Source organism: Oncorhynchus kisutch, linkage group LG12 (genome assembly GCF_002021735.2).
Source record: "Oncorhynchus kisutch isolate 150728-3 linkage group LG12, Okis_V2, whole genome shotgun sequence".
Lineage (NCBI taxonomy): Eukaryota > Metazoa > Chordata > Actinopteri > Salmoniformes > Salmonidae > Oncorhynchus > Oncorhynchus kisutch.
The window spans coordinates 57164171-57236259 of NC_034185.2; the positions used below are offsets into that span (position 1 = coordinate 57164171).

At 42.1% G+C, this 72089-nt stretch overlaps 1 long non-coding RNA gene across 1 annotated transcript; it reads left to right on the forward strand.

Annotated features, from left to right (window-relative positions):
• Nucleotides 1-339: 339 nt before the first annotated feature.
• On the forward strand, nt 340-18356 carry LOC116376558 (uncharacterized). The gene is made up of 4 exons (XR_004212009.1): nt 340-491; nt 9485-9676; nt 13355-13709; nt 17699-18356. It is a non-coding gene; the product is annotated as an uncharacterized LOC116376558 (long non-coding RNA).
• Nucleotides 18357-72089: the final 53733 nt, after the last annotated feature.

A 72089-nucleotide genomic window follows, 5' to 3' on the forward strand; every position in this document is an offset into this window, starting at 1 on the left:
GATCATCATTCACCTCCATGTTGACTGACCTGTCAGAGAGACAGAGATGTCACGTTGTGAAACGGAGGACGTGCTATGGTACTAGTATGATTTCGGCATGCCTCTTGTCTCCTACAGAATCTCTATCTACGATCTATCACCCTTTCCTGCTCCAGCTGTGTTTATCCTGCTCTGTGATTAATGGACCACAGGGAATCCCCTCCAGCCCCCCTGCCTCCCCTGCCCCAACATGTGACCTCTTCCTGGGGTTGGATCCTCCAGCGTGCTGGGGTAGTGGGGTAGTAACCTCCAGGGTGTTATCCTTCCCAGAATCGCCACAGCCAGTGTGAGAGAGAGAGGGGGAGGCAAGAGGTGAGAGGTCAGAGGGGAGAGGACACACATTATCTGGCAGTGATTAGAGGCTGAGAGAGAGAGATCACGGTGTGTGTTTCAGCTAGACGTGTGTGGATGTGATGTGGACTAGCTGTGACTTTTCTGAGGTGTACTCTGAGGTAACACTTAAATATTATATGGGGACTGTGATGGCTAGATCATTTTAAGTGCCACATAAATGTGAATTAGAGCATGTTAGTAAGAAAAGCTCTGAGGTAATTGTGAATTAAGACAGGGTTATGTAATCATTTACATGTAGATGGTTAGTGCAACACATTTGACATTTTATACACGATGCCAGGATGGAATGTCACTTCCTGTACTTTATAGATAAATCAAAGTAAACTAAAATAATGTTAGAACATTTTATTGGGGTAATTAACTGAAAAACGCAATTAAAAAAAGCCTATGAATTGTCTGTAATTCAAATTGGCTTCATGGAAAATATTTATTTATCGTATATTCCAGTACATTCTCATTACTTTCTCACACACTTGCAGTTGTCCCAATACCGTAACATCTGGCTGATCAGCACTGATTGCCGTGGTTCAAGGGGATATGCATATCTAAGGCCGATTAGCCCCCGGCATTAAACTGACTTTTGACCTTCATAATTGTGGTCCTGAGTAGGCCTGAGGGTCACAGCATGCTTAAGGGCCCACCTGCCTTAACACTGCCTGTACACTTAAGACTTCAGTACTCTGACCGCCACAACATCAACACGCAACCCAGGGTACTCACACAGCTGTGCTTTAAAGTTTTAGCAGGAATGGTAGTTGAAAGTAGTTCATTAATCAAAAATATAACATTTTCCTGACAAGCTCTCTAGCTAAATGACTGTTTTGGTATTATCCCACAATATGAAACTGAATTCAAATGATAAAAGGTATGACCCTAATTTTGTGTGGTCATAAAGATGCACTTATGTGTCTATTTAAGTGATAATGCCAGAGAAGCCGGTGTTTGGAGGATATATTGGCAGGGTGTTGTCAGGCCTGAGACGAAGAAGAGTACATCCTCCAAACACCGGCTTCAAGGGGATCATCACTTTTATTTTTACAATGGGTTACCAAAATATTTAAATAATGATTGGCAAATTGTATTTTCATTTGAAAAATTCTCATACTAACTCATCCTTCAACGAGATATAGTCCCGACACAAATCTTGTCAGGCTGTGCATGAAGACGAAGTCAGGTGCAGGAGAGCAGAGTATGATTAAATAAAGCGCACTTTATTATAGTTCCAAACCGGGAGCACAACAAAACAAACGCACTCCAAAAAATGGAACAATAAAGTAAAGCGCTTAACAACCACAACATAGCATGAAAACAATTACACACAAAACATGATGGGAAACAGAGGGTTAAATACAAGTAGATTGATTGGGGAAATGAAAACCAGGTGTGTATGAAAACAAGACAAGACAAATGGACATATGAATAATGGAGTGGTGATGGCTAGAAAGCCGGTGACCGCCGGTCGATCGCCGAACGAACAAGCAGAGGAGCCGACTTCGGCGGAAGTCGTGAGAAATCTAGGGTTCCTACCCAAGCCGGCTGGTCGATCGTTCTATCAGTTCGGCTTTGTTCTGTGTCTATGAACGTGACCCAGTCGTTCATTCAAAATGTTCTATTGCCATATTGGCTGGCAACGTTCTTATCCCTTGCTTGCCAGCTAGCCAACTACGGCTAACTTTCAGTCACGTCAAACAGTGCAGCCAGAATAACAACAAAGTAGCTGAATTTGCATTTGTTTAAGCTGTTTTCTAGTGATATTTATTTGCATACATCCATAACAATGAGCTAATAATGCGCAATTTCACCTGGCATAGAAAATGTGTTCTCTCGTCAGGACTCTGTTGTTCAGAGGAGCTAGACAACAACACAGCTAACACAGTCACTTCATACTGAAGCTGGAAAGACTGCAAACTAGCTGCATTTAATTTAGTTTTACCTGTTTTCTATTGACATTTCTTTGTAAACTCAACAAAAAAAGAAACGTCCTCACTGTCAACTGTGTTTATTTTCAGCAAACTTAACATGTGTAAATATTTGTATGAACATAATAAGATTCAACAACTGAGACATAAACTGAATAAGTTCCACAGACATGTTGTCACACCCTGACCATAGTTTGCTTTGTATGTTTCTATGTTTTGGTTAGTCAGGGTGTGATCTGAGTGGGCATTCTATGTTGGATGCCTTGTTTGTCTAACTTTTCATTATTAAAGTGGCTAGAGACGAGTCAGTATGTTGATAGTATGTTGATAGCATAGTAATGGCTGTTTAGCAGTCTGATGGCCTTGAGATAGAAGCTGTTTTTCAGTCTCTCAGTCCCTGCTTTGATGCACCTGTACTAACCTCGCCTTCTGGATGATAGCGGGGTGAGCAGGCAGTGGCTCGGGTGGTTGTTGTCCTTGATGATCTTTTTGGCCTTCCTGTGACTTCGGGTTTTGTAGGTGTCCTGGAGGGCAGGTAGTTTGCCCCCGGTGATGCGTTGTTCAGACCTCACTACCCTCTGTAGAGCCTTAGGGTTGGGAGCCTTACGGCTTGGGAAACAGTGTTTAAACCCTTTACAGTGAAGATATGTGTAGTTATTTGGAATTTTACGAAGTATCTTTAAAAGACAGAGTCCTGAAAAAGGGCCATTTCTTTTTTTTGCTGAGTTTATATATCCATAAAAATGATGCTAATTCATGATTTCGACTGGCTAAGAATAGCTGCCTGCCTGTCTCGTTCCGACACCCGACTCCTACACGTTCATTACTATGGGACAGCCGGAGATCAAATTGCAATATTGAAACAATATTAGATAGACAGCAAGGTTTATACAAATCTGGGGATTCTTTAAAACCAATTTCTAGTCCAAAAGAAATCATTGCTTTAGCCGGTGGTAACTTGTGGAATAGACACCGGCTGGAATGCGGTTTTAACCAATCAGCATCCAGGATTAGACCCACCCGTTGTATAAACCCTGGCAGATGAATCTATTCTAACACATAATGAATTGCACTCTCCATTGGGGAGTTACAGTTAAGTGTTGTGACAGAACAGTACTGCCCATTTGCTGGTCGGATGCCAGTATCTTCTCAACAGTTTGGTGGTTGCCTTTAGGATATGAGTAATCTGCCGTATAGACTGTGCCAGTACCCAGTCTTATCATCGGAGTCCATCAGTCTCTGGGTTGGAGGGAGTAATGCAGACTAAACCCTGTTATATCCAGTGGTTTCCTGTGTTAAGGGATCAAAGGGTAGGAAATGGGCATGGCGTGCACAGCTACAACGGGCAGAGCTACACAGCTGACCTGGGTTCAAATATTATTTGAAATCTTTCAAATACTTTAGCTAAACCTGATTGAGCTTACCTGTTGCAATGGAATCAATTAAAAAGCCCCAAAACTGCATGCACACCCTGCCCCCTTGGCACTCCAGGCACGCTAAAACAAATGCTGAAACTATTTGAAAGATTCAAAATAGTATTTGAACCCAGGTCTGCTACACAGTTCCACAGTCATGCAGATGTGGGTTGTTGACCATAGATTTCGTGCTGCTGTTTTAATCATTGTGTTCTTATTGTTGGGTGTTTCATTCCAGAAGCCTGACATTAGGTCTGTTGGGGTCACCTGGTTGTTTCAGATTGATGGAGAAGTGCATTGAACTTGACCTGTCCGCTAGTATTTCAAGACAATTCAAGACTTGAAGAATGTTGAAATGTTGAAGCCAGTTTTTGTTGTTTATGGGAATTTGTGGGACACCGTGGAGGAAAACACAGCATGTCATGTGGGGGAAGAGAGAGAACTGGGGAAACACGCACATTTAAACACAAAGAAAAACCTCAGTTTTCCCCACATCCTGCGAGGAAGTTAAGGACAGTGCCATTTGGCAAGACAAAAGACAAAGCAAAGAAATGAAGAACAGATATTATAAGATCATAAGACTACAATTTCCTGGATTTATGAGAACAAAACAGAGCTGCAGTCTCATCACTGTACTCACATATCAAACTCAAACTGGCACAAGGAAACCTAGTTCACATGAACTTAAACAGCTTTGTGACCACAATTACATATGGGGGAGTTCTGGGCTGTGATAACGGGGTTAGTTGCCATTTTGTAGCATGTCGCATCATGTCATGACTCATGCTCGTGTAAATCTCACAAAGATATGTACGTATGACATTCAACTTGTTCAACCCTGGAGGCGATCCTTCACACACACACGATCCTGGAGGCGATGCTCCTCTCCTAGTTTACAATGGGATATAGCAAGAGCAGGCTTGACGATTGAGCTTTTTAATTGTGTAAATAGCGTTTATGTATATCCACACAGTGTCATGACGCAATAATATACAGTCTGGTTCAGTCAGTAATGACTCAGACAACCAGATGTCTCCTGGCGGATGGTTTAGGTCATCTGACGATGGTTCGTTCACATGGAACAAACTCCAGACATACAGAGAGCGAGAGATAGAAAGAGAGTGAGAGAGACCGAGACGGAGCCCGAGAGACAGAGCTAGGGAGAGAAAGGCAGAGAAAGGCAGAGAAGGAGAGAGAGAGAGCACAGAAACTGTCTTCCTCACAGAACCATGTGTTGAGGGAGTCCTCATCGTTTCCTGTGGTTGTTTACACTGACATGTCCTGACGGAACAGAGCACATCTGCTATGCAAGCGAGGACAAATATTATGTTTTAGCTATCCAAACGTGTTTTGATCACATGACATTGTGAAAAGAAGATAGACTTACTTTAGTGAAGTGGGGATGGATCGACTAAGGTTTCAGCATCCCAAATGGCACCCTATTCCATATGTTGTACACTACTTCTACAGTCTACGTGACTAAGGAAAAGGGCCATGTTCAAAACCTAGTACACTATATAGGGAATAGGGTGCCATTTGAGATTCAACTCTTTCTACAGGGCTACGTGACTGAATAAATAGTCACCTAGGGAACAAGGTTCCTGTGGCTTGGGAAAGTGAAATATACAGAATATACTAGAGTCTAAAGAGAGCCGAAATGACATTCCCTTTACAGAGGAAGTCATCCATTTTTGGATCGATGGTCAGTCCTTGAATCCAGGATTGCTTCTTTAACCACAGAGCATACTAGCCCCAGCAGTTATGTCAGCTTTCTAAGCACGACATGCTAGATGAAGAGGAAAACTGTGTGGGAACTTGTGAAGACATGCAACACAGTTTAGATGAGAGATTAAAATGTATATGTTGCTGGAAATCAAAATATGCATGTTATAAAACGAGTCTATTTAGCCATTGAACTACTGTTCCTCACATTATAACATTCCCCACTGGGGTCATGTGAAAAGAAATACATCATGAGATGCATAACAGAAAATAACTCTTATGTTAAGGTGGATTGGTAGGTGGCTTCTAAGGTTTAGTATTAAAGCACAAGAGAGTGGCTGAGAACACGCTATTGTATAAAGGGAAGAAAAAATATGATTGTGACTGTGAAATATTTCTGCATAACACACTTTTTAATGTGAATCAATGATTTCGGTGGGAGATTTGTGCACCAGTTTGAGATAAGCATTCATCTCCAGCCAGGATTCAGGTAACATCGGTTAACTGATGTATTTAATATAACCTGGGCAGCCTCTTCTATTACATAGGAATATTAAACATAGTTATATTATATTCATAATGAGTTAACAATATCAACAAATCTGTTGACTGACTCCAAGCTTTCATATAACAGAGTTATTCGATACAATGCATAACATTGTCTGGGAGATGTATGTTTTAATTGTACACGGTCCCTGTCAAATAAACGTCATGAAATAACATTAAAAACGATGTGTCATATGAACCCGTGGCTGTTGAATAAGAACCCGTGGCTGTTGAATATGAACCCGTGGCTGTTGAATATGAACCCGTGGCTGTTGAATAGGAACCTGTGGCTGCTGAATATGAACCCGTGGCTTAAAGCTGGAATCTTTAATGGTGGAACAGTCCATTTGGGATATTACAACAACAAAGAAGTTACTGCAAACAACAAACATCGTTTTTTTCCCCAGCAGACATCACTGCATGCGCGATAGAACACCACAATATGTACTGCTTTTTGTTGTTGTTGCTACCAACGCTCCTCAGCTGCTACGGAAAATGTAGTGTCCTTCATTACCACCCAACATGCTGTGCGGGTTCACTGAGGTCATCATCCATGGAACAGCATGAGAGAGGGGACGTCCTGCTGTTAGCGACCCTCTGAGGAGAGTAGATTACATGCACCAGTATAGAGGATCACCCCACAGCCATACCTCCACCTGGAAGCATAGCCCCAGTAGCCTTGCTAATGATCCAGCCCCTTGCTGGCTCCATGGTCAAATGGGGAGTCATTAAAAGTGCTAATAACCTGGGGGATAGTCCTCAACCACCATGACACCAGGTTGTTGTTAGTGCCTAAGGCCCTTGTTTGTCAAATCTTGTTGAGGCATTTCTTCTAACAGTTAATACAACCGTGTAGAAAAAGCCCTCGGTACGTGTGATTCAATTTGCTCATCTACCTTTTTGCTTTCATTGATGGGTGATGTCACAAATCCCAATGTAACAATCTGATTGATGCCAAACAACACCCTTATAACAGCGTAGCCTACTGTACAGCGTGCTCATAATTATTCAAGTTTTTTCAATGCTAGTGTCAACTCCACCATGTGTTAAGAGTGAAGTGCCTACACTCAGATTAGCATCAGAGTAGCCTACATACCAGCCCACTGCTGCATAGAGGATAGTGTTTAGGTTGGACACTGTCCAGTCCTGTACAAGTCTCCTGGCTTTACCAGTGGCTGAACTGAACAAACATTTCAACAAACCACAAAACCACCCTAAATATCGACAAATATGCATGTAAGAGGAAAATATGCTGTTCTGTAGACATCTACTGGTCCCTATGGTAGTTTTGATTCAACATGAAACTGTTCATCTGTCTGCGAGGCAGTATAACGTTCTACATAAAGTGATCAACAGCTAGACATAGAGGTCAACTGGATTCATATACCTTGTATTTATAGAGAGTGTGTCAGAGGGCACTGATCTGAACAACCAATGAGAAATGGCTCTATGACAGAATTATGCAATTGCCTTGTCTTGGGCAGTCTGTGTGGACGGCTGCGGGTGTGTGATTTAGTCTGGTACCTATTTCCCAATATTGTGCACTACTTTTGATGAGGAACCATAGGGCTCTGGTCAAAAGTAATGCACTACAGTGCTATTTTGGACCCACCCTTGTCTTGGGCAGTCTGTCTGGATGAGTGGATGGCTGCTGGTGTGTGATTTGACAAGTCATAGACTGTTCTCTCTGCTACCACATTGCAAGTGGTGCCGATGCACCAAGTTTGGAACCAACAGGACCCTGAACAGCTTCTATCCCCAAGCCACAAGCCTGCTAAATAGTTAGTCCGCGTAGCTATTGGTTAACTATTTAAGAATCTGCCTTAACACTTTTTGCACTTTATTCCAGTTATATGTACATGTCTACCTCAATTACCTCGTACCCCTGCACATCTATTATTTCTCTATTTTCTTTCTCTCTACATTGTTGGGAAGGGCCCGTAAGTAAACACTTCACTGTTAGTCTACACCTGTTGTTGACGAAGCATGTGACAAATAACATGTGATCTGATTTTAGAGTGACGTTTTACTGAGGAACGATCAGGCCTATTCTACTTCCTGTGTGTGTTGTTGAAAGGGGCTCCACGGTCATCTTTCACCCCGAGAAATGTGGTTCTGCTGGGAACCTCGGAACTCAATATTAGCTCAGCGAATTCAATACAGAAGGGAGCTCTCTGAGAAATGTACTTCTCCTGGCGGATGACATTTCCTAAGAAGCCCTACGTTGTCAAGCTGCACTGTAACATAGTCTGAACCGATGATAATTACAAAGTGTTGTTTTAGGACCAGACAGAGAAGGGCCCCTTACTGCAACTTGATACTCAGATAATATGTTCCATCTACTTCCAAGGTGCATAAACACCATGGTAGCCAGAGTAGGAGGTGGCCTGTAGTGTTTAGGTAAGGAAGAGTCGCCTGCGCCTCAGTCTTTTAAAATGAAAAAGTACAAGAGGACTTGTCTCTAGTCTCTATTTTGTGCTTATTCTCCACACCCCTTACGGTGTTTCAGACGGCCCCCTTTCTTTGTCGACCCAATTCATTGACGGAGAGGGTCTCTTCAGAGGCGTCTTGTCACGTTCTCTTTGGAGTAGTGCACCCGATACGACTGTATTCCTCCGTCCCCATAACAATGGTACAATGAGGAGTAGACAACAACAAGACGTTCTGTCATCACAAAGACCTCTCAGGCCAAATCCTGTTACGGGTCTGATGCAAAGCATAGGAACTACAGCCAGTCAGTGTGTCCTTAAATAATAAATAAAGGGCCGGTTATTCAGGAAACAAGCCTCTAGACCTCCAGCCTCTTTGAAATGGGAGACCACCTATGGAGGAGCCCGGAGGAACCTTTCCATGCATAGCCTTGGCTACTCGGGCCTCTGGGGCGAGACACAGGACCTAAATTACTGTGTACCCAATGTACGACCGAGGCCCAAATCCCAATTTCTCTGCTTTGTTTTTCCAAGGGGCTGATTTTTCCGAGGTCCCAGTGAGAACATGCGGTCCCATGAAACACATCCAAGAAAAACAGCAGACCCTGACCTGTGGGGATTGCCCGAGCTAGGTTTCTCATGGGATGGACACGAGAGCCAGGATGATTTAATTACACAAAGACAACATCACGTGTCACCAGGGGTTACGGGCAGTCACCTTTATGGGGCTAGAGGGCCAGAGGAGAGGGGGTGGATGTTCACAGCTGATGTACCCATATTTTGCTTACCTGGGCCCATGGCCTGGGTTGATTGGCTCGATGTAACCAGCTACATTGACACACAAGACGGTATTGCTTTCATCTGTCTCCTAATTACAGTACTGAAGGGGTGTGCTGCACCAGGGGAGGGAAAGACGGGAATTGCAGGAGGAATGGACTTGGACAAAGAGAGAGTGTGTGTTTTTGTGTGTGTGTCCATGCCTTTGTGTGTGTGTGTGTCTCGCTTGGACGTCCTCCCATCCCACTGGTGTGTGTTTACAGGACACGGTGTTGTTTTTCAGGAACAGAAGGGTCCAGATGAGATCAGAGCTGGTTTTGATCTGGATAAAAGCTCCTCTCTTCACGAGGCCGGTGTTCCTTCAGCTCTGAGTCCCCATAGCTCAGAGGCAAATGTGGCTTCAGTTCCTATGCATGTGAAGAGTCGATGACAATGTGTCTGAGATCAACCAACAGGCTCACCCTTCATCTTATGAGTAAGAGCCTTTGTCGGCTTAATGGGATATGTTTCAAATGTAATCCTTTAGCTATGACATCACATATTTAACCCTCATGCATTTGATCTTGTCTTATTCCAATGTTGAGCAATATTATGGTTCAGAAACCAAAAGTATTACCCAAGTAGGAGCTTATGGGAACTTAACATACACCGATTGTACAAAACATTAAGAACACCTTCCTAATATTGTGGTGGACCATTCTTGATGCACATGTGAAACTGTAGAGTGTGAAAACCACAGCAGCGTTGAAGTTCTTGACACAAACCGGTGCTCCTACCATTTGGCATTTGGTATTTTGTTAGGATCCCCATTAGCTGTTGCGAAAGCAGCAGCTACTCTTCCTGGAGTCCTCACAAAACATGAAACATGACATAATACAGAACATTAATAGACAAGAACAGCTCAAGGACAGAACTACATCAATACAAAATAAATGAAAAGAGGCACACGTAGCCTACATATCAATACCAAATCATACACACAAACTGTCTAGGTCAAATAGGGGAAAGGCGTTGTGCTGTGAGGTGTTGCTTTATCTGTTTTCTGAAACCAGGCTTGCTGTTCATTTGAACAATATGAGATGGAGTGGAGTTCCACTTTACTCAGTACTTTGTTGAAACACATTCGCCAGCAATTACAGCCTCAAGTCTTCATGGGTATGACGCTACAAGTTTGGTACACCTGTATTTGGGGAGTTTCTCTCATTCTTCTCTGCAGATTCTCTAAAGCTCTGTCAGGTTAGATGGGGAGCGTCGCTGCACAGCTATTTTCAGGCATCTCCAGAGATGTTCGATCAGGTTCAAGTCCGGACTCTGGCTGGGCCACTCAAGGACATTCAGAGACTTGTCCTGAAGCCACTCCTGCATTGCCTTGGCTCTGTGGTAAGGGTCGTTGTGTGGTTAGAAGGTGAACATTTGCCCCAGTTTGAGGTCCTGAGCACTCTTGAGCAGGTTTTTGCTCCATTAATCTTTCCCTCGATCCTGACTAGTCTCCCAGTCCCTGCCGCTGAAAAACATCCCCACAGCATGATGCTGCCACCACCATGCTCACCGTAGGGATGGTGCCAGGTTTCCTCCAGACGTGACACTTGGCATTCAGGCCAAAGAGTTCAATCTTGGTGTCATCAGACCAAATAAATCTTGTTTCTCATAGTCTGAGAGTCCTTTAGGTGCCTTTTGGCAAACTCCAAGCGGGCTGTCACGTGCCTTTTACTGAGGTCTGGCTTCCGTCTGGCCACTCTACCATAAAGGCCTGATTGGTGGAGTGCTGCAGAGACGGTTGTCCTTCTGGAAGTTTTTCCCATCTCCACAGAGGAACTCTGGAGCTCTGTCAGAGTGACCATCGTGTTCTAGGTCACCTCCCTGACCAAGGCCCTTCTCCCCTATTGCTCAGTTTGGCCAGGCGGCCAGCTCTAGGAAGAGTCTTGGTGGTTCCAAACTTCTTCCATTTAAGAATGATGGAGGCCACTGTGTTCTTGGGACCTTCAATGGTGCAGAAATGTTTGGTACTCTTCCCGAGATCTGTGCCACGGCACAATCCTGTCTCGAAGCTCGATGGACAATTCCTTCTACCTCATGGCTTGTTTTTTTCTATGACCTGCACTGTCAACTGTGGGACCTTAAGTAAACAGGTGTGTGCCTTTCCAAATCATGTCCAATCAATTTAATTTGACCACAGGTTGTCTCTAATCAAGTTGTAGAAACATCTCAAGGATGATCAATGGTAATAGGATGCACCTGAGCAATTTTCAAGTCTCATAGCAAAGGTTCTGAATATTTATGTAAATAAGGTATTTCTGTTGTTTATAATTAATACATTTGCAAAAAAAAATATAAAACCTGTTTTTGCTTTGTCGTTATGGGCTATTGTGTGCAGATTGATTAAGATTTGTATTTATTTAAACAATTTTAGAATAACGCTGTAACGTAACAATATGTGGAAGAAGTCAAGGGGTCTGAATACTTTGCGAATGCACTCTATATCAGCCCTTTGATTACAATGAAGAGCAGAACGTGCTGCTCTGTTCTAGGCCACCTGCTCGACTGGACAAAAATCAAGTTATGACAAAACTAGATCCTGCAGGATCTACTTTTTGGCTTGTGGTGTCAAAAAAGCAGAGCATCTCTTTACTACAGACAGATCTCTCCCCATCTTTACAACCATTGAATCTATATGTTTTGATCACGACAGTTTACAATCTTCTAAGGTAACGCCAAGTAATTTAGTCTCCTCAACTTGTTCAACAGCCACACCATTCATTACCAGATTCAGCTGAGGTCTAGAATTTAGGGAATCATTTTGACCAAATACAATGCTCTTAGTTTTAGAGATGTTCGGGACCAGACCAATTACTGGCCACCCATTCCAAAACAGACTGCAACTCTTTGTTAAGGGTTTCAGTGACTTCATTAGCTGTGGTTGCTGATGTGTATATGGTTGAATCATCAGCATACATGGACACACATGCTTTGTTTAATGCTAGTGGCAGGTCATTGGTAAAAATAGAAAAGAGTAGAGGGCCTAGAGAGCTCCCCTGCACTACACCACACTTTACATATTTGACATTGGAGAAGCTTCCATTAAGGAAAACCCTTATATTAAAACCCTTATATTAGATAGATAGCTCTGAATCCACGATATGGCAGATGTTGAAAAGCCATAACACATTTTTTTTTGACCCTGTTCAAAGGCACTCTTTTGTCTTTGCCATTAATCCTCTGAATGGCACACATTTACAATCCATGTCTCAATTGTCTCAAGGCTTAAAAATTCTTCTTTAACCTGTCTCCTCCCCTTCATCTACACTGATTGAAGTGGATTTAACAAGTGACATCAATAAGGGATCATAGCTTTCACCTGGATTCACCTGTTCAGTCTGTCATGAAAAGAGTTCTTAAGGTTTTGTGCACTCAGTGTCATTTTAATGTTTGGAAAACTCGTGTCCCGTAAACAAATCATAAACTTAACCCTAAACCTAATCCTAACTCCTGACCTTAACCCTAGCCCTAACCCTAACCCTAAACCTAATCCTAACTCCTGACCTTAACCCTAGCCCTAACCCTTAAGCCTAAAATGTATTCCAATTCAAATTCCTACTTTCCCTAACCCTAACTCAAAGCCTAACCTTAACTCCTAACCCTAAACCTAACCCTAAATTCTAACCTTAAACCTAACTGTAACCCTAACCCTAAACCTAACCCTAAATTCTAACCTTAAACCTAACTGTAACCCTATCCCTAAACCTAACCTTTGAGCCTAAAATAGCCTTTGTCCTCGTGGGGACCTTGGTAATGTCACGTCCTGACCTTAGTTCCTTTTGTATGTCTCTATTTTAGGTTGGTCAGGGCGTGAGTTGGGGTGGGCATTCTATGTTTTGTTCTTGTGTTTATATTTCTATGTGTTTGTCCTGGTATGGTTCCCAATCAGAGGCAGCTGTCAATCGTTGTCTCTGATTGAGAATCATACTTAGGTAGCCTGTTTTCCCACTTTTGGTTGTGGGTGGTTATTTACTGTTTAGTGTGTTGTTTCACCTGACAGAACTGTTTCGTTTCTTTCATTCACTTTGTTATTTTGTTTTGTGTGTTCAGTTCTAATAAATTAACGTGGACACTTACCACGCTGCATATTGGTCCGATCTTGACTACTCTTCCTCAGACAAAGAAGAGATTCGTTACAGAACCACCAACCACAACCGGACCAAGCAGCGTGGTAACCAGGAGCAGAGGGTTCTGGACTTCCCCAGCCTGGGCACAGGCTGGGGAATATCGCTGCCCCAGGGAAGAGCTGGAGGCACGGCAGCGCAACAGGGACTAGAGGCAGCCCCAAAAATGTATTGGGGGGAGCACACGGGGAGTGTGGCTAAGTCCGGTAGGAGACCTGAGCCAACTCCCTGTGCTTACCGTGGCGAAAGGTTGACCGAGGAGCCACCGCGGCCAGAGCCGCCACCGCGGACAGTTGCCCACCCAGACCCTCCCCTATGGGAGACCCTCGCCTAAGAGATTCGTTACAGGTAAGGTCCCCACGAATGACAATTTTCCTTATTTTACTAACCTTGTTGGGGCTTTGGGGGATTTCCAGTACCCACAAGGATAGTAAGATTTTTTTTTTAAAGGATAGTAATACAATCACACACACACACACACACACACACACACACACACACACACACACACACACACACACACACACACGCACACACGCACTGGCCAGACAAGACAGAGGTCATGCTAAAGGTATGTACAGAGAGATATAGAGCTCAGTCAGGGTCAATCCCCACTTTAAAGCCAAGATAACAAACTACCTCAGAAATATGAATAATTTACACCGAGGTTGTTAGTGTGTAAACTGTGTGGTTTAGCATCATCTGAGTGCTAACGCTTCCCTCTAACATCTCTGTTTATGAGATTTGGACATAAACTCATAAATAATGGGTCTTTGATGGGTGTGTAATCTATCTTGTTTCACTACTCCACCTGATAACTGCTCCTATAGCCCCCATTTCCATTATCCTAAACCCTCATGAAGTTCATACAAATACGTTATGAACATCTGAAAGGGCACTTTTACGAAGTATTTGATGTATTCCCTCAATTACATTTGACTTCCATTACTCCTTTCATCAAGCCAAACCTTTCTAACAGGAAACACGGCGTGACCCTTGTAATTGCCAACAAGCAACAGGGGGCCGTTGTTAAAAAAACAGTTGGCCATTTTACATCCAAATGATGATATACAAAGAGGTCACAAACCAAGACAGATGATGACATAGAAGACTGTTAGACAGCAGTACGGCTGACTAAAGTGCCTCAAGTGAAAGCGTTGATTTGGATAAGAGCAGCGTTCTGGCGTCATTGTTGAATATCATCCAACACAAACAACTGGAACATTGTTCAGGGATTAATCATCATTAATGAAGTCACAACCAAAACATTCTGACATCCAGGTATAAATGACATTTTGGAAAGTGCAATGAGTGCAGTGAGCGACTCTGTCTTTGAGACTATTGGCTAGAACACAGAAGTGAAAATATGGAATGATGCGAATAATGTTTTGGATGATGCTTTTCTGTAAGATAATAAAAAATGGCTGTCCTGGATAGACAGAATGAAGTGTCAGTAATTGGCCTTTTCCAAACATTAAGAACACATTCATCCTTTTTAAACAGTACGATGGTAGTTTATGTAATTTTGTCACAGAAATGTTTTACTTTGATCCCAAGTGTTAGGAGTGATTTTCTTTCCAGGGTTTGTTAAACAAACCAAAACTGATACAGCTCGAAAAGGCGGTTTATGATTAGTTTGTTTTTTACAACTAATTTCAACTCGTATCGTTTTTTATCTTAATGCCTTGATGCCTTTTGTTTTCTTTTTCATTTAATAGTGTATGATCACGAACATGTGACCTGGACCGGCTTCAAAAGTGCCCTTACCGTTCTACAGATGGTAACACTTAATTGGTAACAGAATAAAACGCTTGATGACTACGGTTGAAACTGTTCCCAGGGAGGGTGAACTTGGCAAGAAAGAGTTCCCCTGTCGTAGAAACAACATCTAACCATCAAATAGCACAAGGAAGTAAACAGGGCTTTAATAGGGAGCAAGGGAATATAAATATAGATCTGAGGGAGCATTCAAGGTTTGAACTGAGTTATAAAGATAATGTTGGACTTTTCTCTGATGTTCTTTTATGAATCCTTAATCAAATCATTGGATTTCGAGTAACCATATTTGTGTGGATTCCTGCAAATATTCAGAGGATGTGTTAACTGCTGTCCTTGATGATTGAGTTTCAGCTTTATGTTGCTTATTTACCTTGCTTAGTAGGAGGTACCAGTGTATCGAATTCCAGTGTATAGGAGTTTTCAACAAATCCCAGAACTCTAGGCTTATGAAAACATCATCCTAAAACCCTAAATCCGTAAAATAATCAAACAGTATAATTACAACACGCACATACCTCTCTAAAAAGGAGTGAGGGAAAGGTGGAAGGAGGAGACACCACCTGGAATCCATTATCTCTAGTTGGTGGAAGCCCTCGCCCCTCGCCTCCCATCCCGACCCCCTCAGAGGGGTACGTACATAAGCCGGCTACCCATGAGGTCCCCACTCCATGATGGCTAGCATAAGCCATTGGCCACAGGGCTTGTATGTCTCATCCAACGCACATGGAAAATGCTAACATAGCAATATATAGTAATTACTCAATATAACAGGCTATCAATTCAGCCATTGTGAAGATGGCAATGAATCACCCCTTTACGTGTTTCACTTGTGTCCGTAATTTATTCATGTATTATTATGAAAGACTGGTGAGCTGAGATTTGAGTTGGAACACATTTTAAGTTCTTATCCATCTCTTCCAGCCTCATCAAATATGAACAGCTATATATGACGACCTCATAATGGAGAGTACAGAATAAGAACACTTCAGGGAATACTACAATTCTAGCACAGTTGTCTTTGTGTTGACATCAGTGTTTACAAAAGCAACATGGGAACATGAGTTGTCCTTCCTGGCATATCTATTACAATGGAATGAGCACTGAGGAAATGGTCAAACATTTTAGACATGGAACATTTTTAAAGTAGTATAAATTCCTACCTTCTGTGGTTTCCTTTCTCTTTACCACTCTCACAAACTTTAACCTTATAGTCTTGCTGTGGTACGGATTGTCAGTTAGCTACTTTATTGTCCATCGGTGAGTGTTGCTACCTCTTAAATTCCCCTTCAGATTTACAAGGATGTCTTGACAGAGTGGCTGGAGACTAGCATGTGAAAAGCTTAACCTTTTGTAAGGTTCAGACGTTTCTTTAGTCTCTGGCTCCTGGCCTAGATGTGCAACGTTCTGAGTGCATTTTGGGGCGCAATGAATTCTTGGACTGTTATTAGTCTGAATATGATAAGGAAACACATACAATGTTACTACGACATACTCAAAGGCTTGGTTATATCACATTATTTTAGACAATGATTCAAAAGAAAATGTTAGTTTTCTGGGGTAGCCTAGAGATTGCATTTGTATTGTTTTAACAGTTTTGACATTTTAAGATGAAATTGTACATAACATATTGATGTTAGATCTCAGTTTGTATGTTTTCGGTCCTTATGGTCATTCACCACTCCCATACATCCAAGACATTATCAGGCTGGAGATGCTGTATGATGGGCAAATCTCCACTAGATGTCATGGTTGCTTGGTTTTGAAAAATTTACTTTCACATGTATCTAGAGAAATCAACCAAAGTTACAGATTTCTGCTTGTTAAAAGAAGGAAACAGTAGGCAGAGAAAGATGGAAAGATGACTGCTAGAGAATGTCCTGACCTAAAGAGTCATTTTAACATCTCTATTTCTTTTAACATCTCTGTATGTTTGGGTCAAACTGGTTGATATATGGTTTTTATAATATGTTCCTTTACATACGCATCGCACGTACCCTTTTTCTAAATATTCTGTGGATAGTTAATTGAAATGTTTATCTGTCTTTTATTATTGCATTTGTTATGATGATAATCATAGATATTTTATGATGATGGTTTTATGACGCTATTAGACTCGAAAGGAAAATATTGGAAACAGAACCTCAATAAGCTCAATTATTAAAAACATATTTACAAACACACAAACAATGAACAATCTGGATCCAAGAAAGAAAACAAAGAGGTCCAAATAAGTACATTTTAAAAAACATGCCACGGAATGGTTCATATGATGTTTCTGCTTCTAATTGTACTTTCTGGACGCTGTCGCAATACGCAATCATTTACAGTGGTGTATCGACCAATATCCTGTATTAACTAAGATAGCAAAATCAACCCATTACATTTTTAGTCAGCCTTTGTGCAGTCAGAACAATTGGAGAGTATCACTCACGTTCCACTTTCTCTCCCTCTCCCCCACTTTTTCTCTCTCTTTCTCCTAACCCTTCTCTCTATCCCTCCCCCCTCTCCAAACCTACCTCTCCACCCCCACTTGCCATCTTTCCAATTCAACACTCAAGTCAGAGAGACAGATGCCTCTCTTCGGAAACTTCTGAGGAGGCATATACGAAGTGGAAGTGATGAAAGCCACAAGAAGCCGGGTCCCACTGCAGCAAGGTCTCGGCTCTTTGCTCTCGCCTGCCGGCGAGCACAAGCTCCCCTCATTTAGAAAAAGCACTGTACATCCTGGAACCTGGGTTCCCCTTCTTTTTTAATTAAAACCCGTGTGGATTCGCCTCCCTCAGACCCCAGTAGAGAGAGAGGGGTTGTAGCGGGGAAAAAGTTCCAAGTTGTTCCACTTGACAGGTATATTTAAGTTCACCCAGTTTGACCAGATGGATCATGTATTTTGTATAAGGCGTTATTATATGGCGGATGGGTGGGAGGCGGGGGGGGGGGCATATATATATATATATATATATATATCAAACAAGTGGAGGGAAACGTAGAGTGGGAAAGAGGAAAAAGCATGGGGAGGAGGTGGGGATGAGGGAGCAGAGATCAACAAGCACGGAGGAGGAGGCAACGGCGTGGAGATCCTTCTGGGTGATCTTCTTAGATCTTGTGAGAGGAGCATCGTCAAGAATTCATCCGGTCTTTAGCTGGCGTTAGATAAGATGTTTGAAAGACTTAATTGTAAATATTAATAAACATAGCTAATTATGCTTAACTGAAAAATGGATTTGTGTGAACGTCTGTAGATGAATGGCAGCGTCCCATCGAGAGGATACCACTAATAGGTTGTATGATTCATTTATTGGTTCCTTACTCATCAACAGCATCAAAACATGGGACAAACAAACATGACGTAGTCACCTGATCAAAGCAGATGGACATGATGATGTTTTGAATAATTCTTTATATTGAACTGGTCTTTGGGAGGAAACGGTTTATGTTCGTTCACTCGTCATTTGAAAATATGTTCTTCATCCAAAATAGAACTTTTCAAAGAGTTGCGAACTCACTACATGAACAACAATTTGAGAAATTGAGAATAATGCATAGGCCTACTATACAATAAAGTGAACGAAAATATAAATGCAACATGTAAAGTGTTGATCCCAAGTTTCATGAGCTGAATTAAAAGATCCCAGAAATGTTCCATACTCACAAAAAACGTATTTCTCTAAATTGTTTTGCTGAAATTAGTTTACATTGCTGTTAGTGAGCATTTATTTTACATTTGCCAATATAATCCATCCATCTGACAGGTTGGAAATTGATTAAACAGCATGAGCATTGCACAGGTGCACCTTGCACTGGGGACAATAAAAGGCCACTCTAAAATGTGCAGTTTTGTCACACAACACAATGCCACAGGTGTCTCAAGTTTTGAGGAAGCGTGCAATTGGCATGCTGACTACAAGAATGTCCATGAGAGCTGTTGCCATAGAATTGAATGTTCATTTGTCTACCAAATGCCGCCTCTAACGTTGTTTTTCGAAAATGTAGCCGTACATCCAACTGGCCTCACAACCGCAGACCACATGTAATCATGCCAGCCAAGGACCTCCACATCCAGCTTCTTCACCTGCGGGATCATCTGACCCCAGCCACCCGGACAACTGATGAAACTGTGGGTTTGTACAATTGAAGATTTTCTGCACAAACTGTCAGAAACCATCTCAGGGAAGATCATCTGTGTGCTTGTTGTCCTCACCAGGGTCTTGACCTGAGTGCAGTTTGGCGTCGCAACCGACTTCAGTGGGCAAATGCTCACCTTCAATGGACACTGGTATGCTGGAGAAGTGTGCTCTTCATGGATGAATCCCGGTTTCAACTGTACCGGACAGATGTATGAGGTCATGACGTTTACATTTGAGTCATTTAGCAGACGCTCTTATCCAGAGAGATTTACAGTTAGTGCATTCATCTTAAGATAGCTAGGAGGGCCAACCACATAGCACAGACATTTCATGGGACAACATTCCACAGGCCACAATCAACAGACTGATCAACTCGATGCGAAGGAGATGTGTCGCGCTGCATGAGGCAAACGGTGGTCACACCAGATACTGACTGGTTTTCTGATCCACGCCCCTACCTTTTAAAAAAAAGCTATCTGTGACCAATAGATACATATCTGTATTCCCAGTCATGTGAAATCCATTGACTAGGGCTTAATTCATTCATTTCAATTGACTGATTTCCTTATATGAACTGTAACTCAGTAAAATCTTTGAAATTTTCGCATGTTGCATTTATATTTTCGCTCAGTGTGCATCGTCCAAGTAGGGGAAGGAAGACATTTTGTTTAGACGAGAGCTTTAGCGTCAGCTCCCTCTAGTGAATTATTTTGGAATGGACGAGCTGGACACTTCATTAGGAATGAAAGGGGCCATAAGGATAGATAGGAAAACACCCAGGAACTTGACGACTGAATGCTGATTAGCCACATACTCTTAGTAACTTAATTTCACTGATGATTTTAGCAAGATATACATATTGTACATGTGACTCTGTTACCGTGAAGGCAGGAGGGTAGAGTATGTAGATACACTGTCACTAAGATAACTCCTTTGCAGCCCGAAGCACGTTGAGAGGCCAGAGAACACTATTATTGGACCTATAGCACATAACAGTCTGTCCATCGCCCAGTAGCAGAATCTACCTTACTACAAGTCAGTTTCATCATCATGCTGGACTTATAGAATCGGAAACATTACACTCAAACCAATGAGGAAATGATGTTAATCATTGATGACATTCAGTTTAAAACAGATCTTCCTCTACAGTGCATGTATGCAGTATTTGTGAAGATAGGCAACAGTTATGGAGTGTGCTGTACATGAATGATATAGCATTTCTCCAACCCATGATGAAGCCAGTGAGCAGTCATGATTTAAGAGCATCGGGCAGTTCTCTTTTGCCTCCGTGAATTAATAATCAAAGAAAATGGCAAAGAGAAAAAGTGAAGCTTTCAAAAATCAATGGGGGCCATGTTTCATGACCAGCGTGCGTCGATCCTGGAGCCCTCACCTGGGTGCCCTTGTATTTGTGTGTGTGCCCGTGTGTTGTGAGTGTCCGTGTGCGCTGACGCTCTACTGCGGCGGCTATTCTATTGTACCGGGGCGATCTGATTTCCTGAATCACTCTACCGGTTGGTTGTACATCTAAATCAGCGTTGATCGCTGACAGAAAACAAGGCTAACTGGTGCGAAGGAAGAAGCGCTTTTTTGGGTTAGCTAGCAGCCTACTAAATACCAGTTGTCTCCTCAAATCAGCGTGGTCAGGGCTGCATTATTGATGGGGCCTCCAGGGCCCTCTGGCTCCTTAGATGGGGATGTCTCTCTGCCTGCCTGCCTGCCTGCGAGTGAGTGAGTGAGTGAGTGAGTGAGTGAGTGAGTGAGTGAGTGAGTGAGTGAGTGAGTGAGTGAGTGAGTGAGTGAGTGAGTGAGTGAGTGAGTGAGAGGGAGGGAGGTTCTGGGAGGAAAGGTGGACTGAATCAGGCCCGTCGAACGAGGACTCAAATTGTGTTCTGGCTTAGGTGGCTCTGTGTGTCTGGGACGTTCTGGAGAGGAGCGAGGTTCTGTGTATGAACCAACCAGGCATAGCAAGCCAGCTTGGGCCAGAACACAAACAGTAATGCCTGGCCTTAAATTGAAAATGAATGGTAGCATGACGTCCCTCTGGGGAGACAGAGAGGGAGCAGCTGGTCTTCAAGACACTGCTGGTCCAGGCTTCAAAACACACACGCACACACACACACACAGAGAGAGAGGGCCACTACATATTGACGCTTTAATAATTGAGGGCCACTTCAGGACTTCTTTATGGTGACAGCCATGGACCCTCCCTCCCATTTGTTCACTGTCACAGAGACAAGGCACAACGGAATGAATGAATGGTAATTAATATGAGAGAGGAAAACTCGAAGGTGAGAAGAGAGCAGAAGGTAAGGGATGTGAGGAGCTGGTTTTCCTATATCCTGTGGGTGGAGCACATCCATCTGTTAGGAATAATGGCCAGCAATGATCAAACTGTATCTTTTAATCTTTTACTAAGGACTTTTTATCTATTACTCTGATTATCATTCATATCATATATTAGAATAGCCTTTGCCATTTACAGTTGAAGTCATTAGTTTACATATGTAACAGTATAGCTTCCATCCCTCTCCTCGCCTTGAACCAGGGACCCTCTGTACACATCGACGACTGACACCCAAGACGCCACAAAAGCCAAGGCCCTTGCAGAGCAAGGGGAACAACTACTTCAAGGTCTCAGAGCGAGTGATGTCACCAATTGAAACGCTATTAGCGCGCACCACTGCTAACTAGCTAGCCATTTCACATCAGTTACACTCAACACCCTTTTGCCCCCTCCTTTTCCGCAGCAACCAGTGATCCGGATCAACAGCATCAATGTAACAGTATTGCTTCCGTCCCTCTCCTCGCCCCATCCTGGGTTTGAACCAGGGACCCTCTGCACACATAGACAACAGCCACCCACGAAGCATCGTTACCCATCGCGCACAAAAGCCACAGCCCTTGCAGAGCAAGCCATTTCACATCGGTTACACATACACTTTAGCCAAATACATTTAAACTCAGTTTTTGACAATTCCTGACATTTAATACTAGTAAAAATTCCCTATCTTAGGTCAGTTAGGATCTCCACTTTATTTTAAGGACGTGAAATGTCAGAATAAGAGTAGAGAGAATGATTTATTTCAGATTTGATTACTTTCATCACATTCCCAGTTGGTCAGAAGTTTACATACACTCAATTAGTATTTGGTAGCATTGCCTTTAAATTGTTTAACTTGGGTCAAATGTTTCAGGAAGCCTTCGACAAGCTTCCCACAATGTGTTGGATGAATTTTGTCCCATTCCTCCTGACAGAGCTGGTGTAAATGAGTCAGGTTTGTAGGCCTCCTTGCTCTCACACACTTTTCAGTTCTGCCCACAGATTTTCTATAGGATTGAGGTCAAGGCTTTGTGATGGGCACTCCAAGACCTTGACTTTGTTGTCCTTAAGCCCTTTTACCACAACTTTGGAAGTATGCTTGGGGTCATTGTTCATTTGGAAGACCCATTTGCGACCAAGCTTCAACTTCCTGACTGATGTCTTGAGATGTTGCTTCAATATATCCATATCATTTTCCACCCTCATGATGCCATCTATTTTGTGAAGTGCACCAGTCCCTCCTGCAGCAAAGCACCCCCACAACATGATGCTGCCACCCTCGTGCTTCACTGTTGGGATGGTGTTCTGCGGCTTGCAAGCCTCTCCCTTTTTCCTCCAAACATAACGATGGTCATTATGACCAAACAGTTCTATTTTTGTTTCATCAGACCAGATGATGTTTCTCCAAAAAGTATGATCTTTGTCCCCATGTGCGGTTTCAAACCGTAGTCTGGCTTTTTTATGGCGGTTTTGTAGCATCCTTGCTGAGCAGCCTTTCAGGTTATGTCGATATAGGACTTGTTTTACTGTGGATATAGATACTTTTGAACCTGTTTCCTCCAGCATCTTCACAAGGTCCTTTGCTGTTTGCTGTTGTTATGATATGCACTTTTCGCACCAAGGTACGTTCATCTCTAGGAGACAGAACACGTCTCCTTCCTGAGCGGTATGATGGCTGCGTGGTCCCATGGTGTTTATACTTGCATGCTATTGTTTGTACAGATGAACGTGGTACCTTCAGGCGTTTGGAAATTGCTCCCAAGGATGAGCCAGACTTATGGAGGTCTACAATTTTTCTGAGGTCTTGGCTGATTTAAAAAAAAAATCCCATGATGTCAAGCAAAGAGGCACTGAGTTTGAATATAGGCCTTGAAATACATCCACAGGTACACCTCCAAAGCTTCTAAAGCTTCTGACCCACTGGAATTGCAAAACAGTGAATTATAAGTGAAATAATCTGTCTGTAAAAAATGGTTGGAAAAATTACTTGTGTCATGCACAAAGTAGATGTCCTAACCAACTTGCCAAAACTGTAGTTAACAATACTTTTTTAGATTTGTTGAAAAACAAGTTTTAATGACTACAACCTAAGTGTATGTAAACATCCGACTTCAACTGTAAGTACAATCTCCAAATAACCTTAGCATTTTGCAGTGGGCTAAATCAGGGTGATTATTTTTATTCTTAAACAAATCTACTTTGAAACAAAAGTATACACCTCACACACATGGGCTTAAACAAAGAAGACACCTGTACCATGTCAGATATAGAGTTGCAAATGTATTACATTTGGAGTTTTCATCCCAATATTACACTTTATATCCATCACAGAAGACTGAAATATAATAAAAACCGTTTAACATAGAAACACCGGATTTTCGGCGGGTTAAATTTTTTTTTTTTTAATTAATTATGAAAAATATGAATAACATCCCACCCCTGAGGCCACTAGACGGCGAGTTGGTCATTTGACTGCAGGAAAGGGGATGGCGTGTGTCACATTGTATAAATGATTGGAGACAGGCGCAGGAATACGTAATAGGGGGTTTTAATACACCACCCAAATTACACAACATGCCATGAACGGCACGGCACGGGGACGAAGCCCAAATAAAACATGTATACAAAAACACAGGGATGTAAACCCAAACAAAGAGTGAGGTTAAACCTCTAATTAATACATGGGACAAGACCCGTAATAACAATACCACTGGACGAGACCAGGGTAGCCTAGTGGTTAGAGCGTTGGACTAGTAACCGAAAGGTTGCAAGTTCGAATCCCCGAGCTGACATGGTACAAATATGTCGTTCTGCCCCTGAACAGGCAGTTAACCCACTGTTCCTAGGCCGTCATTGAAAATAAGAATTTGTTCTTAACTGACTTGCCTAGTAAAATAAAGGTAAAATAAAAATAATTTAAAAAACGGGACGAGAGTTTGACCCGTAATAACAATACACTGGACGAGACCCTTAATAACAATACACGGGACGAGACCCGTAATAACAATACACTGGACGAGACCCGTAATAACAATTGCACAAAACACCGAAATATTACAGGACCAATGGACATGGTAACAATAACCAACCAGACAATGGTGAACAGAGGCCACATATATACAATTACTAATCAGGGGGAATGGGAATCATGTGTGCGTAATGAAACAGTTCAGTGACGCCTAGAGGCCGGAGACGTAGACCTCCGGAGCTGGTGCACGGAATGAGCAGCAGTACCAGGAGCAGTACAGGAGAATCCATGACAGCAGACGCTCAGACAGTTAGCTAGTTACTGGTTAGCTAGGTCTTCAGCCAGCATGGGACAAAAGGGGGAGGGTCATTCAGAACTCTGAAGCAGTTGATGCTGCTGTGAACTGCATCATGAGAGATATGTCAATCTGGAGATCTATAAAAAAAAAGACATTTTTGATGCAATTTCAATGTTGTTTGAGTTGCTTTGTGTACCACCAAATTAGCTTGAGATTATTTGACTGAAACACTGCTCATTGCATCCAAGTTTCTTGACATAGGCGTTTCAAAGGGCTGTCAGTCAAGGCGAGCTCATGAATATAAGCTCCCCGCCCACTCAGCATGTCTTTTCAAATTTCCTGGTAGTTATCCATTAGGGGAAAATAGCTCTCTCATTGGCACCAATACTATAGCAGCTGGGTCTGGTCTACTTAGTTCATTGACTGTATATGAACTAGAGAAAAAAGAGCCTATGAAATGTCTCACTTTCTCTTCTTCCTCTGACATTACCACCATTCTTTGCACTATGGGAAACTACCTGAATGATACGAAGTGTGTTGCAAAATGGATGACAGGCGTTGCATCTGAGTGGATAAAATATACATTTCATTTCATTCTTTTGGACCCTTCAGTGGTGCATTTAACTGCTCAGTGGCAGTCAGTGCTCAAGCAAATTAGGGCCCAGAATCAGTGGTGTAAAGTACTTACTGTAAGTAAAAATACTACTTCAGTAGTTTTTTGGGGGTATCTGTACTGTACTTTTACTTTTACTTTTACTTTTACTCCCACTACATTCCTAAAGAAAATAACGTCAATAAACGTCAACGTAACTGTCATCCACTTTTTTTTTCTCTTTTCCCCCTTTTTTTAAAGGGGTGGATCAGCTTATCAGCATATTGCGGAAAGAATATTGGTTCCATCCACGTAATTGTCTGCATCATTTCCAATCCCCCATATATTTTGGGGTAAATATATATATCCATACACACATGCATACATATACACATATATACATACATATATACATACATACTTTTTTAAAGAATATACCTGTATTATTATTCCCCGCAAACCCTTCCACCGATCCCCCAATTGGAGTAAACTAATAAACACCTTGGCTTTACCTTCAATTTATACATCTTATACACATTTACATACACAGTCTATTTTACAATGGTTATATTTTGTTTGTTTTTAGTCCTTCCTCTATTTCTGATGTCCATCCAGTTTGATTTCTATTTGTAACTGTGCTATTTCACAAAGGTTCTGAACCTATGTACATTTTACAGATCCCGTATGTTTTACAATGTTTATCTTGTTATTAGTCCCACCCTTCAGCTCCATTCAACCTCTCCCATCTATCTCTCAATATCATCCATTTTGGATATCTATATGCCATATATTTTTCAACTGTGCTGTGATGCTTCACAAACGACTTGAACCTTTCTATTCTCATAGCTTCTACAGATTGTAAATTAAAAATACATTTTTTTGCTAAAATAATGATTATATTATTGATTGATTGACTATGGCTTTTCAAATCACCCAGTATTGCTGTCTGCAGCATTAGTTCTAGGCAAATGTTGCAATTCTTCAGCCATTCCTCATCCTACTACCTCTGATCTGGCGGACTCACTAAACACAAATGCTTAGTTTGTAATTATGTCTAACTGTTGAACTGTGCCCTTGGCTATGCGTAAATTTAAAAAACAAGAAAATCATGCCGTCTGGGTTGCTTAATTTAAGGAATTTTAAATGATTTATACCTTTTCTTTTACTTTTGATATTTAAGTATATTTTAACGATTGCATTTACTTTTTATACTTAAGTATATTTAAAGACAAATAATTTTTTACTTTTACTCAAGTAGTATTTTACTGGGTGACTTTCACTTTTACTTGAGTCATTTTCTTTTAAGGTATATTTACTTTTACTCTAGTTTGACAATTGGATACTTTTCCCTCCACTGCCCAGAATAAGTGAATGGTTTAAGTGTTCAGGGATTTGAGCACATGGCTATTTCTGTTCTTATGATGCCTATTACTTTTCAATTACAGATGTAGGATCTTAATTTGAGTCAGTTAGCTGCAGCAGGAAAATAATCTGTCAGCAACAGGAAATGTGAATTATTATGTGAATTATAATTCATGGTCATTTTTGTATGAGTTTAATACATTTTTTGTTAGGGCAAATCAAGTTGGAAATTTCAAAGAGGAAATTACAAACTTTAGAATGATTTTTAAAATATTTATTTTAAATGTAAAAGGGTGTGGGGGAAATACGGTTGGGGTTTTATAGTCAGTCTTCCCAAATCCTTCTGCCGATTACAAGCTGTTGTATAGACCTCTAACACGGCTACAGATGTAGGATCTTAATTTGGGCACTATTTTGTTGCTGAGAATCTTCCTGTAAAGTAGGAAATGCAAACTTGTAGTGTATTTCAGTTTCAAATGAAAAATAATAAAATTATTCACAAAATAACTTTCCTTGAAAACTTTCTCATGATAAATGAAAAATAGGATTTCAATATTTTCCTCAGTTACTTTCAGCCTCCCAGAGGAGTTTATTTGATTGATTAATAAGTGTTTTCGTTCTATCCAAATCCAATTAAAATGAGGAAATAGTGGTATTTAAAGAAGTATTTTGTGACTACCACGCATATCAATGTGAATTGTTGCTCTCACAGTCATCACACTCAAACCCACAACCAAGCGCTTATTAACATACTTACATCTTGAGGAGTACCGGCTTTTACTCTTGTCAAAGTCAAATGATCCAAACGGAAACAGCTCATCTAAAACTGAGGAAGTATTATACTGTACCTATTTAGACTCATTCAACTTACATGAAAGGTTGCTGGTTTGAATCCCCGAGCCGACTAGGTGAAAAAATCTTTTGATGTGCCCTTGGGCAAGGCCTTCATTGCTCCTGTAAGTCGTTCTGGATAAGAGTGTCTGCTAAATGAGTCAAATGTAACATGTACTATCCCTGTCCTCTATAATAATGGATTGGAAATATATTTCATTATCTTGATGTGTTTTGATTTGTCTTCTCCAGCCCTGCGGCAGGTAACATGTTGTGATCTAGACAGCATCAACAAGGTAAAGGCCATCTCCCTCGTCCCAACAGTGATAATTACCAACATTGCTATTGATCCGAGAGTATTGATGAATCGCTAATTGTTTGCAGCGATTTATTCATTTGATTCACTTTCCAGACTAATGTGAATATGTTAACCTTGAGCCCAGGAACGAGGAAGGAGGATGAAGTACACTGGGGGGGGGGGAACACATTAAGAAACTGATTCAACAGCTAGTTTTTACTGTGTATTTTTCCGCCTCACTCTGAGAGAGGAACGTCATTATGTTATGTTCATGAGTTCTGAGACCACAAACCGAATGCCAATTTGGGCCAAATTAGACAAGATTGAATGATTTTTCTTTTATTTTGCGGTGAACTTCGACGGTACAGCCTTGAAAATCTTTGAGGCTCCTGCCGGAGTTGGGTCTCTGTGGAGCTCATTGGGAGAAACCAGGATGCCAACCTTTCCTCGTATTGATCAATTACCCAACTACATTATCTATGATATGGATAATAATAAGATTATTTATCATTAAAACAGATCAGGAATTGAATTAAATGCATCAAATATGTAGCCAAATGTAGCTTTAATTTATGTTATCGACGTATCGGCCCTAACATAAACCCATGGTCATTACGGCAGGAATATATGATTTTAGATGAGGTGATTGGAGGGAGAAGAGGCTAAGAAACTAGCTGTGTATTCTTATGATTTCTACCTAGGAAAACAAGTTAACCTTTCAAGTTTGGGGAATTGATAAAAATCCATTCTAGACTCCTTGCCTTTCCTCAAAACATGAGGTATGAGGATTGCGGAAAACTATTAACTTAGCAGCATAAGATAACACCATTATCGACTCTATGTCTAACTGAATGTGTAATCGATTAGTGAATGATTTGCAGGAATCAATTAGGAACAGTGTAATTATTTACATATTGTATATCTTTCTACTATAAAAGCCCGTTCTGGCTCTCTTCTGCTGACTAAATCATTAGCTCAATTATACAATGCATGAGTCTGATTCGCATTACAGGGCTGACCCAAAACGTGCTGGCTCGTTTGGCCTTTTCACAAGTGCTTTCCTACACGTTGGTGGCGTGGTTAGGTTTGGTAAGGCCCTGTAGTGGGAAACAGGCACCAGTGTGTTCCTCCCCACCTAATGCAGTACCAGATATTCTGATAGAGTGTGATAGTGACCACAGGTGCGCAGGAGGTCCAGTGTAAATATCATACATGCAACAGGCCATCTGCCAAGTGTAGGGCTGTTACCGTGGAGACAGCTGGCCTATACCAGGGCATCTGGTGCTTGTCACAACCACCCACTAATCAGATACCTGCTTATGTCTTTGGTCTGCACAGCGACTCGACAAGCTACAGGGCCAAACTGGTGTTTCATACAAAGTGGGAGTCAATCAAACCGCTGTTCTGGTATCAAGGTGGATGCAGTAGCACTAAATATACTGTAGGATCAATGGTGGATTTTAGGATAGAGGCTCTATGGTGGATTTTAGGATAGGGGCTCTATGGTGGATTTTAGGATAGGGGCTATATGGTGGATTTTAGGATAGGGGCTATATGGTGGATTTTAGGATGGTGGATCTATGGTGGATTTTAGGATAGGGGCTCTGTGGTGGATTTTAGAGAGATTGATCTATGGTGGATTTTAGGATAGGGGCTCTATGGTGGATTTTAGGGTGGTGGATCTATGGTGGATTTTAGGATGGTGGATCTATGGTGGATTTTAGGATGGTGGATTTCTCTGTGGGTCAGTTAGTCCGTGTGATTTGGAGTTCAGGCTGATGTAAGTGGACCTGACGTATGCTGGCCTGAGGAGGATTCAATCTGACCACTGCATTCTGCCCTTTCACCCTCAAGCCCTAGGCTCAGTCCCATTTAAAAAACTGTTCTCTTTCTGGTACATTGAGTGGATTGAGTGTTTAGTGCCAGTGCAGTATGCCTCTCACTTCGAGACACAGACATACCCCACCCACCCACACACGCATGCATGCACTCTCTCTCTCTCTCTCCCTCTCACACACACACACACACACACACACACACACACACACACACACACACACTGGATGTCAATGTGGCGGTGGTAGGTAAGATAATTACAGCAGTATTTATTGTCTCCTGCGCTCTCTCTCCTCCCCTTCCCCCGCCCCACCAGATTGCGAGGCCGAGGCGAGCCTCTAGCAGTGCAGTGCTGAAGGTGTGTTTGTGCTGCTATGCCCTCTGGCTTGGCTGCCAGCTTATTCCCACTGATCTGAGCCAGAAGGCAGACTGCCGAGGAATACCGATCACCTTGCCCAGACCCAATCCTTTGAGCTTGACTCTGGCATCTTTCCCTTCTGTCTGTTTCCTCCTCGGCTCCTCTCTTCCTCTTCTGAAGTTGACAACAAAGACATCCTCGGGGTCCCTCTTGATGTAAGACCCGCTCTTGATCTTTTTCTCCCTATGTTTTTGTACCTTATAGTTGCACTACTTTCATATTCCGCTAGCACAATATTTACACACCAGAAGACAGACAGGGTGAATCTTTCATGCGAGTGCTCAGACCTGGACGAAGAGCTCTGGTTAATCTCCTGGAAGACCCTCTGATCACCTGGTCATGTTGGAGAGAGGGAGGGATGGACAGAGAGATGGAGGGATAGACGAGAAGGAATTCGTTGGTCAAGGCCTCCTATCATGAGAGAGAGAGAAAGAGAGAGAGAGAGAGAGAGAGAGAGAGAGAGAGAGAGAGAGAGAGAGAGAGAGAGAAAGAGAGAGAGAGAGAGACAGAGAGTTGATCAAATCGACCCTCTCTCATATCCAACATTGCCCAACCTGATGATCCAATATTAAACCCCCATCTTGTTAGAAACAGAGCCAGGTAAAAAAGGGACTGGCTGCCCCTTCTAATAAATCCCAAACCCCTCAAACTTTTCATCATCAGCAGTCCAGGTCTTCTACAGTACCAGTACCACAACTACCACTAGCTCAACGTCTACTGAACCAACCAGCATGACCCCCAACACCCCTAACCCTACCCCCACCTCCCTCTATCCCTCCCTCCTATTCCCCTCCTTCCCTCTTCCACAAGGAGAAGTCTCTAGTGAGCTAATTAGCGTTGGAACAGAGTCCAGAACAGAAAGAGGGAAGGAGGAGAGGGAGAGATTGACGCGGCGCATTAGTTTTAGCGGTCAGGCTACTGACAGAGGGTGACGGTGAGCTGGGGCTAACCGCCGGCTCCTCACAACTGACAGGGACAATAAAGGGAGCCTGGAAGTGTGTGTGTGTGTGTTTGTGTGTGTGTGTGTGTGTGTGTGTGTGTGTGTGTGTGTGTGTGTGTGTGTGTGTGTGTGTGTGTGTGTGTGTGTGTGTGTGTGTGTGTGTGTGTGTGTGTGTGTGTGTGTGTTTGTGTGACAGCTAGACTTCTTCTAGAGGGGAGTCTGGAGGGCTAGGCAGCCCCTTACTCCCTAACAGTCAGTGGCAGCTCCAAGCTTCCTCCAGGATTTTAGACGGATGGAAGAACCACACAGCGTTGACGCTACCACCTGAGGCCTTCTGAGTGGAGGAAAGTGGAGATACTGACCTGACCATCAGTAGAGGAGCGGTACAGTTCAGTCATCTAGCAGACACTCTTATCCAGAGCGACTTACAGGAGTAATTAGGGTTAAGTACCTTGCTCAAAGGGCACATCGGCAGATGTTTTACCTGGTCGACTCAGGGATTCGGACCAGCGACCTTTCGGTTACTGGCCAAATGCTCTTAACCGGTAGGCTACCTGCTGAGGTAGAGGAGGAAATGTAGAGGAGGGTTTCCGATACAGTCTGAGGCACCTGTTTCACACCACAAGCCAAAGAAAAGAAAAGGGCTGAGCTTCTACTGAAATCTTGTTGAAGGATGCGTCCTCTTTAACTCTGTAACAGAGCAGGTGAAAGTTCTTCATTGCTATTTCCAAAGCGCTCTACCATCGTTACAGACAAAGAGTAAGTCCCTTCATGCAAGTATGTATGCATGGAGAGAGCGATATAGCTGGAGAACCCGGAATGATAAAAAACACACACACAAACTATTTCTCCAAGGGATCAGGCAGAACTAAAGGATGGTCCACCAAACCTCTGCTCTAGCACTAGCATGAAGGAAAGGTCAGGAGGAAGGGCGGCCATTACTCTTTTATAAACTTCACTTATTTATTTGGTCAAGTAAACCAATCAAAACGGCTGGATGAGAAGTAGCGGCTGGGCCCACAAAGGAAACAGGGATAATTAGCAACACAGGAAGTGGCATCTCCGTGTGTACTTGTTCTGCCGCTCCACCCTACCCCACTCTTCCCAACTCACGTTTTATATGTGGGGAAGGTGGAGAGCTAAATATTTGATGTAGTTGCCCCTGCCTCTGTGAAGCTCAAACACAGAGCCAGCTTTGTAGCGCTGGTTATTGGTCGGGATATTGTTTTGTTGGTGTACGGTTGATCCGAATGGACGGGGCAGACACATCGGCATGGAATGCAGAATTTGCTGAAGTCAAATAACTAGGGAAGATAGCGCCAATGCTGCGTTTGCATGTGGTTGCGTCTTGTAGTGTTCAGTCCAATGATTAAAATACCAAGGCCATTAGATTGATTTAGTTTGGTGTAGAGATTGAGTCCACAGTAATTTATGGTGATATGCAGTATCAGCAGTTTGAATTGCCATCTAAAAGCACAATCTCCTACTTATCAAAGTGGATCTCTCAATGTCTCACGATGATCCCCAATCTTAATTACGTTGCTATCTCAGGAGACAAACAGATTCCCACATATCACCCTGTTTACATGGGCCTAATTACAGTGCATTATACACAGTGTTTTAGTCCTGGTATAAACCGTAGCCATCTCCACAGGGATCTGTTGAAGTGTCTCCAGTGTAATCCTCTATCTTCTCTCTCTCTCTCTATCCTCTCCTCCTCTCTTTCCCCTAAAAGATTGTAATCACTGTACTGTACATACACATTAGGGTACTAATGGGTTCTAGTGCCAGTGAGACTGAAGAACTAGCAAGCTAATTAGTTAACATAGCACATTATCCGTCCAAATAATTGACTTGCAATGACACTCTCCTGTTATTGGAGGCAAATGAGACAGCTGTAGCCTTAGACGCTGAGTTTCAAGTTGCGGAGATGCTTAGTGTATTTTTCGACATTGAATATTGTACAATGGCGGTGTGATCTAGGCCACTACACAGGTTCTTCGCAATGCATAGCGTAGTACGCTAGCCAACAGAGCTACATGAGTTAAATTGGACTGCAGGTAGCCTAGTGGTGAAGAGGGTCGGGCCAGGAACCAAAAGGTCACTGTTTCGAAACCCTGAGCCGACTAGATGAAAAACACTTAACCCTTACTGCTCCTTTAAGTTGCTCTGGATAAGAGTGTCTGCTAAATGTATATGTTGTGTGGTTATACAGTTCTCTTTGTAACTATTGGGACAGTGAAGCATTTCTTCTTATTTTGCCTCTGTACTCCAGCACTTTGGATTTGAAATGATACAATGACTACACTTCTACATTCATGTGGATGCTACCAGGATTACAGATAGTCCTGAATTAATTGTGAATAATGATGAGTACAGACACACAAATATCACCACCACCCCCCCCCCCCCCCCCCCAAAAAAAAAATTGCTAACCTCCACTGTTATTGTAATCATGAGAGGTTAACACGTCTTGGGGAATGCTATTTCTGTGTCTGTAAAATTCTGACTCATCATTATTCACGATTCATTCGTGACCAGTGATTGGGTCTCAATGTAGGCTGCAGCCTCTATGAGTTAGTGATTGCTGTTTAGCAGTCTGATGGCCTTGAGATAGAGACTGAAAAACAGCTTCTATCTCAAGGCCATCAGACTGCTAAACAGACATCACTAACTCAGAGAAGCTGCTGCCTACATTGAGACCCAATCACTGGTCACTTTAAAATAAATGGATCACTAGTCACTTTAAACAATGCCACTTCAAAAATCTTTACACTTCAAAAATCTTTACATATCTTATTTTATGCCATCTATTGCACCTTGCCTATGCCGCTCGGGCATCGCTCATCCATATATTTATATATACATATTCTCATTCACCCCTTTAGATTTTTGTGTGTTAGGTAGTTGTTGGGGAATTGTTAGATTACTTGTTAGATATTACTGCACTGTCGGAACTAGAAGCACAAGCATTTTGCTACACTCGCATTAACATCTGCTAACCATGTGTATGTGACCAATAATATTTGATTTGATTTGATTCAGGACTATCCGTAATCATGGTCGCATCCACATTAATGTCAAAGTGTTTCGAAACATATTATATTCTTATTTACAGTAAAAGTTACTCCAAAATTACACAATACATAATTTACCATTAATTTATTTTGGGCACAAAATAATCTGAAACACAACTATAAAACAGCAAATGCATTCAACAGGTTTGTAGTCACAAGTTTGATGGAATCATTGCATAGGAATTTGGACCAAACACTTTTATACACATATAAGTGAATTTGTCCGAGTACTTTTGGTCCCCTAAAATGGAGGGACTTTGTACAAAAAGTGCTGTAATTTCTAAATGGTTCACCTGACATGGTTGAAATACCAGGGGCGCAAATACCAGGGGGCGCAAACCAGGGGCGCAAACCAGGGGCCCCCACATTCTGAAATTGCATTTTTGTCCCCCCCCGGTTTTATCATTGGAATATGGTACAAAACAAGGCAACAGTGTGGACCATGAGGATGCCTCCTAGCGGTCAAATAATATATATAAGATGTCCCCCCCCACTTCTAAAACCAAAGTAGCGCCCCTGGAAAATACCCTCAAATTAAAGCTGACAGTCTGCACTTTAACCTCATAGTCATTGTATCATTCCAAATCCAAAGTGCTGGAGTACAGAGCCAAAACAACCAAAAATGTGTCACTGTCCCAGTAATTACGGAGGGCACTGTATAACCACATTTAGCTCTATTGGCTAGCTTACTACACTATGCATTGCGCACAACTTATTTATGGGCCTAGATCCCACTGCCATTGTAAAATATCTAATGTAGCAAAATACACTGAACATTTCCGCAACTTGAAACTCAGCGTCTAAGGCTACAGTTGTCTAATTTGCCTCCAATAGCAGGGCAGTGTCATTACAAGTCAAATATTCTGCCGGATAGTGTGCTATTTAAACGATAAGGTGATGAATGTGTCCGATTCTGTCTCTACCCCGGTTAGCGTTTGGTCTCTACATGTTTTCATCCAGTATTCTCATATAGTGAACGTTAACGTCGTCGTCGGAGTGATAATAAATATCGAATGTGAGCCCTTCTCTTTTTCCATATCTGGCACACTTGTCACTGGCGCTGTCTTGGTAAAAAATGACCCTTCTAATTAAATAATTCACTCTTTTATCAATAAACCTCGCTGTTGCTGTATAATTAAATCCTTACGTTCCGTCATAACCTATTTCTTTATTTATAAGTCATATCATTATCTCTCTCCTTGTGATGTGGATCCTTTCGAAACAGCTATCTTTCCACGTCTCAGTACATGATTGTACTCTTCCTATACAGGCCAATAGAAGTAGTAGAATGACTCATTGATCAACTTTCTCCTCTCATCACAGCGTTTGCTGTCATTGTCATTTTTCCTCCAGAATGTTCTTAATTAAAAATGCAGAATTTGTTTGATCACATATTGAAGGATGAATGTAGTATAATGTATAATTTCCCTTGTCTTCAATACGCATTATAATCGGGTTTTTTTGTGGAAGGATCTAACCCCTTTCTCATAGCAAAACCAAAATAATTGTCATAATATTTCTGAAATTCTAACATGCTGCATGTGTTGTTGTCCCAGAGTGGTGCTGTGTAATCTGTTCTAATAATGATAATAATGCCTCTATATAACAACCTCGGGGCGTTCCAACGGCATCGGCTGTTGGTCTATTGATTAGTTAGACAGAGTCACGGTTGGCCTCTCCTGTGTACTGGAGGCCAATTGAAAGGATCTGTAGTCTATTTATCTCTGCTCAGATTACAATGAACACGTTTAATACCGCCGAGGGTAGGAACAGAACACAAGCCACATGTGAAACAGCAATAGGAAAACCTGATAAGCAAGGAAACCTATGGTATATTGGTCCATTTCGCTCTCTGACGATAGTTTGTTATCCAAACTAAGAGAAACGAGTGTGTTTCTGTTCCTGTGTGTTAGAACGTTGATCCATCCGGGAAAATGGGTGTTTTCCTGCTTTTGTGTTTTCATTCTTGGTTGGAACAGTTGGCTGTGCTGTATACCTCTGGGTGCTATGAATTATTGAAGCTCTTTTAATGACAGCACAAGTCCTAGATAAAACTATGACCCTGTAGACATTGATCTCTGTAGACGGCCCAATAAACTCATTTGGACGCCTCTTGATACGGCTAAAGGAAGGCTTATATTCAAACGGCTATCGACCGCAAGCCAATTATTCTGTTTTGTTTTTCATTATTTGACTCGGATAGATTGATTTCATGCCAGTGGTTTGAGGATCATGAATGTATGCTATTTACCTCAATGACTATTGTTGTGTTACAGTTCATTGCAATACCTCACAGGTAGGACCAGGGCTTTTCTCAGGCTTGAGCCGGTCTCAATGTGAGCCACTTCCTATACCAACAACATCTGTTCTACAGATGTAGGATCTAAATTTGACCAGTTTCTCACAGCAGGAAAATTACATTATCCTGCTGCAACAGGAAATGTGAATTATTATGTGGATTATAATTAATGGACATTTTTGTAGGGGTTGGTACATTTTTCATTAGGGCAAATCAAGTTTGAATACACTACAAGTTTTCATTTCCACCTGCGGTGCAGGAAAATTCTCTGTGACAACAGAGTGATCAAATTAAGAGAGCACACCTGTGTAGACTGGTTATCCAGACTGAACACTGCACTCACCAAGTGAAACAATGAGTGTAGCCGCAGCATTCAGTCAGGTGTAACCTGTTGTACTGTAGGTCAAGACTCAACCCCAAAGACATCTAATCCATAGAAAGGCAGTTGTACAACGAAATGCAACTCAAGAGGAGTTTTATCAATACGGAAAACAAGAGCTACGACAGACAAATAGGGTTGCAGTTTGGTACCATTTCCAAAGCCGTCTTTTCATGCATCCTAGCTATGCATATCAAGTGATCATTTGGGCTCTTTTGGAGCCTATTAGCATGTTCTAACCTAAAAGGCAGAGGGAATATACAAAGCCACCACAGAAATGAGTGTTATATTTATAATACCACTCTGCACCTCCCACATAAAATGCATATGGAGTAGACCAGACCTGTATTGTCAGATTGTCCGTCGTGGCTTCATTGTGGAGTATGGCTGTTGTGGAGGTGACAAGAGGTGACACACACACACACACACAAACACACACACAGACACACACACACACACACACACACACACACACACACACACACACACACACACACACACACACACACACACACACACACACACACACACACACACACACACACACACACACACACACACACACACACAGTGACGGGACTGACGAGCCAACCTGTGACTGAAGGAACATTCCTGGAGGCACCCTGCAAGGCTTGTCTGATTCTGAGGACCCGTCGCCAGGGGAACCGCTACCGTGGCAACCATTGTGCGTGTGTGTGTTTGCCGCCACCCACTGGCATTCCAAAAACAAACTTAGTGTGACCCCTCAGTGGCGGCCCACATCCACTCTGACACACACGCACAACCACGCACATACAACACACGCACACTGAGCCAGCTTCGATGAATGTAGTAGAAAACTACACTTGCGAAGGAAACGTATCTTGATATGAGAAAACATCCCTCAAGGGTAGTGGTGTATTGATTGGGGAAAGTTGTATAGAAGTTGTATGTATTTTTTAACACTTCCTAGTTGTACGAAGTGGTGAAAGATATATGAAAGTAAGTAGAGGTGTAGATATATCAAGCTTAATCACTTTTACTCATCCTTGATACGTGATGATTATGTGCATCTTTATACATGGGTCAATACGTTGAAATTACTTCAAATTCATAATGTTCGGAAAACATACGGGATGAGCTTGGCACGTAGAGCCCTATCAAGGTTTTTAAAGGCCTAGTTAGCAAAGGCAATAGATGAGAGATGTCAGTTTCACAGTTTATGAGCTCTGTTTGTCCCTGGGGGCCTGCCGTAGCCTCTGGCCATTCTCCCCTTACCTTAGGCATCATCTGAAGAAGAAAAAAACTGATGCTTGGAGTCATTCTGCATCCCTGCATCTGCCTGAAAATAATTGGTCAGGCACCTTCTCTCACAGAAAAGGGGTCATGTTAGATTAATAGCTTCCAGGCAAAATGCACAGGTCTGACAGATCACATTTGATACAGAAAATGTATATGTGTTGTACTAACACTAAGGTAACTTTTCAGAAGTTTGCCGTAGTGTTCTACTGGAAGAGGTGTAACCAGGGATGGAAATTAAGCTAGCCAAATTAAGCTAAACTAGCTACATTTCAAAACAGACTAGTAGACAATGTGCCCAGCTAGCCCATGGCTAGTACATTTCAATACAGACTAGTAGAAAATGTGCCCAACTAGCCCATGGCTAGTACATTTCAATACAGACTAGTAGACAATGTGCCCAACTAGCTCACCAGCTAGTGGAATGTTTTATTTTCAAATATCGCATGGTACAGATTTTTGACCTGGGCTCATAAAAATTGCAGTCTACTTGCTCGGGTGACACAGTAACTAAAACCCTTAAATTCCTTGGGTGTAACTGTTGTTTTTAGCACCTAAAGCAAAAGAAAATGAGAAGAATATAACTGATATTGTTCTTAGCAATTAGCTGTGTTTGATTTGCTTGGTTATTCTATCTGCATATGTTTGTCATTTTAGAGAATGAGGTTCAACTGCCTACATGGTAATCAACCATATTCATCGGAAATAATGGACTTATAAAAATATCAACGAAGAAGCTCTGTTTTTATAGTAGAATGTATAATAGAATTTCTTAGTTGAATTCTACGTCTGCTGCGGCACGCCTCACATTCAAACTTAATTACTGTCCATCTCTCTTGCTCCATGTGTCATAACATCAATAGGAATTTCCTACAGTATGCCCTATATTGCTTAGGTCTGCATTTAATATGCAACGACTCAACAGTGAATATGCACAAAAAGAATTCTTTACACTCTTCAATTCTGAAATATACATATTTATTTACATGCAGTGTTTTATTTTGTTTTGCTAAAGTACATTATTTATTCATTTATTTTGCTGGTTTTCGGGCCCCGTTCCAACAATCCTACAATTCCTATAATGACTGACTCCACAGACCACATATCTGCATTTGCCATTCTTTTTGCCGTGTTTCTAATCTAGCACAGAAGAAAGACTGCGCTGCCTAGCTGCTGAAGTACTTGGGGGAAACAATACCACTGGGCTTTGCCACTACCTGTAAGCTCAGAGATGAGAAGGAAATACGGTTGAAATTAAGGGAGCAAAAATAATTATTCTCCGAATGAGATGTCTTGGGCTTGATCACACTGCAAACCAAACCGCTATCTCTTAGGCTACTTAAAATTTCACTTTTAAAATTCAAACCTGATTGTACTTTTATGGAAATTTCATTCCATCAATGAATGAAGTGCATTTCCTCCTGACTCCCAAGTTTTCTTCCATCCCTGCAGATTCTCCTGTTCTGCCCTTCATTACAATTCTCTTGATGAGAAAGCAGGGAAATGAGGGAAAGATGTAAATTCGGGCGAAAAGAAAAGGTTCAGATCTTTTTTTAGGGGGGGGGGGGGGGTTCTGGGAATATGACAAAAGGAGAAAATGGGGGATAAAGGCACCTGACCTGACACCAGGGCCAACGGGTTTGACAGCCACAAGACATATGGCTTCTCAACACCATGTCTCTGTTGTTAATCAGGTGTACTGGTGTAATTAACATTCAGAGGTTGTAATAGTGCTGTGACCCCTGCTCTAAGATGTTGTTTTTTAACACAGTGTGGATAAGAAGCTTCGGCCAAAAAAAACATACTTTTTCAGTGCGGTTTGAACAAAAAAATGATTTAAAGTGATTTGAACTGTTACGTGAAATGAGTGAGGAGGTGTGGAGTCAGGCGCAGAGAGCAAAAGATGTGGGAAAAAACCACGCTTTAATGTCCCGGAAACATAACATGAACCCAAAAGTAGAAAAACAAAATGAACAGAAATATAAACGGACAGCGTGAAACCCAAATACAAACAAAATACACTCAAACAACAAACAGACTAACAAGCCCGCACGAAACAGAAGCGGGCTGAACAAACTATATATAACCCTCCCCTAACAACCAAACAAGAAACAGGTGATACCAATCAGACAAAACCAAAGGAACACAGAACAACGGATCGGCGATAGCTAGTAGACCGGCGACGACGACCGCCGAGCGCCACCCGAACAAGAAGGGGAGTCACCTTCGGTAATATTCGTGACATGAACTAAAAAAGAGATGTGGAAGAAATAAAACATTGGCAGATTAACTTATTTTATTTATAGAGTTATTATATATATAGCTAAGCCTTATGGTCATATGTACTACAGTACAGTATATAGCACTATAGGCCCTCTATGGAAGAGGGGAAACAAACACACAAACATAAACAGAGTACAAAAAAGTAACAAGATGGCTTCCAACATGCTGCCCATACTAAACAACACTTCACCACAATTATTACCATACTGTAGATATTCCAGCCATTCCTCTATCTTCCACCTTTGGAGTTGCACTGCACAGTTCATATTACTATCAGCCAGGTCTCAGTGGGTCTGTGGTGTCATGGAACAGGTACAGAGGGGCCAAGGCCCTATCGAGCATCCCATCATCACAGCCGTGTGCCTCATTAGTCCACTGATACGCTTCATGATCATCCACCAACACAGAGGGGAATTCAGCCGTTACGGACCTCACCTCCAAACCGTCCTCGGCCCTGAGATTGATCAACATCAGCTACAGGGCCAAACTAATCGCAGTCAAAGTCTGGCTCCTAAATGGCAGCCTATTCCCTTTTTAGTGCACAACCTTTGACCAGAGCCCTATAATATATGGGGGATAGGGCGCCATTTGGGACGCAGCCATAGACTTCTTATCTATGCGTCTTATTTGGAATGAGAGCCATTTTCACATTTATTTTTCCTTTTCGCCCTTGGGGGCTTTGGGGTATCTGATAGACTGACAGATTCTCTACTAATTCTCCATAGTCTCTAACTCTAATTGGCTGAGAGGCAGGGAGAGTTTCGACTGGAAGCCGTGACTGATCCGAGTCAGTCGGTGGCGGCCATTTTGTTCAATCAATGACACCTCGGTGGGGCGTTCATGGAGGATTAAGTGAATATTAACTACATTATTAATGATTGTAATGATTAATAATGGTCCCCAGTATGATGTAGCTTGGCTGAGGAGACAGTAGCTATGTGGCATTAACTTGTCCATTGATTTTCTGTCGACATTTAGAAAGTTAGAATGGGACATAGATTCAACAATTGTCTGCTAGGGAGAGTTTCCATTGAACAATCTTGTGTCGATGAAAACAGCTGGACGTAATGACGTCACCCCCCCCCCCCCCTCCCCCCCAAAAAGAATGTAGTGGTTGAAGTTTTTCCATGAACCATTTAGGCAAATTGCACATTAATAAATTGGCGACAGCCTGTATGCCCTCCCACTTATCTGTTTCATGTCTCAGGTTGCCCAAAGCCAGCAAGGATAGAACGCAGTAATTTACAAATATTTGCCATATTCAAATAATGATCATGTGTCAACGTATCGCCACGGTCTGTGCCATGTGGAAACTTACACTCCTGTAGATCTGTAATAATTGGATGGTGAAACTTGCCAGCCAACCAGAGAAGCAAGGTGAAGCAATTCAGGCATTCTTGAAAGTCAGGACAATCCTTGTCCTGCAAAGAAAAGAAAAACGATGGCTGCAAGCAGTAGGCATTTTCTATTAAATGTGGAGTGGAGCTTATAGTTCCCTGATTGCATCACGTGCCCTGCATACCTTCAAAAGTATTCAGCAATCATCATTTATTCGAAAAACACAGTTTCCACCGTCAGCTGTTGCAATAAAGACATTTTGATAAAAGAAAAATCCACCCGTCGAACAGATAAGAATGTCTATATCTGCCGTTGTCATTCCACATGTCGCATAATTTGCGACATTGCTTTTGTTGAATTAACCTGGGACAGTGGAAACCTGTAGGCTGGTTAAATTACAATAGAATGTAGGCCTACATGAAGCCCTGGTGCAGATTACCGCAGGTTATATATGTGTAATCTCTTAATATGGCTTCCTGGACTAAAACCATCTCTAACTTCAAAAGATTAAGTTATATCTCAATGTGAATATTCTGTGATCATATTTTGTTTCTAAGATGTGAGAATACTATTCAGGTATAGCCGTGTTAAGATAACATATGGTCTCTACAACTAGCAGTGCTCTTTCTCTGTCTGACTGTCTGCCGGTCTGATTGTGCCATGTATTTTTTTAATGGAAATTACCTGAGAATAGGACAGGCAGTACCGTAGCTGTCTGGCACTGACACAGCCACCTCGTTTACCTGTGATGCCCCATTAGAGGCGTCAGACAGGACCCGGTAGACACAGAGAAGTCACAGGCCACCTCACCAGCTGACCTTGGGGCCTGGCTATTGCCACGGTTGCCACGGTGAGCTCCTGAGGCAAATTGAAACTGTCACCGTGACATTTCACAGCTGATTCCCAGGCCTGAAGGTGAAAGAACACTCACTAATAAGAATCAAAGCTATCATCTAGAGAGAGATCGATATAGGCTTCTATTTATACCTGCTAGGAAAAAGAGGGACCTTGATATGAAATATCAATTCTGTGCACCATGAAGAAGACCTAATGGACTCAGGTCCAGTAAGGAAACATCTATAAGTCTTGAGTGGTCCGTCGTAATGATTAGCTTAGCATCGGAATCATTCTAATTTGTGTACGATAATCGTGACTAAATGAATGCCTGAGGAGCACGAGTAATGAGTAAAAAAAAAAAAAAAGATTCCACGTGATCAATGCCTTTGGGTAATAAGAAGCTGTAATTAATTATTACTGTCTTAATTGCCTTAATGTTGATTAAATATGATGTTATTTTGTATCAAACAAAGTCATGATCGTGGAAACGACAGGGTTCATTTAAGACCAAGCCATAGAATGATGTTTGGCACATTCAGAGTTAAACGAAAACACTTAGCCACATCTAATGTACTCGCATTATGAAACCTAAGCTTGACACTCCACTTTGTAGGTGTGAATGCTGCTGGATGTAGCTCTGGTTATGCTGCTCATCTTTCTTAGTAGCTATTAGCCTACAGCCCTACATACCGCTCTATACCGAACAGTGAGAAAGTGAGTACCCATCTTTTACATCTCAGTTCCTTGGCTTTCCAAGGTTGTAGGATGCAAGAGTAACAGAGTAAAGGATGAACCGTAAGCTCACTCCAAAGCCAGCCTGAAATGTCATGGACGGCATCCAATTGGTACCTTTTGGGGGGTTCAAACGGTTGGAATGTTGTCAAGGAGGGCGTCACCTTTGTTCGCAAAGCAGAGGTCCAGAGTTCCTGCCAGATATGAGCTGAATTGGAGGGAAGTGGTACTCGCTAAGCAAGCAATGTGACATCCGTAACAAGGATCTATCCCAACTTAGTCTTTCACTGCAAGGTGGCAGTAGATACACATTTAAATGTGTGACCTAACAATCCTTTTTACATTGAACTTAAATCCTGTGGATTTGATTTTATGGTCAATTGAGACCCAGCAGTTGAGTCTTCTTCCGTATTCAACTATAGTATGTGTTGAATCATATGTCTGTCAATTGATTTCAGAGAAAATATGGACAAATATGGACTGTTTCCTTTTCTCTCATGATTGCATAGTTGAATTACCAATCATTTATCTGTTTCAGAATTTGAAACGTAATAATAAGTGGAGGATTTAGATGATTAAGAGTAAGGGGCCCAGCACAGAGGCCTGGGGGACACCCTGTGTAACTGCAGTGGAGTCTGTCTGAGGTGTGGCCATTGAGGGATAACTTTTTGGTTGATTGGTCACTGTCCTCTTCAGTGGCTGTCTGATTGTGCCACACACCCCCACAGTGAGTAGCCACCCTCTGAACTGGCATGCAGGCCCACGACGGGCCATATCTTAGCCGCCTTGGCCACTCTCCTGTGTGACACGATTGCAGGAAATTAACGGACCTTTGAAAATGAAAAGATCTTGAGTGACTGGAGGGCTTTGAGAGGGCTAAGAGAACGTATAAAGAAGTGTATAGTCTGTAATAATTGCCGTCTGTCCTGGGAAACGGCATCAAGACCGTTGCAGTCACGGCTGCAAACCAGCACATCCTCTAATTATTGAGAAGCAGTGCCTAGCGCCGACCGACTGTGGGATGCTAATCAGTCTCCCAGAGACCTCGCTGCTGTGTGGTTAGCACAGACTTACTGCTTCTCTCTGCCTTCCACTTTTATTAAATATGATATTTCACACAGAAGGAAAAAGGGATCTCCAGACAACTGTTAAAATGCTAAGTTTCAGAGCATGAAAGGCAGAAACTGTAGGATTATTCAGAGGCTATTCCACAGAGGATGGAAAAGGGGAAGAATGTGGAACAAAAACATCAAAGTGAGGCGTAGAAGAACAGGGGGGAAAAAGGAAAAAAAAACAGAAAGCTGTGAAATATTTAGCGAGGGGCCCAACAGGTGGTCAAGAGTGCAATGCAAGGCTATGGTTTGATTACAATTAATAATGAATGCCTCTTGTACTTATGCAAATATGTATTTTGGCTTTTTTCTTACACTAATTGAAAAACAAAGGGAGAAATGTATCCAACAAAAAATGTATGTGTTGGAGTGGGTGTAATTAAATTACAATTAGGTAAATGTTTATGAGAAACTTAATCACTGGTAAATGGCTCTGGTTAACTGCTTTTTAGGAGGGCTGCTTACGAGGAATCTATCGAGAAATGGAAGGCGTGCTTTTGAAATTATGTAAAAACATGTCTGGTGTACTATAGGCCTACTTGGAATTCCCCAATTTTTTTGAACAATTTTTTACAGAAAATAATGTTTTGGGGGAATTTGAGTTTTATCATTCACATAGAGTTATAAACTGGGTGGTTCGAGCCCCCAATGTTGATTGGCTGACAGCCATGGTATATCAGACCGTCTACCACGGTGTAAGGTTCTGTATTTATTTTCTTAGTCAACCTTGTGTTCTGTTTCGTTGTGTTCTTGAACGTAGCCCTGTTTCTTTGTGTTCTTGAACGTAGCCCTGTCTTTCATTTTTGTTCATTGATTTCACCTGTGTTAGTTACTCACCTTGTCTCATCAGCTCCTTATTTAGTTCAGTTCATTCTATTTGTGCCTTTGTGAGGTATTGTTTGTTTTGACTCTACTAAGCCTTTTCCTAGCTCATTTGTGAGAACCAGTTATAGCCTTCAGTCCTAGCCTTGATTCACCTGCCTGTTTGCCTACCTGTGTATGACCATTGCCTACCTGTGACCACGATTCCTGCCTTTTGCGAAGGCGAAATAAACACCTGCCGTGCTCTGCGCGTGAATGTACACCCTTTTTCTCCCTGAGTTTCATTACACACGGGTATGACAAAAACATGTATTTTTACTGCTCTAATTACATTGGTAACCAGTTTATAATAGCATTAAGGCACTTCGGGTTTGTGGTATATGGCCATATACCACAGCACCTCGTGCCCTATTGCTTAATTAGAACATTCACATACCATTGGCATGATGGGACTGTTGATGTCATAGGTCAGACGTAGTACCTTGCCTCTTCCACAAAGAAGACCATGATTGGTTTATTAGAATTTCAATGGCAGATTGGCAGGCTGAGGCCGAGTGGCTTCATACCAGAAACAATCCCCTTCCGAGAAGAATATGCTTCATCGGATGGGAAGGCAACATTTGACCATTCTTATGGTTTATAAAAGTGTGATGCACTGAAAAACGTCTGAACCCTTTCTCCGTCTGTGATTGCGGGGAATGGAATTCTCATGGATAAGTAATAATTGATTAACGTTTGGGACCTGGATTGCCAGCTGCTAGGTGTCCAGGGTATTTTCTTAAATACACTGGAATACGATTATGCCTCTCTTTGATCCACATTTCATCAACTCCACATTCACCACAAAAACCCGTCCTTCACTTCTCTCCCCTATTGATGCTGACGCAAGACCAGAAAATAAAGAAAAATACTTTTTTGAGCTGTCAAAAGTTAAAGCTGACTTTGTTCAGAACCCCTTAACTTCAATAGTATTATACGGTCATACCAGGTCATTTAGTCTTGGGTATAATGATGGGCAGTTCCTATGGGACAAGACTATAGTGTATCTGCCAACTAGGATTCCATAATGAGCCGAGGCAGTGGCATCCACATCCTCCATAAGGCCTTTGAGTTCTGTTTGCCTCAAAGCCTTGATACTGTGAGGAAACAACAGGGGAGACTAGGTCATGGAAAGTGTCAGTATGGAAAGTGTCAGTATGACTGGCTTAAGTGGAGACTTGTGGGGTTAGCCTAGCATAGCACAGTTTAGCTCACAGCATGGGGGTGCTGGAAAGCATTACTCTGGGAGAGCAGGATGTGGCACCAGATGAGCAGAGCAGTTGAGTGTGTATGGAGTGCTTGCGTAATCGTAGATGCCACACTTTCCTATACCTTGACCCATGTATCACGTTTCAGGAGCTGTAGCAACTACATTTCTAATGATCCTACATCCTCTTCTTCACCACCATCGTCTTCTCCATCTCTGAGGACTTCATGTCTTTTATATGTTCATTTCTTTCCTTCCTCACTCATTCGGGACCCATTTCCCTAAGCAGCAGTCCACCAGGTGATATTTCACAAAGTGACGATATACTTTTTCTATTAACATTTGATCTGCATACAATTATCAGTAAATTATGGAAGACTAGTAACTGCACCAATTCAGGGATCTTTTAAGACAAGCCTTTTAAGTTTTGTGGGTCTTTCCGCGAGGGCAGAAATGTCCACACATGAACCCTAGTGTCTCCAACATGATTAAAAGAAAACCCTTAGGGAGAACAAACTGCAACTACTTGATTAATCTCTCTTTCAATTAGAAAGCAGTGGTTGGGCCATCCTCTTCCTGTGGGTTGCTTCTTCAGGTTTTATATCCACTTGCATACAGGGGTATACAGCATTCTTATAATCTCTGTCCCAAATGGCACTCTAATCCCAATATAGTGCACTACTTTTGACCAGCTCTGCTCAGAAGTAGGGCACCATTCATGGAATAGGGTTCCATTTGGGACGCATCCCCTGTGTAGGTTCACAGAAGCCCAAATGTCCCTTGGCAATTATTAGACCCACTAACGACAATGCAATTAAGACCCCAGCCTTCTTGTTCTTCCTTAGAACAACTGAGTAAGCGAAAAGAGTAAACTATGAGCCAGTGTTTTTATTTGCCTTAATTCATAGACTAGAGCCTTAATAAGATATGTCTATGTGCCTTACAGGTAAGTTTGAATTTAATTTGGCTCTGTTCATTTCTCTGTTGAACAGTGTAGAAGATGTAGGATTGGGGGTTAATTAACATATATTTACAAATTATACTATTCAAACTAATTTAGTTTTCTGCAAAAATGAATCTCAATTACAAAGGGAAAAGGGAAACCAGAAATGGAAATTTTCTGCAGACATTAAAATGGATGAGTGTTGTTTTACGAGGGAATCTTTTCTCTCATTTCATAGACTTTTATTAAAGTTATCCACTAGCCTTTTACTGGAATGCGAATGAACGACATTTACTGAAGATCACACGACAGAAGCCCCAAATTATGTATGAATTCACACTGTGCAGCATTTCATAGAACAAAACAGTGGAAAAACTGCTGAGAGAGGTCATTCCCACATTTCATCTCTGTGATTACTTGACCATGTCAAACCATTAGCTGACATCATGTCATCCCTTCCAAAACATGAAACAGCAGCGGAAAAAGAGAGAAGGAAGGAATTTCATAATGAAAGAGTGTGAAAGGAAACAAATGTTCAGCCCGTTTTATGGATTCTTCTCAATTAATAAGTAAAAGCTGACAATAGCAACAAAAAGCTAGGAACAATATGTGGTTTGTCTCATTGTGCTCTCAAATGTTATTTTTATAGATTTTCCCCAGCCTTGTGCAATTACTGACAAAAAACAAATAAATAAGCTATTGGATTTAAATGGCAGAATAAATAAAAAATACTGTAACAACAATGATTGGTGCATTTACCTTATTTGTTGCAGTAATGATACTGTGTTGTATTAGTGGTAAAACAATTTTGTAGATCAAATATCATTGATTGATCGTCAGAGCCCGCTGAGTCAAATATATCACAAGTATACATTTTGCAGTACAGCACATAAGTGAATGATTTACATCAGGGGTCTTCAACCTTTTCTTGCCCAGGGACCCCAGGGGCCCCCCTCCCAGGCAACCCAGGGACCCCAGGGACCCCCCTCCCAGGCAACCCAGGGACCCCCATCATACGTTAGCAAAAAACGGACCCCGGGTTGAATACCCCTGATTTATATTCATATTATTCAACCCATGAATACATGTAATTCCATCATTCTTGTGGTTCATATTTTGTTAACCCTATGTTTGGCTTATGAATTTGATGACAAACAATATATAGCTTGGAAAATACATGTGAAACGACTACAAATGCAGGGGGGGGGGGGAGTCATGAAATTTATTTGAACTTTTATTCACCTTTAATTCAAACGTTGATATAGTACATGTAAATACACATACAAGTCGCATAAATCCACAGTCTATTAGATAATATAGAAAAGCATTTCTAAACAAGTCATTATCATGGCATATACGTTTCAGTACATTTTTGCCTTATCTCTAAAATTCTCCCTTTTTATTTGACTAATTTCAGCCACAAACGAATAATCAAAATCTCTTGTTCGCCACAAACCACCTTCAATGTTGAAATGTAGACAAGCACAGTTGATATGAAAGTATCCAAGTTGACATGAAAAGGTTCAAACATGTTGAACATCTCTTCTACTGTGGGTGATTTGCAAAGACACTATTATTTTATTCATTGGGCTCTCGCATGAAATATATTTGACATCACGTTCTGTCCCTTATCTTCTATGATCCCAATATAGCTGCCTTGGTAAGATTCAGAGCCAATAATGAACCCAATCACATATTATAATTACTTTTATTTTATTTGATTCTAGAAGTAAAATTAGGGATGAATTTTGACGATATCTGTAAGGTAGATTTATACTTTTGTACATTTTGCATATCTAAGGATCAGTATGTCCCCTCCCATACTTTGGGATGAAAGGGGACCTGTAACCTCTGGTCATGTCCTGTACTTTATTGATCTGAGGAGCTTACTGTGACGTTGACTGACTTTAAAGAACTATTTACTGGAGAAAAAAAATATTAATGTATTAACACTGACAGTATGTACTCAAAAATTAATATTTTCACAAGAAAGGTCATGCTACTTCTGACAATATTCTGTAAATGTTCATGGTTTATGTATCATATTTGAAATAATATGATGTAACTTAATGTAATATAATACCATTTTAATTAATAATCAATCAAGTATTTTCACAGTAGGAAATGACAGTACGGCTGAATCATAATCATTTTGCCTACATAGCCAACTAATGTGTTCTACAATTTCTGCGGGTTGTATTTTTTCTGACTCCTCTTATCATTATTCATACTATTCATATTATCCGTGAATATACAACATGATTCGATAATGCAATGAGATGTTTCTATCTAACACAGAGCAGATCATGTGTTCGTATTCCCGTTTTCGTTCCTTTAGCTCCAACATACACAATGTATTATTCATCCCAGTCTTCTGTAATACAAATGGTCCTAGGATGAGGGACAAATCAGGGTTTTCAAAACGTCCTTGTGGGAAATTGATTCCTAAACAATTTGGGTCTTCAGAGAGAATTGGCACAGGAGTCACTATGGGCCCCTGAGAGGGACAAACTATGTTTGTGTCACAGGAGAAAATCACACGGTTCCACTTGAGACAAACACAATTTCATATTAATGAATAATTGAGACGGTTTAGAACTGAGAGGAGTTGAATGTGACAGGTATTTCTTTTACAATGTTAAAACCCATTGTTTTCTTCTAACAATGACCGTACCCCACTACTGGTTTTCAATAAGCTTGTATTCTATATCAGGATGAAATACGTGGATGGTAGAGTACAGTCATGATATGCCATTAGATCACTTCTGTGAGTGGGATGAAAACCTTTTCAGCGTGATGTTAATCATATGTGCACTAGGAAGATATGTACCCGTGTATGGGTTTAAATCTCTTTGACCCAACTGAGCACTTATGTTACGTCTTTTACCCAAAATTAGAATAAAAAATCATCCTTAAGGATAAAACTGCAACATAGAGGTTCACCACAATCCTTTACCATTACGGTAAAAATCAACAATTTCAAACATTTATAGATTTGATTTACAACCATTTTAGATTGTTTTTTTGTTGTGGGGGCGAGGCAGGGCTGGGGGGGGGGGTTCTATCCAATTAATTGTTTGCATCTTTTCTAATCGCCCCCATTTTTTGATTTGATTGTTTTCCCAACCCTCTCATCCTTCCCCTGATTGGAGTAAACTAACGGACAACAATACTTCTAATGCTATTTTCTCTCACATGTACAGTACATGTAGTTAACTAATTATATATATATTTCTAATTTCCTCTCTCTGCAAGTGCTGGATTTTCACCCACAGCGACCAATGCACCATTTATTTGGCTCTTTACTCTGCGATGTTCACAGATCAACCCATCTTTCACAGTATAATATAATTTACCTATTGCAGTCCATCCAGCCATTTTACTGTGATGTCATACGAGGGTCTTGAATCTCCCTATTTGTGACATTTCTACCAATATTCCCCTAAAAATAAATACTTTATCCAAGAGTGTAATGATATATATATATTTTTACAGTTTTAACAATTCTGAAATTGTCCTGTATTAACCCCACACTCCTGCACACAGTAGCCTAATTACAATTCACCATCATCTGTCAGACTGTGTCTGTCCCAGTTAACCTGTGTCTCTGTAACAAGGCAGCGGCTCGTTTGTGACATGTGAGAGGAGGGGCCGACGCGGAGCAAAGTGTCTTGGCTGGGGACAGGGAACTGGGACGGGAGAATGTGCGGAGCCCCTTATCCATAATAATGACCCTGGTTCTTCCACATAATTAAAGTACTGGTGCCCCTCTCCTCTCCTGCGTAAAGGCAAAGGGGGATTCATTCCCCACGTCTGTCTCTGGATCCCATCATAGCTAGAGGAGGTTTGGTTGGAAGAAACTTCTTCTGAACGTCTCCAGTCCATTATATATCATTTCAAAACACATCCCAAGTCGAAAGGAGAAAAAAACTTTTCATTTTTAATGACACTTCATGAATTATTCCATTTATTGTATACATGTTCTTTCAAAGGTAGCTGGGAAGCCATGAAAGGTGAGGCTTGAACCGTAAGGAGAGTCTTTTCGCTGCTAAGGAGAACTTAATGGTTGGCAAACCACACCTGTTGAGCACCATGGAAATGAACAGAAAAACGAGTTGAAAACATTAAAGGGTTATTTATGCCTTCAGTGTGAGAGACTTCCCTTTTTCCCCTTCCCTCTCTTATGTTTTTCTAGTCCTTCTCCCACTTCTCCCACTCCTCCCACTCCTCCCACTTCTCCCACTCCTCCCACTTCTCCCACTCCCACCCAGTGTTGGTCCCAATATCACTGGTTAACAAGAGGAGACATGAACTCTATACTCATTTACATAGCTACTACCAAAAGCACATAAGCTGACTTTCTTTCAGTTACTTTTTGAACTACGTAATTGGAACGAGTCATAAATAAGAAAGAACACCGTATTGTAGGACAGAATTCCTCTTCACCTGTCTGGCTAACTGCCAGAGAAATTCCCACTTCAACCATTAAACAGAATTGGAATATTTCCCCAAAATGTCATACATGGACCAAATGTTGAAATGGTGCATTCACAGTTGCACATTCACTTTAGTCTTGAAATGTAATGCCAAATGTCTTCATCTGTGAATTCAATGCTGCTGTTGGATTTTTCTGGTCCGCAAAATGTCATGAATTTGTATAAATATGTCAGAGAACAGACGTCGTTGTTTTAGCAGTGTCCACAGAGTTTTTAAACTATGCTTCAACGCACCAATAAATCCGCACAATCTACTTTCTCTGTTTTTTTTATTTAATTGCCGACGTCTTGGAGCTAGAATTGAGATATACTGTGCTAATGGCCACACCAGAAAAAGAGTAACACAGAGAAATCTATAATACAGCAATGTTAACAAAAGAGGCATTTGTGGTAAGATCATGGAGGCAGCCATCTTTTTGCAAGTCCGCCATTGCAATATTACTCACTGTTGCATATCCTGGGACTTTAATAGTACGCTGGTGGCTTCTTGAAATGCTGCTGTTTATAAACCAATAATGATTATCTTTAATGCATGATTAATTAGTATGTCCTAAGGTACTAATTCCGTATTTTAATGTATTCTTTACACGCTGACTTGATTGCTTGGTTTGTGACCATTTTTTTTTTTTGCGTTAAAAGTTTAAGAACTCTAGACCTCATTAAGGGGTTGAATATGAAAAACATTTTAATTGCAATTCATTATGTATGACAAAGGTTTTTTATTCAACACTAACAAACGCAGCTCATGACATTATAAGGAATGAAGTTGATTGTGGGCCATTCTTACAGTACTATACACTGTGTACAAAACACTGAGTGTTCATTACGAGCACCTACTTTTTCCATGGAGTATACTGACCAGGTGAATCCAGGTGAAAGCTATTGATCCCTTATTGAAGTCACCTGTTAAATCCACTTCAATCAGTGTAGATGTTAAAGAAGGATTTAAGTGCCTTTGAACGGGGTATGGTAGTTGGTGCCAGAAGCACTGGTTTGTGTCAAGAATTGCAACGCTGCTCGGTTTTACAAGCTCAACAGTTTCCCGTGTGTATCAAGAATTCATCGCCACCCACAGTTGTGTTAATGGCACACGTACACAATTAATGTCTCAATTGTATCAAGGCATAAAAATCCTTCTTTAACCTGTCTCCTCCCCTTCATCTACACTGATTGAAGTGGATTTAACAAGTGACATCAATAAGGGATCATAGCTTTCACCTGGATTCCCCTGGTCAGTATATGTCATGGAAAGAGCAGGTGTTCATAATGTTTTATACACAGCATATATCATGTCTAAACTTTAAATGGAGAGATTGCAGTTTGCATGTCTGACCAATAGGTGTCCCTGCAAACCACATAAATGTTATAAGACGCGTAAACGGCCAGATTCAATACTGCTAATGATGCTGCTGTTGCTAACACAAATATCACTGTCACTACTACTACCACTACTACTACTACTACTACTCTAGAGATATTAGCAACTACAATGTGTCTCACTAATCAGATGATTCTTTTGACAAGATATGCATCTTTATTTCCTGTCTGTTTACTGTCTGTGACGACATTGCAGACATACAAAATGTATACACTAGTAAATTGTTCAGTACAAGCACACATGACCAAAATAGTAAATCATCTCAGTGTTCAATTTGATTTCTTAGTTTGATATTGTTCGATAATGGACAGCGTATACATTACTATAGTTGAAGATTTTATTTTGTTCTTCTCATTTATGGAAGACTATTTGTTGAGACATGTTTAACACTATGCATTCTATGGGCACCCCTTGTGTACTCCAAAATGCAAATGGTGGCGGTGCCTCCAAAGTCCCACAGGCAAGGGATGCATACATATGTGTTTAATAAACACACACAAATGAGATAACATGGTAGTACTGAGTAGAAGGCCTTTGCAGGTCTTTGATAGCAAACCAGTAATGCTACAGAGGATTCTAATAGGTTGGCCTTTTTCAGTCTGTTGTTGGTATACCATCTGGCCCGTGTTGCGACCACATCCCTTAGGCTGGCAAATAATGACTCTCTCTCTCACTCTCTCTCTCTCTCTCTCTCGCTCTCTCTCTCTCTCTCTCTCTCTCTCTCTCTCTCTCTCTCTCCCTCTCTCTCGCTCTCTCTCCCCCTCTCTCTCTCTCTCTCTCTCTCTCTCTCATATCCTTACTCACCCCAACCTGCTATGGCCTCATGGTGCTTGGAGGGTGGATGTGTGTTAGTGTCACCTCCCTTCTCTTCCTTTCTCTTTCGCTCAGTCTACCTCTGCAGTTCATCTCCGAGAGAGAGAGAGAGAGAGACAGAGAGAGCGAGCGAGACAGAGAGAGAGCGAGACAGAGAGAGAGAGAGAGAGTGCGAGAGGGAGAGAGTGCGAGAGGGAGAGAGGGAGACAGAGAGAGAGGGTGGGAGAGAGAGAGAGAGGGGGGGAGAGAGGGAGGGAGAGAGAGAGAGAGAAAGAGAGAGAGGGGGGGTGGGAGAGATTGAGAGAGGGAGGGAGAGAAAGAGAGAGGGACGTAGGGAGGGAGAGAGAGAGACAAAGAGAGCGAGAGAGAGGGAGAGAGAGAGAGAGGGGGAGAGAGTGAGAGAGAGAGAGAGAGAGAGAGGGAGGGGGCAGAGAGAGAGAGCTAGGCTTGTGGGATAAAAGGCAACAGGGGTAGAACCCCCTCCATCATCCTGCCCTCCAGGAGGCCCAGAGAATGAAGGATGAACAGAGGGATGAATGGAGGGATGAACGGAGGGATGCATGGAGGGATGAGAGGCCTGGCAGGGTGATGGAGATGTGAGGCACATTTAGATGTATCTTTTGCTGGTTAAAAAGCTGTTGACATTTTTCCTCCCTGTCTCTCTCTTTCTCTCCCCTTTTGTTGCCTTTGGAGAGAAAATGCATGCAAATATTGGCACACCATGCATTCAAAACAGGGGGAAAGGCATATTCACAATGTCAGGCTGGTTATTATTTTACACTTGGGCTCTTTTGAAACCAAAACAGCTGGAAAGATCATGTCTCCCACAAGGTAATGTATGTTGTGTTGCATACTGTCACCGGTAGGGATCCAGTAGAGCATCCATCTTTGCACCACTGCCAAACTGTGGCATTACCAGGGAGTTCTGTTCTACACCTGGCACAGGAATACAAACCAGGTTTACCACATGACGTCTCCTGTGATATGCTGTGATCGACTGGGAAACGAAGCGTGTTAAAGGGTTGATGCATCCAAATTAACCTCTTCCCATGGTTCCATTTCCCCCTCTCTCCCCCCTTCCTCTCTTCTCTCTTTCTATCCAGTATTTCCCCACTTTACGGAATTTGCTGAAACACAACATCTGTGTTGTCACGCTGGGGTAGAGGAGGGGGGATATGGAGAGTCAGAGACTCTTTTTCCTGGAGCGCCAGTCCTCGCTCTGATCCAGGCAGAGCTGAGGCACGGCTCGCCCCAGGGAAGGCTCCAGGGCCTGGGTCAGCCATATGGCGGCAGAAGCCCCCGGTCCCGGAGGGTCCAGCCCAGCACAGATAAGCTGGTTCAGCTTCAGCTACTTCCTGCATGACCAGGGCCCAGGCCTGGGCCGTACCAACGAGCAGGTACAGGGGGGCAGCAAGCTGGTGCTCTGAGGGGGAGAAAGAATGGTAAATGGTTTCATCCATGAAATCTTGTAACACTAAGGGAAACAACACATATAGAATCTGCTGAATCCCAGTGATGTACAGTAACACCAACACTGATTGTCGTTCCACTGTAGCTGTTTCTGTGATACTCCTGCGCTGCCTGGTGAATTCTCAGGTATCTCCTGGGTTGTGTTCATTAGGGCACAATGTAGCACATTTTTAAAAACAAGTGTTTTTTTTATTCGACAAGTCCCGCTATTACCTTGATGTTTCACTGCATTTTCTTCCATTTTGTGCCTATTGAACACAACCCTGATTTGCTTTCCATTAATAGCAGAAATGCGGAGAGCACTGAGGTCACATCTGAGGGATGTCTTTTGGGAATCATCCTCTTTGTGTCTTATAAGCCTATCTGGGCTGTGGTTAGTGTCTACATTACATGAGAAATATGGCAATAGTTGCCTGAACTCTAGACACATTGGCGAATTGGAAATATATTAAAACGGGCACCAGAGAAGCGTTATTGCAATGTTTCCATGTCAGTTAGTTTCTCTGCTGTGTGACAAATCTAATAACGCAAGAGACGGTATAGGATCACTATCATAACTGGGCCTTTGACTTATTCTGGTTTGGAATGTGCCATTTTTCAAAAGGAGAACAATACTCTGTCCTCCATAGTCGTGGGAAGTAAGGGTACTAAGGGTGCTGCAGCAGCCCCTGAAAAACTTTTGACATCCCCATTGCTGCACCTGAATATAGTTTTTAAAACAGGCTTGGATCCTGCCACCGGTTTAGGTGTTTAATGCAACAAAAGCCAAGGCCCGCAGGACCTCACCACTGCTGGGCTTCTATTACACGGAAACAGACAGACCATTTATCTGCTCCAAGCCAGGTACACTGGTACACAATTCTCTTCTGACAGAACGGACTGTACCATTCTCCTCTGACAGAACGGACTGTACCATTCTCCTCTGACTGAACGGACTGTACCATTCTCCTCTGACTGAACGGACTGTACCATTCTCCTCTGACAGAACGGACTGTACCATTCCCCTCTGACAGAACAGACTGTACCATTCCCCTCTGACAGAACGGACTGTACCATTCTCCTCTGACAGAACGGACTGTCTGTACCATTCTCCTCTGACTGAACGGACTGTACCATTGTCCTCTGACTGAACGGACTGTACCATTCTCCTCTGACAGAACGTACTGTACCATTCTCCTCTGACAGAACGGACTGTACCATTCTCCTCTGACTGAACGGACTGTACCATTCTCCTCTGACTGAACGGACTGTACCATTCCCCTCTGACAGAACGGACTGTACCATTCTCCTCTGGCAGACCGGACTGTACCATTCTCCTCTGACAGAGCGGACTGTACCATTCTCCTCTGACAGAACGGACTGTACCATTCTCCTCTGACTGAACGGACTGTACCATTCTCCTCTGACTGAACGGACTGTACCATTCTCCTCTGACAGAACGGACTGTACCATTCTCCTTTGACAGAACGGACTGTACCATTCTCCCTTGACAGAACGTATCATTCCATTTTTTTATTTTTTATTTCACCTTTATTTAACCAGGTAGGCAAGTTGAGAACAAGTTCTCATTTACAATTGCGACCTGGCCAAGATAAAGCAAAGCAGTTCGACACATACAACAACACAGAGTTACACATGGAGTAAAACAAACATACAGTCAATAATACAGTAGAAACAAGTCTATATACGATGTGAGCAAATGAGGTGAGATAAGGGAGGTAAAGGCAAAAAAAGGCCATGGTGGCAAAGTAAATACAATATAGCAAGTAAAACACTGTAATGGTAGATTTGCAGTGGAAGATTGTGCAAAGTAGAAATACAAATAATGGGGTGCAAAAGGAGCAAAATAAATAAATAAATAAAATAAAATAAATACAGTAGGGAAAGAGGTAGTTGTTTGGGCTAAATTATAGATGGGCTATGTACAGGTGCAGTAATCTGTGAGCTGCTCTGACAGCTGGTGCTTAAAGCTAGTGAGGGTGATAAGTGTTTCCAGCTCAGAGATTTTTGTAGTTCGTTCCAGTCATTGGCAGCAGAGACCTGGAAGGAGAGGCGGCCAAAGAAAGAATTGGTTTTGGGGGTGACCAGAGAGATATTCCTGCTGGAGCGCGTGCTACAGGTGGGTGATGCTATGGTGACCAGCGAGCTGAGATAAGACTTTATCTAGCAGGGTCTTGTAGATGACATGGAGCCAGTGGGTTTGGCGACGAGTATGAAGCGAGGGCCAGCCAACGAGAGCGTACAGGTCGTAATGGTGGGTAGTATAGGGGCTTTGGTGACAAAACGGATGGCACTGTGATAGACTGCATCCAATTTGTTGAGTAGGGTATTGGAGGCTATTTTGTAAATGACATCGCCGAAGTCGAGGATTGGTAGGATGGTCAGTTCTACAAGGGTATGTTTGGCAGCATGAGTGAAGGATGCTTTGTTGCGAAATAGGAAGCCAATTCTAGATTTAACTTTGGATTGGAGATGTTTGATGTGGGTCTGGAAGGAGAGTTTACAGTCTAACTAGACACCTAGGTATTTGTAGTTGTCCATGTATTCTAAGTCAGAGCCGTCCAGAGTAGTGATGTTGGACAGGCGGGCAGGTGCAGGCAGCGATCGGTTGAAGAGCATGCATTTAGTTTTACTTGTATTTAAGTGCAATGGGAGGAGAGTTGTATGGCATTGAAGCTTGCCTGGAGGGTTGTTAACACAGTGTCCAAAGAAGGGCCAGAAGTGTACAGAATGGTGTCGTCTGCGTAGAGGTGGATGAGAGACTCACCAGCAGCAAGAGCGACCTCATTGATGTATACAGAGAAGAGAGTCGGTCCAAGAATTGAACCCTGTGGCACCCCCATAGAGACTGCCAGAGGTCCAGACAACAGACACGCCGATTTGACACACTGAACTCTATCAAAGAAGTAGTTGGTGAACCAGGCGAGGCAATCATTTGAGAAACCAAGGCTGTCGAGTCTGCCGATGAGGATGTGGTGATTGACCGAGTCAAAAGCCTTGTCCAGATCAACGAATATGGCTGCACAGTAATGTTTCTTATCGATGGCTGTTAAGATATTGTTTAGGACCTTGAGCGTGGCTGAGGTGCACCCATGACCAGCTCTGAAACCAGTTTGCATAGCAGAGAGGGTATGGTGAGATTCGAAATGGTCGGTAATCTGTTTGTTGACTTGGCTTTCGAAGACCTTAGAAAGGCAGGGTAGGGGCCTCCCGGGTGGCGCAGTGGTTAAGGGCACTGTACTGCAGCACCAGCTGCCCCACCAGAGACCCTGGGTTCGCGCCCAGGCTCTGTCGTAACCGGCTGCGACCGGGAGGTCCGTGGGGCGACGCACAATTGGCCTAGCGTCGTCCAGGTTAGGGAGGGTTTGATCGGTAGGGAAATCCTTGTCTCATCGCGCACCACTCCTGAGGCGGGCCGGGTGCAGTGCGCGCTAACCAAGGTTGCCAGGTGCACAGTGTTTCCTCCGACACATTGGTGTGGCTGGCTTCCGGGTTGGATGGCGTTGTGTTAAGAAGCAGTGCGGCTTGGTTGGGTTGTGTTTCGGCGGACGCATGACTTTCAACCTTCGTCTCTCCCAAGCCCGTACAGGAGTTGTAGCGATGAGACAAGATAGTAGCTACTAAAACAATTGGATACCATGAAATTGGGGAGAAAAAGGGGTAAAAAAAGGGGTAAAAGTCCCCTACAAAGAAAAAAAGAAAAGAAAGGCAGGGTAGGATAGATATAGGTCTGTAGCAGTTTGGGTCAAGAGTGTCCCCTCCTTTGAAGGGGGGGATGACCGCAGCTGCTTACCAATCTTTGGGAATCTCAGACGACATGAAACCTCTCTTTGTGTCATCTGAGATTCCCAAAGATTGGAAAGCAGCTGCGGTCACCCCCCCCCCCCCCCCCCAAACTGCTTGACCCAAACTGCTACAGACCTATATCTATCTTTTTTGGAAAGAAAGGGTCCAGATTGTCTAGCCTGGCTGATTTGTAGGGGTCCAGATTTTGCTGCTCTTTCAGAACATCAGCTGACTGGATTTGGGACAAGGAGAAATGGGGAAGGCTTGGGCGAGTTCCTGTGGGGGGTGCTGTGCTGTTGACCGGGGTAGGGATAGGAAGGTGGAAAGCATGGCCAACCGTAGAAAAATGCTTGTTGAAATTCTCAATTATAGTAGATTTATGAGTGGTGACAGTGTTTCCTATCTTCAGTGCAGTGGGCAGCTGGGAGGAGGTGTTCTTATTCTCCATGGACTTTACAGTGTCCCGGAACTTTTTGGGGTTAGTGTTGCAGGAAGCAAATTTCTGCTTGAAAAAGCTAGCCTTGGCATTTCTAACTGCCTGTGTATATTGGTTTCTAGCTTCCCTGAAAAGCTGCATATCACTGGGGCTGTTCGATGCTAATGCAGAACGCCATAGGATGTTTTTGTGTTGGTTAAGGACAGTCAGGTCTGGGGAGAACCAAGGGCTATATCTGTTCCTGGTTCTAAATTTCTTGAATGGAGCATGCTTATTTAAGATGGTTAGGAAGGCATTTAAAAAAAATAACCAGGCATCCTCTACTGACGGGATGAGATCAATATTCTTCCAGGATACCCCGGCCAGGTCGATTAGAAAGGCCTGTTCGCTGAAGTGTTTCAGGGAGCGTTTGAAAACCCCAACAGACTGTACCATTCTCCTCTGACTGAACAGACTGTACCATTCTCCTCTGATTGAACGGACTGTACCATTCTCCTCTGACAGAATGGACTGTACCATTCTCCTCTGACAGAATGGACTGTACCAGTCTCCCTTGACAGAACATATTGTACCATTCTCCTCTGACAGAACGGACTGGACCATTCTCTTCTGACTGAATGGACTGTACCATTCTCCTCTGACAGATCGGACTGTACTATTCTCCCTTCACAGAACGTATCGTAACATTCTCATCTGACTGAACGGACTGAACCTTTATCCTCTGGCAGAACGGACTGTACCATTCTCCCCTGCTAGAATGGACCGTATCATTCTCCTCTGGCAAAACGGACTGTACCATTCTCCTCTGACAGAACGGACCATACCATTATCTGTGTGTACCAGACACATTGGTGGATGCTTGGCAACAACTCTCCATAGAGGAGGTGGACACAAATGAGATATGCTCCATTTTGGCTGTGAGTCACACATATACAGTATGGATGAAGGCAATTCTTGGTTTCTGTGTTCACTCAGTAGAGTAGTATTGAGACCGTACACAGTCATACAGACCCTCCTTGACTACATGTAGTAGGGATCAAACAATGATTCATGTACATGTTTCATGGTGAATAAAGTGCTCAATAGACTTAGATTACATTGGTGGTTTAACACCATGGGGGGGGGGGGGGGGGGGCTATATTCAAAGCTAAGTGGCCCACATCCCTCCCTCTACAAAATCTACTTTCTACATCTTCAACATTGTACAAGGCATTCCTCCTTTTGTTGTTAACTGTGTGTGTGTGTGTGTGTGCGTGTGCGTGTGTGTGTGTGAGAGAGAGAGAGAGAGAGAGAGAGTTCCACCCAGGTTGAATGATTTTGCATTAGAAGCACTAAGTGTACCTTTTTAACACCTCTCATGTCGAACCAGACTGGACAAGATGAGGTTAAATGCATCAAAGCCCATTACTTCCAGGTAGCTACAGCAGTGCAACATTATGGTCTATTTTTTGTATTAATTTAGTAGGCTATGACTAATATTCAATAGGCCAACTTAGAATCCTTATTTATTTGAGTAACAGAAGATTTTATACTGAGGGTTATTAAGGTTAAAACGCAATTTGTTCGATTACCTTCGTAACAGGATTTTTTTTTTTTACAATTCCAGAGCATCTCTACTGTGGTTAAAGTTGTTGGAATCCTTGCAAGTTAGGACAGTTTGACAGTTTAGCTGTGAGCAACAGTTCACAGTTCAGTGTGTGAGCTACAGTTCAGCGCGTGAACAGGACTGTCATCATTTTATATGTTCATAACTTTATCATGAACAACAGGGGCCACTATCAATTTACCCACACAACATTGTTATTTTCTCCACAATTGAAATGGCCAACTACAAATCTGTTTTTGTCTTGGGGACATATTTCCACTTCTGGGGTTTATGCAAACAAACTAATAATTCAACAACTCACTACCAGTCTGACTAGGCTACGGTATTTACCAACAAATGTCTCCCATTTATTGTCAATATTAAACCAAAGGTTGAATAAATAAATATCATACCAAATATATTGTAAAACTAAAAGGAGGTATATCGATTTATAGACCTAAAATCGAAATGAGCTTGTTACTGTCAATTGTCAAAAAGTCTTCAGCCAGGTGTGTTTCAGCGCGAAATTAGTCACACATGACCTGGTTTCTAAATGAATGGGCCTAATGGAACATATTAATAGGCCACTAACAACAATATCAATATATCCACCAGTATTCATTACTATGCACTCTTAGAAAAAGGGATCCAAAAGGGTTATTCGGCTGTCCCCATAGGAGAACCCTTTTTGGTTCTAGGTACAACCCTTTTTGGTTCCAGGTAGAACTCTTTTGGGTTCCATGTAGAGCCCTCTGTGGAAAGTATTCTACATGGAACACAAAAGTGTTCTACCTGGAACCAAAAAAAGGGTTTTAGGTTCTAGAAAGCACCTTTTGTGTGGTGTTTAATCAGTTAATCAGTTACCCAACCTCCAATATAAGTTAAATAGAAAAACAGTGTCACTCAGCTTGGAAGACCTATATCCCTTGCCTCCTATTCAATGCTGTCCCTGACAAAGTAACACAGTTGTCAACTACAGGTCTCTACCACACACTCACCAATGACATTATAAAGTATTCATGTCTGATGTGTTCCACCTCTCACCAGTTCATTTGCTTCACCACCATGAAACAGTAAGAAAATGCAACCAAATGCAAAACCACTCCGATCTGTGATCTCAATTTATGTACACTAATTATGATCGGATGTGAATGAAATTATAAAACTGATGTATTAGGAACATATTAAATACCCTCTCCCCAGCGAAGCTTGACTAGACTGACGGAGAGAGAGAGAGAGAGAGAGAGAGAGAGAGAGAGAGAGCGAGAGAGACAGAGAGAACCTCAGTACCTAGAGAGAAAGAGTGAATCAGAGAGTGATTGAAATGTGGAGACAAAAAAATAATCAGTATATTTCTGCTGTGTTTCCAGATCATCAGCTTGTCATTTCGGTGTTGTTTGGCGTCTCGGACTTGATTGAGGGATTTGATGGAGATGCTCATATTAACAAACTGACATGTTATTGTGTGTCTCTCTGAGTGACACCTTTTTGGTCTTCATCTCTAATAGAAAATGTCTTTCCTTTTTGTATTGATAACGTTCTCTTAGAGACCTGCTGCAGGGGCCACTGGGAGACTCCTCCTTTCTTATATCAGTCTCTTTGTTGATAGACTCACACACACACACACACACGCACACACACACACACACACACACATGCACACACACACACACACACACACACACATGCACACACACACACACACACACACACACACACACACACACATTGTTTCTTTCTAGTTGACAATATATGATGATAAATTGAATATATTTCACATTCGCTTATGAATTCGATAGAGGCCCATCAAGGCCTTACCCTCTCTCACCTAGTTTGCTAATTCATCTGCTATGTTTATGCTGAACCATTATCACCTTGACAGTTATTTGTCCTTCATCTCTGGAAGGGTCTCTTTCATGCCACATAACTAGGCTGGATGTGACACCTCTCTCTGAATCCACTGATCAGGCGTGTCGTGCTGGGGACAAAAGCCCAAACGACACTGAGATGACTCTAACTGAGACGTGTCATGATTCTTGAAGATAGATACTGTATGAGATATTTTTAAATGAGGGGTTAATGGAGAAGGACTTTGTGATTCTGGTATGTCTAATGTTAATGTTCTCCTTTGGATATAAAAATAGTATTGGACTTTTTTTTCCTGGATCAAAATTGATGGAGTAGTGTTTCTGTGTGCCTGTATGAATCAGGTACTCTTTCTGGTGTGACTGACAAGACAATAGGAAAGTTAACCCTCATCAGAAGCCATATGTATCAAATGCATCAGAGTAGGCGTGCAGATCTGGGATCAGGTACCCCCTGTCTATGTGATCTTATATATTATGATTTAAAAGTCTAAACTGATCCTCGATCAGCAATCCTACTCTGAGACACTTGATACATACAGCGTTTGTTTGTCATACTGATGCCAAACTCCTGTGAAAGCACTCAAATGGAATGCAATGGGGGATAAATACAGAACAATTATGTAGATGGAAAGAAAATCTGATCTAGTTTTAAAGTTTAGAACATATGAATCTAAGCTATTGCCAGCTAGCACATAACGTTCTGAGAACCATATGTTTCTTAGATCTTGGTGAGAGCATGGTTATCCTGTGGTTATTTTGCATCCAACCTTCCCACAATGTTCTGAGAATGGTACAGGATACCCAGCTAGCACACAATGTTCTGAGGTGGGAATTTCAGTACTTCAGCATAATGTTTCCTACAGGTTTCCGCAGGATTCTATTTAAAGTAATATTCTCAAATTGTTCAGAGAACCTTAAGAAACAATGTTCTTCTGTGGGAATTTCAGTACTTCAGCATTACTCTTTTTGCAGGTTTCCTGATGGGTCTATATAAAGCTATGTTCTCAGAACATTTGGAAAACTTTCCATAAAAATCACAAGAAAACATTAGTAACTCTCAAAGAACATTCTAAGAATGTTATTTAAAAAGCATACATTCCGTTCTCAGCATCAACAAAACTCTCTCCATCCTCTATCTTGTTAACCTGTCTGGGAACAGGTTCCGCCAACAGCCAATGAAATTGCAGGGTGCCAAATACAAATCAACAGAAATCTCATATATCAAATTTCTCAAACATACAAGTATTAGACACCATTTTAAAGATACAATTCTCGTTAATCCATCCACAGTGTCTGATTTCGAAAGCTCCACAGGCGATTATGTTAGGTCACCACCAAGTCACTAAAAACCCAGCCATTTTTCCAGCCAAAGAGAGGAGTCACAAAAAGCACAAATAGAGATAAAATGTATCACTAACCTTTGATGATCTTCATCAGATGATACTCATAGGACTTCATGTTACACAATACATGTATGTTTTGTTCGGTAAAGTTCATATTTATATCCAAAAATCTAATTTTACATTGGTATGTTATGTTCAGTAGTTCCAAAACATACAGTGATTTTGCAGAGAGTCACATCAATTTACAGAAATACTCATTATAAATGTTGATAAAAATACATGTGTTATACATGGAAATATAGATGAACTTCTCCGCTCTGTCAGATTTCCCAAAAACTTTACTGAAAAACATAATCTGAGTACTGAGCTCAGAGCCCAAAACAGCCAAAAGAAATATCCGCCATGTTACGCAGTCAACATTAGTCAGAAATAGCATTATAAATATTAACTTACTTTTGATGATCATCAGAATGCACTCCCAGGAATTCCAGTTCAACAAAATTATTTGATTTGTTCCATAAAGTCCATCATTTATGTCCAAATACCTTCATTTGTTAGGGCGTTTGGTAAACAAATCCAAACGCGCGTTCAGGTCCAGCCGAACGTCGGACGAAAATTTCCAAAAGTTATATTACAGGTCATAGAAACTTGTCAAACTAAGTATAGAATCAATCTTTAGGATATTTTTATCATAAATGCTCAATAATGTTCCAACCGGAGAATTCCATTGTCTGTAGAAAAGCAATGGAACGAGAGCTACCTCTCATGTGAAATGCTCGTGACTGAGATCGAGGCTGCTGCCAGACCTCTGACTCAATCCCCTCTCATCCGGCCCCCTTCACAGTAGAAGCCTGAAACAACGTTCTAAAGATGGTTGACATCTCGTGGAAGCCGTAGGAAGTGCAAAATGACCCATATCCCACTGTGTATTCGATAGGGGCGGAGTTCAAAAACTACAAACCTCAGATTTCCCACTTCCTGTTTGTATTTTTTCTGTTATACTCACAGATTTCTGTTTTGAGTTCTGTTATACTCACAGACATCATTCAAACAGTTTTAGAAACTTCAGAGTGTTTTCTATCCAATACTAATAATAATATGCATATATTAGCATCTGGGACTGAGTAGGAGGCAGTTTACTCTGGGCACGCTATTCATCCAAAAGTGAAAATGCTGCCCCCTATCCCAAAGATGTCGTAAGGGTGTTTAGGTGTGTTGGCCATGCCCACTAATTGGGCTTGTTTCCTTTAAAATGGGGTCTGTTTGAATATGTCACACCCTGATCTGTTTCACCTGTCTTTGTGCTTGTCTCCAACCTCTCCAGGTTTCCCCCTTTATCCCCAGTGTATTTATACCTGTGTTCTCTGTTTGTCTGTTGCCAGTTTGTCTTGTCATGTCAAGTCAACCAGCGTGACCTCGAGCCTGCCTGCCGCCCTATAACCTTTAGACTCTGACCTGGTTAATGAACTTCTGCATGTCGTCGACCTGCCTCTTGCCTGTCCCTTGCTTTTTAATAAATATCAGAGACTTGAGCCATCAGCCTCCTGTGTCTGCATGTGGGTCTCGCCCTGTGTCATTATGGAATAGACTAAAATGAACAGCTTTGTATGTGTTAAAAAACATGGCATATTTGCTCCATTCTGGTGACACAGTGGACTAATTCAATGGATAGAGAACAGAAGATCAATGGTTCAACTCTCACTGATGCCATGCCATAATAAAAAAAGACGTGTTTGCATGATTAATGCTGAAGTAAATACTTTTCCTTGTGTCTTATCTGTGCTTGGAGTTTAAGGATTTAAAAAAAATACCCATTAACCTATCATTTCTGTTCTCAGAATGTTAATAAAACCTCCCAGGAAAACATTCAGAGAACCATAGTAAAACATTCTCAGAACCTACCTGCAACTTAAAAATGAACGTTCCCAGAAAAGGTGAAATTTTCACTTCCATTCTCAGAACATAAAAGAAACTCTAGGTTTTACCGGTCAGGAAACGTATCGCTTCATTCCCAGATCCAATGGGACACCAATAAACATACATTCATACAACTTCCAAGAAACCAACTGTGCTAGCTGGGTATGTATTCAGATATTTAATTCACCCTCAGTAATCTGCACAGTTTCATTTGAAGTGACATGTTGGACATTTGAAATCAGATTGATGATAGATGTCTCAGCCATTAGGCTATTAGGTTACCAAGAACCTACGTTCCACTCCACCTTGTACAAATGTAATAATTATCAGTGGCCCCTCATGTAGGCTAAAACATTACAACCACTATTGCTCTAGCCACTAGCCCTCTCTGACAGACACTAGACTGGAATGTAAGCAACACACAGTTAATTTTGATTTTATCCAGCCGTTAAAAACGTTCTTCACATGTCCAGCGTGAGAACGCAATTACAGCTTAGTCAGGTACATATTCAAGTCTTTCTTTAGTGGCCCCACTCAGACTGAAGCAGAAACAGAACGTCCTTCAATCAAAGGCTGATAATAATCATTCATGCTCTGGGGTGCTCCAGGTATGCCATAAGGTCTCGTCTTCTAGGTCACGTCCAACATCATTGCTCAATATACAGATAAAGGATGTATAATTTAATAAGCAGGCAGAAGCGTTAAATAATTCATATATTCAAGTTCATTATGGCAAGAAACAGCAATATTGTGATATAATGATTTTTACTTTTGACCTTGGTCTCCGTGGATGAGCTTTCTTTTCGAGTTTTAGTTATAGCTTAACACTTCAAAATGATCCGAAAGACGCCTCATTCGGTATTCAAGAAATTGATGCCTTTTGTTTTAAATAAAATATGTTGTAAGAAAGGTGGGAGTACCTGGACTCTTTGGTTTGAATTAAATATGGCATAAGAAACGAAAGGTATCGCTAATGACTGGATGAGTTTTCCCCTCATTTATTAATATTTGTCTGATTTCTCTATTCATAAAGACGACTAGCAGTCCTCTGAGATTGAACTAGGAAAGATGGTGGGGATTGTCTCATATGAAAGGTTGACAGGAGAACTAATGCTTCCTGAAAAGTCTCTAATGATGGTATTGTCGTGTCTTTACTATCATTAAATTGAAGACTTATAGTTTTTATCAAAGATTCTCTGTAATTAGTATTACTGATTAATCATGTAACTGTAATTAACTAGGAAGTCGGGGCACCAAGGAAAAATATTCAGATTACAAGGTTATAATTTCCTAATATAACCTTTCAGATATTTTCATATCTGATCCATAGTCTTCTGATTCATGAATGATTTACTTTACCTCACTTTAGTCTCATTCCAAATGTCGTAAATTGTTGGTTATCTGCACGAACCCAGTCTTCACTATGAGTCATCCATACATCAATTGTCTTAAATCATTTATTTATTACTAACTAAGTAATTCACAGAAATGCATAAACAAACAAACAAGGTAAATGTGGTGACAAGAAATGATAGGGGAATATGCCCTAGTGGGCTAAACCGGTATGGCGGCTTGTTAGACAAAAGGGGAAGTGGGGGTCGACTAAGAAGTCACTACAGAGTGATAATTATAACAATTGAAATGCTAATCCTTTGCACGTGAACGCTCACTCATTCGGGAACAATTGCAATCAATATATATATATTTACACTAAATGTGTCGTCTTGATCGCTGGTGAAAAGTTGCTTCTTTTGTAGAATTGTCCATCTCTCTCTCTCCCTCTCTCTCTCTCTGACGTGGTTATATTGGATAGTTCTGAGTGACATTAATTCATTTAGTTATAGAATGGGTGTTTCGGCGGTTGTCGTTCTTTGCGTTCAATGATACCAAATTCCTAGCTGCAGGCTAGTAATTAATATCAAAGACTTGTTCTTATTCTGTCGGTATCGATAGAATAAGAGTTTAACCACACGGTATGGTTAAAAGATTCAGCAATGGTCTACAACCTTTGTCCTCTCCTAATGGAGAAAAACATGGCCTGGTGATAATTTCTCAAAGTTGGGTTTTATTCGAAATTGCAGAAAAGGAGCTGTCCCAAGATGCCTGACCCTAACTGGGCTCAGGGGCGGTCGTCTGATTTAGTTCAGATCAAAAGGGAATTGTATTTTCCTTCATTAAACAGTCCAAAATCATATTACACAATTTGACAAACATACTCACTCATTCATCTTATACAACAATTAGATGTAAACCTCATATCTGAGGCTATTATATAAACAGCGTTATGGTAATGTGGCCACACCGTCTCCCATGAGCTTCCCCAAGTTGTGACAAACGGACCAGTTCGTAGCTGGATTCTTCACCGATCTTTTATACTTTCTCCGGAACATGAAATGTGTTCGTACCTCAAGTTCTGTGAGGTGGAAGAAATTATTTTGTGCTCTATGAAAATTTACTCTCTCTATACTGTGTGTCCATGAGGAGATCCTCAGGAATTTGCGACATCTCTCTGACCACAGCAGCCTAGTTGAAAGAGGAAATGGGGGGGCAGGGAGAGGGGGATGGGGCTTGCTATACCCAAAGAGGGCAACGTCATGACAGTATACAGCTTTTCATAGAACCTCACAGTGCTTACTTCCTATACCTTAACTCAGTAGTTAGGTCTGATAATGAATGGCCTGCTGCTTACTGGATGTCTCCTCCATAGACTTGTCTTTACATTACAGTCATTTAGCAGACACTCTTATCCAACTTATCCAACTTACAGGAGCAATTAGGGTTAAGTGCATTGTTCATGCTTCACCTAGTCGGCTCAGGGATTTGAACCAGTGACCGTTCGGTGACTGGCCCAATGCTCTTAACCACTAGGCTACCTGCCGCCCAGTGGGGAGTCTTAGATTTAATTTGATTGATTGGACCATATGGCCCACTAGACTGACACAGATTGTCCTTGACACCAAGGGAAGTTTGAAAAGTGTCAATGTCATATCTAATAACTGAATAGCCCTTATTTCAGTAGCAGTTTGTGGTGTACTAGTCACTGTTGTTGTTCTGGACATGGTACTTTAGCAGTGTAGTAGTTGTACAGTAGTACTGCAGTCATCGTTGAAGGAGTAGCCTTGATCCTGTTGCAAATAGTGTTGTCTTTGTATCATGTATAACATGCTGTAACAGTCCCTTTGTGTCTAGCAAATCTCATCTCATTAATTTTTCCAATTATTATTCCTTTTTGCTTTCTTTCAACTGGCAGCAAAACTCCACAGACCCGGACAGCCACTGTAACATAATTAGCTACTCACCCAATATTGCCCCGTGTAGTGCAGGAGCAGGTCATCCTGCAGATTCTGACACTTTGAATTACTTGAACAATACCTGAAGCAATCTTTGGACCTAATTAACTTCCCTGTAAGACTGAATGTACACATCATTTAAGAAGATAGATAGGGAGGAGGGGATAACCCCACGCTAACCAAGGCACAGCCGTCCCCTAGCCTCTCCCTTTATGTGGAAACAATACTGATTCTGATTCTACTGGTATGCGGGATATTATGTATGTGTGAACACATGCGTGTGTGTATGTGTGTGTGTATATGTGTGTGTGTGTGTGTGTGTGTGTGTGTGTGTGTGTGTGTGTGTGTGTGTGTGTGTGTGTGTGTGTGTGTGTGTGTGTGTGTGTGTGTGTGTGTGTGTGTGTGTGTGTGTGTGTGTGTGTGTGTGTGTGTGTGTGTGTGTGTGTGTGCACGTGAGGGAGGACCTCTCTTCTCTTTTCTTCCATCAAGTAATCAATATGCTGTTTGAATGAGTTCATTTGAATGCACTCAATCATCACCTCCTAATGTTCATGGCTCACGGGTGGAGAGCATCAGTTATGCAGGAGTGTTATATGGCGTCGGTTTGGGCCCATTCTATTAAAAATTCATGGGATCAAAAACATGCATCAAAATAGGAGCGCAGAGAATTACGTTTCTGTTTCTGTTCTGTTCTGCGGAAGCCCATAGACTCTCTCTGAGCATCGAGCTCAGACCTATCTATAGGAGGATGAGATTAGTTTATTTTTATAATTCATCTGAGGATTTTTGTTTTGATTTCACGGAGTGGTAAATTATTATCTATCGAGCCTGCCACTCCTCCTCACTCCAATTCTATTGAGCCTGCCGCTCCTACTCACTCCAACTCTATTGAGCCCGCCTCTCCTCCTCGTTCCAACTCTATTGAGCCCGCAGCTCCTAATCACTCCAACTCTATTGAGCCTGCCGCTCCTCCTCCTCACCAACTCTATTGATCCCGCCGCTCCTCCTCACTCAAACTCTATTGAGCCCATCGCTCTTCCTCGTTCCAACTCCATTGAGCCCGCCGCTCCTAATCACTCCAACTCTATTGAGCCTGCCGCTCCTCCTCCTCACCAACTATATTGAGCCTGCCACTCCTCCTCCTCACCAACTCTATTGAGCCCGCCGCTCCTAATCACTCCAACTCTATTGAGCCTGCCGCTCTTCCTCCTCGCCAACTATATTGAGCCTGCCACTCCTCCTCACCAACTCTATTGAGCCTGCCGCTCCTCCTCACTCCAACTCTATTGAGCCTGCCGCTCCTCCTCACTCCAACTCTATTGAGTCTGCCGGTCCTTCTCACTCCAACTCTATTGAGCCTGCATATCCTCCTCACCAACTCTATTAAGCCTGCCACTCCTCCTCACAACTCAATTGAGCCTGTCGCTCCTCCTCACTCCAACTCTATTGAGCAAGCCAATCCTCCTAAACAACTCTATTGAGCCTACCTCTCCTCCTCACTCCAACTCTATTGAGCCTGCCGCTCCTCTACCTCACCAACTCGATTGAGCCTGACGCTCCTCCTCACCAACTCTATTGAGTCTGACGCTCCTCCTCACTCCAACTCTATTAAGCCTACCGCTCCTCCTCACTCCAACTCTATTGAGCCAGCCGCTCCTCCTCACTCCAACTCTATTGAGCCTGCCAATCCTCCTCACCGACTCTATTGAGCCTGCCACTCCTCCTCACAACTCTATTGAGCCTGCCGCTCCTCTTCCTCACCAACTATATTGAGCCTGCCACTCCTCCTCCTCACCAACTCTATTGAACCCGCCGCTCCTAATCACTCCAACTCTATTGAGCCTGCCGCTCCTCCTCCTCACCAACTATATTGAGCCTGCCACTCCTCCTCCTCACCAACTCTATTGAGCCTGCCGCTCCTCCTCCTCACCAACTCTATTGAGCCTGCTGCTCCTCCTCACTCCAACTCTATTGAGCCTGCCGGTCCTCCTCACTCCAACTCTATTGAGTCTGCATATCCTCCTCACCAACTCTATTAAGCCTGCCACTCCTCCTCACAACTCAATTGAGCCTGTCGCTCCTCCTCACTCCAACTCTATTGAGCATGCCAATCCTCCTAACCAACTCTATTGAGCCTACCTCTCCGCCTCACTCAAACTCTATTGAGCCTGCATATCCTCCTCACAACTCAATTGAGCCTGTTACTCCTCCTCAACCCAACTCTATTGAGC